The following is a 72,089-nucleotide window of genomic DNA, read 5'->3' on the forward strand; positions in this document are numbered from 1 at the left end:
CAAAAGGATTCTCAATTACAGGAATCGGTTGAAGTGAAGCAGGTCTAATAACCTGATTCAGTTTACCTGTCACTTGACATGTATGACAAGTCTTAATACAACCCGCAACATCACGCTTCAAATGGGGCCAAAAGAAATACCGAAGAATATGACTGTACGTTTTTTTTAACTCCTAAATGCCCAGTCTGATCGTGTGAGCAAGCCAACACTTTATTTCTGAGCAGGAACCAAAACTTGAACAACTGGAGTTCCCAAGACATCCAGTCCTTGACGAGTTCATTTCCTAACTAGTACCTCATCCTGTAGAAAATACCCAGATGCAGAACTTTTTGCCTCTTGAGTGGGCTGCACTTTGTCAAGCAGTTCACTCAAAGATGCATCCGCTCTCTGTTCAGTGACCAGTTCCTGCTGAGAAATTGAAAAGGACTCTGGTAAGTGAAAGACAAGTTCAGACACAATGTTCATTAGTGTCAGACTTAGCCTTAGTCATATCTCTGGTGACTGCACAAGCTGTGAACACTTCTGGAAAATCGCACTCAGTTATCTTGTTACTTAATTTGGGCTGAAACTTTAACAGGACAGTCAGAAGCCCAAACTCTGTCACCAGCCAAGTCATTACCCAAAATGACATCAACACCCTCTATTGGTAAAGCTGGACGAACATCTCCTTCAACAAGACCACTTTTCAGAAAAACCTTATGAAATGGAGCACTCAATGGGACCAAACTGACACCTCTTACAATAACAGTCACCCGTATCAGTCTCCTCTGAAAATGGCAAAACTGAAGCTTGAATGAAAGAAAGCGTTGCCCCAGTATCCCTCAGAATCCTTACCGGCACTTTATCATCATTACCACAAAGGGACACAAAACCGTCTGAAACAAATGCTTCCAAGCCAGAGCAATGTTTAAACTTCATCCCTGAAGCTGAAAAGTCCCTCTTTCGGGCTGTAAATACAGCAGGTTTAACATTTTTATCACTAAAATGACCAGCTTTACTTTTCAAAACAGGACATCCACTCTTCCAATGCCCCTTCTCACGACAATAATTACAAGACTGTTCAGAACTCAGACTGTAAAAACAATCAGAATGTATATGCCTCCTACTTTTCCCTTCATGAACCAAAATGTACTCATCAGCAATAGTACCTGCCTCAGACAGTAGATTTTCCTCTTTCCGTAATATGAGTAGCCACATCAGGTAGAAAACACTCAAACTGCTCGAGTACAACCAAGTCACAAAAAGTTCTTCAAATGTTGTAACATCGAGGGCAGAACACCATCTGTTAAAATGTCTGCTCAAATCTTTAGCAAACTCAACATTGGACTGCCTTTCACCCTTTCTCCATGACCTAAACCACTGTCTATAGGCGTCTGGGACAAATTCATGAGCTTTTAACACAGCCTCCTTAACAGTTCTATAATCTCTGCTCTCTTGGTCACTCAGTGTCAAATATGCTGCTTGAGCCTTCCCAGTAAAGACCGAGTGTAGCATCACAACCTGATCAGCTTCAGACCAACCTCTCAAATTAGCAACTCTTTCAAAAAGAAAAAAAAAAAAAAAAAAGGTGTCCGGATCACTCTTCAAACTTCGGAACCAGACGCAAGTTAGAAATTAAATCAAATTCCCTTCTTGGACCAGACCCCTCCAAAGCCATCCTTAACCTGTCCTGCACCAGTTGAAGCCTTTCCCTCTCCAGGGCCATTTTCATTTGCTCCATTTCCAACATAAGTAATTATCTTTTGTTCAAATGAGAAATCAGAATTTTTCTCACCAACAGTTACATCCTCCTGTTCAGACAATACACCTTTCTCAATCAATGCAGCTTTCAAATTCTCTTTAATGTAATCTAAATTTTTCCTTAAGTCTCCAACCTCAACTTTATAATGTTCTCTAATAGAGACCAACTGCTGCTTAGTACAACAATCTAAGCCACTCACAGTAGAGGTGGGCAAATCGATCCTAATATCGATACCAATGCCGGTATTGATATTGAACGATCCTCGTGTAAAAAGTTCGATACTCAAGCTTTTTCTCTCCCGCACGCACTGACTGCTGAGCACGCAGATTCATCACAGTCTATTCTCTGTCTGTAAGAGCAGCGCTGCGCTGTGTAACACAACACGGAGCACCGCACCCTTGTATTGTGGTCTGTCAGCCCTCTACCTCAGGAGATTTTGTTTTAAGTTGTGTTGAGTGATTTTTTTTTAAACAAAAATGTTGATTGTGATAAAGTATTTTGTTGTCACGTACAATGTTTGGCAAAAATCTGTCCTAGGTCTTTTGGATCCTTTGGATCTATGAAGCTTAAATATGAAAAAGTATCTGTATCGATATCGGCGATACTGGGCCTGTATTTACTTGGTATCGGATCAATACCAAAATTCCGGGTATCGCCCACCTCTAACATACAGAAGGTGACTCCACAAATTCTCCCACTATATCCATTGTACCAAAAAAAATAAGACAAATCTGAGACCACAGAAGCTTAACCGATAATCTAGAAATGTCACACCCAACAAAAGAGAGGATCTCCGCTATTCTCTCAAAATAATCCCTAGACTAGCTCCTCCCTAGTCTTCTGGAAGCGTGGCAGTGAGAATTACATGTTACTCTCAGCAGCTGTAATGGGCCTGAAGGGAAAGGTAAGAGTGGGATGCTTCAACCCGCACTGGCCTCCATCTCTAAAAACCCCCCAGCAATCGCTCTCCTTTTGAGAACGATGCCTAAAGCCTACCAGAAAAATCCCCACTTTTTGGATGCACATTACAGTTTATACAGTTACCAAATGGGTCTCATAAAAACAACAAATACGTACAATGGACCAAACAAATCTCCAGCCACACAACCAAGCCTGCGTCTCCCCAAAAGCGCACAACACCATATAAAACAAATGACATCAAAACATAGGAAAAGTCTCATTCATAAACTTCAAACCAAAGAAACTACAAATGCCCCCAACAAATCCAGTACTAATCAAAAGGATTCTTACCTTAAATAAGCTGAGTCACGCCTGCCACACGTGAACAACCACCTAATTTAAAAAGGACGAGCCCCCATTTGTTACACCCCTGGCTCGATAAGGGAGTAACAAAAGAGGGGAGACGACACATGGAACAACAATATTTATTTAAACAAAATAACGTGTACATGTGACTCAGTATGTGTGCAAGTGTTGCAGTGCATGTGGAAGTGTAAATTAATCAAATAAACAGCAGAACTTAAAAGACCATGGTTGGCTTCAGCAGGGCTCCAACAGTCCAAGCCCTGTGTGTGCCGTGGAGACAGGAGGAGTGCTGCTACACACACACCTGCACTCAGGTTTTAATGAGGCCACAATCAAACACAGGTGGAGCCACAGCCAAACAAGGGAGGAGGTGAAGCAGGCACACCTGGGCGGAGAGCAGAGGCAGGAGCAGCCACACAAACAACCAAGCCCTCCCCAACCTCCAAACCAAACAACACGGGCCAAGGCCGTGACAATATATATATGAATTTTTTTTTTCTTCATTGGGACACTGAACAATGATAAGACATATGTTGATACGCTGTAAGTCACATTATTTTGCCCTTAAATTTATTTTTCCATATATTATTTACCAGCAAACATTACCAAGTGAAAAAAAATTACTAAATAAGCTGACATATTCACAGCAAAAACAGTGTTTTTTTCCAACACTGTTGAATATTTTGCATCATCCAAAGTGTGCAGTTGTGTCACTATGATGGAGACATGAAGAACAGTCCAGCAGTGTTTTGGTCTCATTGTGGAAAGTGTCACAGAAGCAGGTGCACTGATCTCTTATTTTCAGTCCAACGTCAGGCACAAAGTTTGCTTAACTTTACTTCCTGTTTATGAAGACAGTGGCTGTGGTCTTCTAAAAGCATCAGACTCAAAACTTTTGTGGAAATGATGGCATCCATCCAACAATGGGGCTGTGTGGCTGGATTCGATTCCAGAGGTCATTGGGCAAGAGGTGGGGATACCCTCTGGCCAGGGCGCCAGTCTATCTAAGGGCCACATATAAAACAGACAAACACATTCACACACCTGCAGCTAATTTAAAGTTTTCAAATCACATAACCTGCACGAGGAAGCTGAAGCCACGTGGAACTCATGCAAACACACGGAGAACAAGTCCAAATGGAAACATAGACAGCACCCTTCTCACAGTGAGGCAACAGTGCTGCATCAAAAAGGTCATTTCCTCTATAAGAACAGAAACATTTTCAAAGCAGCTCAATTGAAACAAACAAAAACGTACTGGGAAACTGTCACAGAAAAACACTTCAATGCTGTACACATGCTTAGTGTGACCAGATGTACCACTTTGTGCGCCAACTTGACAACCGTGTTGTTATTGACAGTGAGGCTTCAGTTTTGAAATGTGTGTTTTAACAATCCGTATTTTAAACCCACTTCATTTTACACTTTATAACAGCGCTTTGAGAAAAATGTCCCATCTTAGAATGTGAAAAGGAGTTTTAATAAAATTCCCACACCAAAGCAAACCATTCTAAGAACCACCGTGCAGTCCCCAAAAATATTGTTTTATAAAATCCTGAACCAAGGTTAATTTAAAGAAGCAGGGGGGAGTTCAGGCTTCATTTGTCCTGCCCAGGTCATGCATGGTGTCACCCAGCCTCCAAGTCTTTATCCAAATGTGGTTTAACTGTGACATAGGCAGAGTAAGTTCAACCAACAGCAAATTTTGGGCCTCATATTGGCTCTCGCAAATCTCAAGAGCTCAACAGTGTGGTTCTGGAAGTAAAAAATCCCATTCACATTATCCACAGGGATTTAGATTACACCCTAAAAAGTTTTAACTGTCCAAAATAAACTCACAAAGAGCTACAATCAATCAATCAATCAATCAATTTTTTTATATAGCGCCAAATCACAACAAACAGTTGCCCCAAGGCGCTTTATATTGTAAGGCAAGGCCATACAATAATTATGTAAAACCCCAACGGTCAAAACGACCCCCTGTGAGCAAGCACTTGGCTACAGTGGGAAGGAAAAACTCCCTTTTAACAGGAAGAAACCTCCAGCAGAACCAGGCTCAGGGAGGGGCAGTCTTCTGCTGGGACTGGTTGGGGCTGAGGGAGAGAACCAAGAAAAAGACATGCTGTGGAGGGGAGCAGAGATCGATCACTAATGATTAAATGCAGAGTGGTGCATACAGAGCAAAAAGAGAAAGAAACAGTGCATCATGGGAACCCCCCAGCAGTCTACGTCTATAGCAGCATAACTAAGGGATGGTTCAGGGTCACCTGATCCAGCCCTAACTATAAGCTTTAGCAAAAAGGAAAGTTTTAAGCCTAATCTTAAAAGTAGAGAGGGTGTCTGTCTCCCTGATCTGAATTGGGAGCTGGTTCCACAGGAGAGGAGCCTGAAAGCTGAAGGCTCTGCCTCCCATTCTACTCTTACAAACCCTAGGAACTACAAGTAAGCCTGCAGTCTGAGAGCGAAGCGCTCTATTGGGGTGATATGGTACTACGAGGTCCCTAAGATAAGATGGGACCTGATTATTCAAAACCTTATAAGTAAGAAGAAGAATTTTAAATTCTATTCTAGAATTAACAGGAAGCCAATGAAGAGAGGCCAATATGGGTGAGATATGCTCTCTCCTTCTAGTCCCCGTCAGTACTCTAGCTGCAGCATTTTGAATTAACTGAAGGCTTTTTAGGGAACTTTTAGGACAACCTGATAATAATGAATTACAATAGTCCAGCCTAGAGGAAATAAATGCATGAATTAGTTTTTCAGCATCACTCTGAGACAAGACCTTTCTGATTTTAGAGATATTGCGTAAATGCAAAAAAGCAGTCCTACATATTTGTTTAATATGCGCTTTGAATGACATATCCTGATCAAAAATGACTCCAAGATTTCTCACAGTATTACTAGAGGTCAGGGTAATGCCATCCAGAGTAAGGATCTGGTTAGACACCATGTTTCTAAGATTTGTGGGGCCAAGTACAATAACTTCAGTTTTATCTGAGTTTAAAAGCAGGAAATTAGAGGTCATCCATGTCTTTATGTCTGTAAGACAATCCTGCAGTTTAGCTAATTGGTGTGTGTCCTCTGGCTTCATGGATAGATAAAGCTGGGTATCATCTGCGTAACAATGAAAATTTAAGCAATACCGTCTAATAATACTGCCTAAGGGAAGCATGTATAAAGTAAATAAAATTGGTCCTAGCACAGAACCTTGTGGAACTCCATAATTAACTTTAGTCTGTGAAGAAGATTCCCCATTTACATGAACAAATTGTAATCTATTAGACAAATATGATTCAAACCACCGCAGCGCAGTGCCTTTAATACCTATGGCATGCTCTAATCTCTGTAATAAAATTTTATGGTCAACAGTATCAAAAGCAGCACTGAGGTCTAACAGAACAAGCACAGAGATGAGTCCACTGTCCGAGGCCATAAGAAGATCATTTGTAACCTTCACTAATGCTGTTTCTGTACTATGATGAATTCTAAAACCTGACTGAAACTCTTCAAATAGACCATTCCTCTGCAGATGATCAGTTAGCTGTTTTACAACTACCCTTTCAAGAATTTTTGAGAGAAAAGGAAGGTTGGAGATTGGCCTATAATTAGCTAAGATAGCTGGGTCAAGTGATGGCTTTTTAAGTAATGGTTTAATTACTGCCACCTTAAAAGCCTGTGGTACATAGCCAACTAACAAAGATAGATTGATCATATTTAAGATCGAAGCATTAAATAATGGTAGGGCTTCCTTGAGCAGCCTGGTAGGAATGGGGTCTAATAAACATGTTGATGGTTTGGATGAAGTAACTAATGAGAATAACTCAGACAGAACAATCGGAGAGAAAGAGTCTAACCAAATACCGGCATCACTGAAAGCAGCCAAAGATAACGATACGTCTTTGGGATGGTTATGAGTAATTTTTTCTCTAATAGTTAAAATTTTGTTAGCAAAGAAAGTCATGAAGTCATTACTAGTTAAAGTTAATGGAATACTCAGCTCAATAGAGCTCTGACTCTTTGTCAGCCTGGCTACAGTGCTGAAAAGAAACCTGGGGTTGTTCTTATTTTCTTCAATTAGTGATGAGTAGAAAGATGTCCTAGCTTTATGGAGGGCTTTTTTATAGAGCAACAGACTCTTTTTCCAGGCTAAGTGAAGATCTTCTAAATTAGTGAGACGCCATTTCCTCTCCAACTTACGGGTTATCTGCTTTAAGCTACGAGTTTGTGAGTTATACCACGGAGTCAGACACTTCTGATTTAAAGCTCTCTTTTTCAGAGGAGCTACAGCATCCAAAGTTGTCTTCAATGAGGATGTAAAACTATTGACGAGATACTCTATCTCCCTTACAGAGTTTAGGTAGCTACTCTGCACTGTGTTGGCACATGGCATTAGAGAACATAAAGAAGGAATCATATCCTTAAACCTAGTTACAGCGCTTTCTGAAAGACTTCTAGTGTAATGAAACTTATTCCCCACTGCTGGGTAGTCCATCAGAGTAAATGTAAATGTTATTAAGAAATGATCAGACAGAAGGGAGTTTTCAGGGAATACTGTTAAATCTTCTATTTCCATACCATAAGTCAGAACAAGATCTAAGATATGATTAAAGTGGTGGGTGGACTCATTTACTTTTTGAGCAAAGCCAATAGAGTCTAATAATAGATTAAATGCAGTGTTGAGGCTGTCATTCTCAGCATCTGTGTGGATGTTAAAATCGCCCACTATAATTATCTTATCTGAGCTAAGCACTAAGTCAGACAAAAGGTCTGAAAATTCACAGAGAAACTCACAGTAACGACCAGGTGGACGATAGATAATAACAAATAAAACTGGTTTTTGGGACTTCCAATTTGGATGGACAAGACTAAGAGACAAGCTTTCAAATGAATTAAAGCTCTGTCTGGGTTTTGGATTAATAAATAAGCTGGAATGGAAGATTGCTGCTAATCCTCCACCCCGGCCCGTGCTACGAGCATTCTGACAGCTACAGTGTTGTATAACAACAGAATGCACACCTGTAGAATCCACAGGTCTGATATTAACATTATTTTAACAAAAAATTCTTTGCAGTGTCCCCAAAAAGAACCACAGTACCCACAGTCCTAAACTGCAAAAGTGACACATGCTGTTGTTGACAGTCAAGCTGCAAGTCTGCTTCTGCTGAATTGACGCCGGAGCTTTCAGAAACCCAGAGTGAACCATCAGCCACAGGAGAAGTAAAGCTCTTCACCTGATCTGTTCAGATTTGAACGCGCACAAGACTTTCTGATGAACTCTGCAGACATCAGCTGACAAGGAACTCATTTTGTACTTTATAACAGCTATTTATCAAATTAACTGAATTCATAAGAATCACGGCACACAGCCTCAATCATTGTGCGTCTGTTGGCTGTGATATTGAAATGATGTTAATTTTTTTTCTGAGTTCACATCCAAACTCACGTCACTCTGATCATCTTACAGTGGACGATCTGCTGTTGGTGCGGTCATTGCGAATTATGTGTTGCTCTGTGAGGTGTATTCGCGTGGCCTGTGGGGTATTTGTGTGTCTTCCGGGTTTGGCGACTGTTCTGCGGAAATCAGGTACAGCTTCATACTTCACCACGACCACTGTGATCATGGTGGTTTGTGAGAAGATACTGAGAGGACCTTGTAAGGTCCTGGCGGCAGCTGAGGGCCTCTTTGGCATCATGCAGCATTCGACACGATTTCATGACCACACAAGGACCGCTGAACAGACACTCTCCCTGTGTAAAGGAGATTTTATGGGTCGTCACAGCAGATCATCGGTTTCCATCTCACCCTGTCCTCTGCATTTTATTCTGTCTTGCCAACCACCTGTATTTTCTCCCTCAGCTACTCCATAAATGTCCATCCTCAGCATCTTTCTCCCTGTGTACCCTCCTCTGCCCATGTCCAAAACATCTGTCTCACCTCTCTGACTTTGTCTCTGAAGTGTTCTACGTTCATGAGGTTATAAAAATGTTTTTAAAATACTCTTTGAAGTGCAGCAATAAATAATTTTCACTGTGTTCATGATGCACCATTGTTGCAAATTTTATTGATTGCATAGTTTGTTATTGTACAGTAAAATATTACTGTAATTGTTTTTATGAGAATGAATTTATTTATTTTTGCTGATTGTTTTTACATTTCTGGGCAGCACGGTGGCTTATTGGTTAGCACTGTTGCCTCACAGCGAGAAGGTCATGGTTCAATTCCCGTGGCCTTTCTGTGTGGAGTTTGCATGTTCTCCCCGTGTTTGCGTGGGTTTCCTCCAGGTGCTCCAGTTTCCTCCCACATCCAAAGACACACAGGTTAGGTGGTTTGGTAACTTTAAATTATCCGTAGGTGTGCGTGCGAGTGTGAATGTGTTTGTTTGTCTGTATGTCCTGTGGCATCCTGTTCAGGGTGTACCCCACCTCGCATTCTATGACTGCTGGGATAGGCTCCAGCCCCCCGCGACCCTTAATTGGAGAATGATCCAAAAAAGAGAAGCTATCCAATGAGTGGCAGTTACACTCAACAAAAATTTTCTTTTTTGTTTTTGCTCCCATTTTTTATAAGATGAACTCAAAGATCTGTAGCATTTTCTATATACACAAAATACCTATTTCTCTCAAATTCATTCATTCATTCATTCATCTTCTACCGCTTAGTCCAATTAAGGGTCGCGGGGGGCTGGAGCCAATCCCAGCAGTCATAGGGCGCGAGGTGGGGTACACCCAGGACAGGACGCCAGTCTGTCGCAGGGCCACAAACAGACAAACAAACACAGACACACACACACACACACCAATGGACAATATTAAAGATTCCAATCCACCTAACCCACGCCTTTGGATGTGGGAGGAAAACTGAGCACCCGGAGGAAACCCACGCAAACACGAGGAGAACATGCAAACTACACACAGAAAGGCCACGGGAATTGAACCCACGACCTTCTCGCTGTGCGGCAACAGTGCTAACCACTAAGCCACCGTGCTGCCTATTTCTCTCAAATATTGTTCACAAATTTGTCTAAATCTGTGTTACTGATCACTTCTCCTTTGCTGAGATAATCCATACCACCTCATAGGTGTGGCATATCAAGATGCTGATTAGACAGCATGATTATTGCACAGGTGTGCCTTAGGCTGGCCACAATAAAAGGCCACTCTAAAATGTGCAGTTTTGCTTTATTGGGGAGTGAGGCCTTTGGGGGAGGTCAGAAAACTAGTCAGTATCTGGTGTGACCACCATTTGCCTCACGCAGTGCAACACATCTCTTTCGCTCCTTTGCGTAGAGTTGGTCAGCAGCCGGATGCCATCAAATGTGAGCATTTGCCCATTCAAGTCAGTTACGACTACGAACTGCAGTCAGGTCGAGACCCCAATGAGGACAATGAGCATGCAGATGAGCTTCCTTGAGATGGTTTCTGACAGTTTGTGCAGAAATTCTTTGCTTTTGCAAACCGAATGTTGCAGCAGCTGTCTGGGTGGCTGGTCTCAGATGATCTTGGAGGTGAACATGCTGGATGTGGAGGTCCTGGGCTGGTGTGATTACACATGGTGTGCGGTTGTGAGGTCGGTTAGATGTACTGCCAAATTTTCTGAAAAGCCTTTGGAGACGGCTTATGGTAGAGAAATGAACATTCAGTTTACGGGCAACAGCTCTGGTGGACATTCCTGCAGTCAACATGCCATCTGCATACGCCCTCAAAACTTGCGACATCTGTGGCTTTGTGCTGTTTGATAAAATGGAACATTTTAGAGTGGCCTTTTATTATGGCCAACTTAAGGCACACCTGTGCAATTTTTTTCCCTTTACAAAGCATATTAACTGCTACAAGTTTCATTCAGATCTATGGATATTTACTGGTAACTCAAGGAGCTGAAGTGTTTCATATATCACGTAATATAATTGGGGCTCAGTTAACCAGTCTAGCTATGAAAGTGGACTAGATGCAGAGTTCATAACATCAGGTGTCAATGGAGTTAAGGGTGATATCATTCACTTCATTCGGCAACAACTAAGAGAGTTTCATCCCAACACCTTGTTGAATGTATGCCGCAAACAATTCAAACAGTTCTGAAGGCAAAAGGGGGTCCAACTCCAAAGTGTACCTAAAAACATGGCCGGTGAGCGTTTAAGAGGCCATTTTGGTAAGTTTGCTGGCTACTTATAAGTTGGGAACTACTGGAGATACAAAAAATTTAGGCACAAATCTAAGCATGGCTTGAAAAAAACAAGACCACTCTGCATTGATGCACTCATTCCAACAGTGTTTTATGATAGAAAAACCACTTAAAACATGGTAACTATTCTTCACCCGGGGGAACATGGGTACAGTAGTGATCAGAATAATAGTAGTGCTATGTGACCAAAAAGATTAATCCAGGTTTTGAGTATATTTCTTATTGTTACATGGGAAACAAGGTACCAGTAGATTCAGTAGATTCTCACAAATCCAACAAGACCAATCATTCATGATATGCACACTCTTAAGGCTATGAAATTGGGCTATTAGTAAAAAAATAAAAGTAGAAAAGGGGGTGTTCACAATAATAACACAAGTTCTCAACACTATCAGCTGGTGGCGCTGCCCTGTAGCGACCCGGACTCCTGTTGCGGCTGCTGTGTTTTAACTGCTGTGTTTTTAAACTTTTAAACATTTTAATTGTTGGATTTGTTGTGTGTTGGGGGGGGTGTGGCTGGACATTTTGGTGTTCTTTTCTTTTCTTTGCTCTCCAGGTGGTATGAAAACTGATTTGTCTGTGGAGAAGGTGCTGGCTGAAGAGTCCTTCACCCTCATCAATGTTATGTGCAGCACCTGTGGATGGTGCTCACATGCAACCTTAAAGACTTTCAGCTGAAGCAGATAATTAGATGGCGTTCTGCATTTAAGCCATGTGTGATTCAAGCAGAATTGCCGGGAACTCGACCTTGTGATGTTCGTTTGTGAGACGCTGAGGACCGCGCCTGGGTTTGACACATCGTGCCGGTGAAGGAAGAAGGGTGAGGGACACATGCTGTCAGCACACATCTGAGGTGATTAATTGTTTGACTAATTGTTGATAGTAACTTGGTATTTTGTTACGCAGTAGATTTGAATTGTGATGAGAATTGTGCAGCTCGCTTCTCACTGCCGTGGCGTGCGGAGTGGTAATCCTCCACCTGTTGTGAGAAGCTGCTCATTTACATAAAGCTTAAATACAGACCTGAATGTGTTGCTGATAGTGTGTGCCTTTTGAAGGATATTGGCTGTAGCTGCTGACTTACCTCACCTCTTCTATCCTTCGCAGAGTGTCGGTTTGTCGTGTCCACCTGGGGGGTGTTTGGCGGTAAAGTGAGTCCAGAAGCGCCGGGCTTCGATCCTTTTAAGCGCTGGAGAGCGTGCCAGCCTTCACTCCACCAGACTGACGCATTTTTTGTTCATTCACTTTGTTATGCACCAGAGGGTGGAAAGAATAAATTGTTTTGTTATTGGAACCGCTTTCTGGTTATTTTAGCGCTGGGTTCCGTCAGACGCAGGTCCGCTCCTCACCCGCGTCGACACATAACAGGATTGTTATTTGTCAGTGTGTGTGGGGAAAGCACCATGGCGTTATTTATGCACCAAATTTTTATAATTCTGATTTTTTGGGAATTGCTGAGGATCTGCCAAACTTTTCTGAACGCGGAAGCAGGTGAGCGATCACTCACCTACACCAGAGACGCTCTTCTTTCCCTGCGATCTGCGGGAATCATGCCTCCGGCTGATCTGCCGGAGACGCTGAGGATACAACAGGCCCGCAGAGCACGTCATCGGAAAAGAGGCAGAGGAGGAGGAATACGCCAGCGTTTTCGCCGAAGAGGCAACAGACTGCCGCTGCCGGGTATGATCCTGTGCAATGCACGGTCTCTGAGAAATAAGATGGAGGAGCTTCGTACCAATGCCAGAGTAGGCTTTGAGTACCGGGAGTCAGGCCTGCTTGTGATCACAGAGACATGGTTACATGCGGATATTCCAAGCTCCCTTATTGATGTGGAGGGTTTTTCTGTCATTCGAGCGGACCGGAGCGCATCCTCAGGTAAGAGCTGTGGAGGAGGCATCTGTGTGTTCATCAATGAAGGCTGGTGCAGGAATTACACCGTCAGGGAGATGGTGTGTAACAAACATGTGGAACTTCTGTGCCTTTCCGTGAGACCCTTTTATCTTCCGAGGGAGTTTGGTAATATTTTAATTTTTGCTGTTTATGTTCCCCCAAGTGGAAACGCAGCCCGAGCTGCAGCTCAAATTGCAGACTTTGTTCACCTTCAGCTGCAACGTACCCCTGGTGCTCCTGTTTTTATACTTGGTGATTTTAATAGTTGTAAATTAGAACTGTCCCTCCCTGGATTTGATCAATATGTTGATTGTGCCACTCGGGATGACAAGATTTTAGATAAATGTTATGGCAATATTAAGAATGCCTACAGGGCCAGAGCAAAGCCTCCCTTGTCTAATTCAGATCATAACATAATACATCTGATCCCAACTTATAAGACTGTGTTGAAGAGCAGCAAGCCACAGATCAGGACAGTGCCTGTTTGGTCAAGTGATAACATAGAGGCTTTAAAGGGATCTTTCCTCTGCACAGATTGGGACATTTTTCATACTTTGGACATTGATGAGGCCACGGATACTATAACAGACTACATACAGTTTTTGTACTGATTGTGTGGTTACCAGAAAGGATATTATTATGTATCCAAACAACAAGCCTTACATAACCAAGGAAGTTAAAGACTGTATTAACCGTAAAAAAAAAAATGGCTTTTAAGAATCAAGACTGGATGTGGTTAAAAACTGTGCAAAAAGAACTGAACCAGATGCTAAGGCATGCAAGGAAGAGGCACAAGGACAATATTGAGCAGAATATTGCCTCAATGGACTCTAAAAAACTTTGGGATTCAATGAAAGTGTCAGCTAATATGGTAACAAAAAGGAAAAGTTTTGTAACAGATGATGATCAGGAAAAAGCAAATGAGCTCAATGACTTTTATTTGAGATTTGAGACTCAGGATTTTTCTTTGGATCGTGTTAACATTTTTAATTCCATTTCATCTATTGATTTGCGCCCCAGGTTAGTAGTTGATCCAGGCAAAATTAAGTTACTTTTTAGTAGGGTTCAGAAAAATAAGTCTGCTGGCCCAGATGGCATCTCAGCTTTTCTTTTAAAGACTTTTGCAGAGGAGCTCACACCAGCCTGGTGCCCAGTTTTCCAGCAGTCTGTGGATCAGCACACAGTTCCTTTACTCTGGAAAAAGTCAATTATTGTTCCAGTACCCCAAAAACCCTGCCCAACGACTAACAATGATTTTAGACCGGTAGCTTTAACTTCTGTTGTTATGAAATGTTTGGAAAAATATATGGTGTCTGTTTTAAAGTCAGAGATAAATTCAGATCTAGATCCCTTGCAGTTTGCGTATAGGAGAGGGCGGGGTAAAGATGATGCCATTAATGGCATCACCCACCTGTCACTAAAACACCTCGAAGACCCAAAGGCTTACGCACGTCTTTTATTTATTGATTTTAGTTCAGCTTTTAACACATTACAGCCTCATTTACTGATTCAAAAATTAATTCACCTGTCAGTAAATCCTGTAATTATAAAATGGTTTTATTCTTTTTTAATAGATAGCATTCAAAATGTCAGAGTTAATAACACTATCTCTGATTCTAAAAACATCAGTACTGGCGTACCTCAGGGTTGTGTCAGTTCACCTGTCCTTTTTACTCTCTGTACTAATGATTGCATTAGCCACTTTCATGGAAATCATGTTTTTAAGTTTTCTGATGATACTGCCATCCTCAGTCTGCTTCATAAAGACTCAGATCCATCACTGTACTTTGAGGAGGTGCAGTCTTTTGTCCACTGGTGTGATGCTAACTTTCTTACTATAAATGTAAAGAAAACTAAGGAGATGATAACTGACCCTCGTTCTATTGGTGATCATACCCCTCTGGTAATCCATGATGAAGAAGTCAATCAGGTCAGCTTTTACAGGTATCTAGGCGTTTACTTAGATAACCAGTTCAGCTGGGAAACGCATGTTAATAACTTATGCTCTCGTTTACAGCAGAGGTTATATTTTCTGCGCAGACTTAGGGCGTTTGGGGTTGAGCAGAAAATCTTGTTTTTGTTTTATCAGGCTGTTTTGGAAAGCATTATCTGGTATGGGATGTCATCTTGGTATGGTAATCTCTCTGTCCAGTTAAAATCTAGGCTTGCTTGTCTGGTGAAGACTGCTATGAAAGTGGTAGGGAGGACGGGAAACTCTTCCCTGCAGTCCATGTATGAACAGTCTGTTCTCAAAGGAGTGCAGCGAGCTTTGTCAGATCCTTCCCACATCCTCTATCCTGAGTATGAACTCCTACCATCTGGTATGCGATACAGAGTCCCTCAGTGCAAATTGAATCGCTTTAAAAACTCATTTGTGCCCACATCAATTAGAGTCTTAAATATGGTTCCTGGGATAGGTAGTAGGATTGTGCATTAATGACATGGTGGCATTGTTATTTTAGTGTTATTTATTCACTGTTAGTATTTTCCTTAACCATATGTGGGAGATGACTGTGCAGTAGGGGTATGTGTTTTTAGGAATATGTGCAATATGCATGAATTATTATGGGAGACTGCTGTGTAATATGGGCATGTGTAATTTGGATATGTGTATTAGGGATGTGCAATATGTATGATTGATGTGTGTATTAACTTATGTAAATTGTATGAGTTATGTAATTATGTCATGGCAGTTTGACTTTTTACTTGTGCAGCTCTTGGAGTCTAAGACAAATTTCCCGGAAGGGACAATAAAGTGTATCGTATCGTATCGTAATAGTAGTGTGGCATTCAGTCAGTGAGTTCGTCAATTTTGTGGAACAAACAGGTGTGAATCAGGTGTCCCCTATTTAAGGATGAAGCCAGCACCTGTTGAAAATGCTTTCTCTTTGAAAGCCTGAGGAAAATGGGACGTTCAAGACATTGTTCAGAAGAACAGTATAGTTTAATTAAAAACTTGATTGGAGAGGGGAAAACCTATACGCAGGTGCAAAAAATTATAGGCTGTTCATCTACAATGCTCTCCAATGCTTTAAAATGGAAAAAGAAAAAAAAAAAAAAACAGAGACACGTGGAAGAAAATGGAAAACAACCATCAGAATGGATAGAAGAATAACCAGAATGGCAAAGGCTCACCCACTGATCAGCTCCAGGATGATCAAAGACAGTCTGGAGTTACCTGTAAGTGCTGTGACAGTTAGAAGACGCCTGTGTGAAGCTAATTTATTTGCAAGATTCCCCCCAAAGTCCCTCTGTTAAATAAAAGACATGTGCAGAAGAGGTTACAATTTGCCAAAGAACACATCAACTGGCCTAAAGAGAAATGGAGGAATATTTTGTGGACTGATGAGAGTAAAACTGTTCTTTTTGGGTCCAAGGGCCACAGACAGTTTGTGAGATGACCCCCAAACTCTGAATTCAAGCCAGAGTTCACAGTGAAGACAGTGAAGCATGGTGGTGCAAGCATCATGATATGGGCATGTTTCTCCTACTATGGTGTTGGGCCTATATATCGCATACCAGGTATCATGGATCAGTTTGGATATGTAAAAATACTTGAAGAGGTCATGTTGCCTTATGCTGAAGAGGACATGCCCTTGAAATGGGTGTTTCAACAAGACAATGACCCCAAGCACACTAGTAAACGAGCAACATCTTGGTTCCAAACCAACAAAATTAATGCCTCGCAGATGTGAAGAAATCATGAAAAACTGTGGTTATACAACTAAATACTAGTTTAGTGATTGACAGGATTGCTAAAAAAGCAGTTTGAACATAATAGTTTTGAGTTTGTAGTGTCAACAGCAGATGCTACTATTATTGTGAACACCCCCTTTTCTACTTTTTTTTTACTAATAGCCCAATTTCATAGCCTTAAGCATATCATGAATGCTTGGTCTTGTTGGATTTGTGAAAATCTACTGAATCTACTGGTACCTTGTTTCCCATGTAACAATAAGAAATATACTCAAAACCTGGATTAATCTTTTTAGTCACACAGCACTACTATTATTCTGAACACTACTGTACCTCTGCTCGTATATAACAACACATCAAATTAAAGACAATGTTTCAGCTTTGTATCACTTTTTATTGATTATATACAAAGAAACAGCCATTTTGCATTCTCTCTTTACCAAATATTCTGTTTTTGCGATCAGTACTGCATATGTGCCCTTTGAATGCTGTATTTTACGGAAAAGCTCCAAAAGCAATACATAATCACATCGTGGAAATGCAAGTGTCGAGGTGCATTCAGAAATGTCAGAGCAGTCAGAACAGGCGGCCACAGTCATGTCAGAATCCCCGTCACACGAGAGGCTGAATGTGCCTGAATGCCAACCGAATTAATATTTGACTGGCATTTGGCCAAAGTTGCAAGGCATTCAAACACATGACATACCGCAATAGTCAATACAGAATCCAGCTGAATGCCCTGGATGTGGCACGGATGAGCCAGAATGCACCTGAGAGCCGAATGGCTCGAGCGGCCCCCCCCAATACAACACGGATGAGGAACTGCACGCCTGGGCATAGACCATCGTTGGACCACATTGACCACAACAGCAGATTGTATTGAAAGGCAGGATGTTGGCACACCATCCAGTGACTGCACTGAATACTGCTTGGTCAACCGCCATGTGAGAGAGAGACAGCGAGACAGAGAGAGAGAGAGAGAGAGAGAGAGAGCTGCTGCACTCCGAATGTGTGTGAGTCAGTCGAGGCAGCTTCAGCCCACATTCTGGGTATTCACACGGCATTCGTACACGGCTGGCCACTTATTTGTCCCTCCTGACTGTGTCTTGAATTTTGGCTTTTTTGCCCATTCGGGCTGATTCGGCGTCATTGGTGCTCATTCATACTAAGTGCGACGGGGCCCTGAACAGCAACACAAGTACAGTAAAAATTACTGACACAAACATTGAGGCTGCAGGAAATTTACTTCAATAAAAGCCTATTTGCACAAAAACTTACATGTCAATTTATTAGCCATGCTTATAAATCTAATGCAGTATCAAAGAACAGTCCAATAAATCCCCCCTTTGTGAGGATTACAGTTTTTACCCAATCTCTTTGAGAGAGAGAGGTGCTGATTTATTTTGAGGTCATTCTGTAGGTTGTAATTTTGGCTGTTGAACTGTTTTGATTTTACTGAGAGATTTATTTAATATTTTGCAGCTTTAAGAACATACACAGTAAGATTTTAAAATTGCTGGCGCTCAGACGATCAGGAAAGGTTTCTGTGTCTCCATGTATGGCCCTAGATTATGGAATAACCTGACGGATGAACTCAAACGATGTCCAAATATCAATCAGTTTAAAAATCAATATAAAAAAATTATGTTTTCAAGATATGTATCTAATGAAGTACGATGAGTTTTGTGTTGTCAGTTGTAATTGTGAACTTGTTCAGTAACATTCATTTGTGTATGTGCATGTATGTATATGTATATATATATATATATATATATATATATATATATATATGTATGTATGTATGTGTAATTATGTATGTATGTGTAGGTGTATGTTGGTGTGTGTATACATGTATACTGTATATGTATGTAGACGAAGACACGGTGTTCACGTGATATGTTTATGATAATGGGATTTGAGTTTGTGTTGTTAAATGTGTTTGTAGCATGGCCCAATCAGAGGGTCACCCCTTAGAGTCTGGTCTGCTTGAGGTTTCTTCCTCAATACATTAGAGGGAGTTTTTCCTTACCGCTGTCGCCTGTGTACTTGCTCTTGGGGTAGGTAATGTGTATATATGTATGTATGTATTTATATATGGGGTGGGCGTTTATAAGCTTTGCTTCTGCTCACCCCCTTTTTGGTCACACGTCACTGTGGAATTGCCTTTATCAGTTTTTGTTATTGACGAGTTGTGTACCAAATAAATAAGTTCAATTTCAAGATCATCCGGGGTAAAATTAACACTGGCAGTGTTAAATTAACACTGTCAGTGTGAAGTGTCTTAGGGCGACACTGTCATGCGTTGGCGCTCTACAAATTCAGTAAATTGAATTGAAATTACATATGGTCCCACTCTGGTCAGAGTGGGACCATATGTTCACTGTCAGTGTTACTTTAACACTGGTGATTTTACTGTGCATCTGGTGACAAATCAGCTTGTACAGCAAGGATTTTGTATGAATGTAGCTGAAGCAGACACTTCTTCCTTCTCTCTCAATATACTGTATATTGTATTATCCAGAGTATAAGTGGCACCTGTCAAAAAAATGCCTCTTGAAGAGGAAAAAGCTACATATTTGTCACAAGAGTATATGTAAGTTGCACTATTTTTGTTATGAGCTCTTTAATTTGGGATTTTTCTGCACTGCTGTTGTCCACTTTTTATTATAGGCATTTATTCTTTCATTGTTGGAATTTATTTTGTTTAGTGCTTTGATTCCTGGAAAAATCCTATATAAGTAGTTATTATAATTACTATTATTACTTGTGATGAGAAGTCACACCAGAGTATAATTCACAGGGCCCCCAAAACTAGTAAAAAATAAATAAATAAACATAACTTATACTCAGGAAAATATGGTATGTGGTTTTGTTTTTTAAGCATGAGTGACATTTTCATAGAGTTGCTCCGTCTCCCTGCGTGGAAAGGTCTGCTGGGAATAGAGGTTCTGTCCTCTGAGTGGATGGAGACTCAGAGCTGCACTGTTCCTGGATTCTCCTGCATGATGAACATCTCAGGTCAGTTACTGTTTTCATAATAGTTCAGATTTAATACTGTACATATTTGGCATATAAATTCTTAATATTAAAACTCAATGTCCCACCTTTGCACCACAGCATGAAGGTGATGCATGTGATTAATATAATGAGAACAATCACCATGACGGCAGCAGCACCAAACACATTTGGCCATGAAATGTCCTGGTTGGAGTCACCACTGTCAGGGAAAAATGACATTTGACTCAGTTTCACACACACACACACACACACACACACACACACACACACACACACACACACACACACACACACACACACACACACACATTTTGTCAGGCTCACGTGCACTCCATACTGTTGACCATGTGTTCTACAGTCCTACTTCTACTACAGTATATCTATCAGCTGGATAATAATACAGGATTATTAACTGACTGTGAGGTCTGTACGGGGAAATATAAAATAAAAAACATGGAGGTCTGATATCCCAGTACAGACCGAGCAAGCAAGGTTATTATTTTTGTTCATTTCTGGCTGTTATATATAAACACGCAAACTTACAGTATCGCCCGAATATGAAAGCTGCTGACGGCTCGTAGTCCGACTTGTTCGCTTCACCTCCATGAAGAACTTGTGAACAGATGGTCCGGTCGTTAGCTGGTAAGCTTTCAATCTGTGCGCTTTTTCAGGTGCTGTTTAGATATTTATGGAGTATGTTTATGACCGACTTTGATTTTATAATCATGTTTTTTGCTTTCTGGTTTGTAAAGAAAATACGCTTTGTGGACCAACTGTCATGGAAACCGGTCCACATATGGGAAAATATCCAACCGGTAATCAGCCAATCAGTTCGCACATAGCATGTGACACAACCTACACAACATCAGTTTTCCATGTGAAAATGCATTCAGGATGTATATAATGAATTTTTACCCGTGTTCTCCATCCATGTTACTGTGGTGAGTTCAGTATTACCTGGAAAAAAAAAGACAATTAAAATATAAATAAAATTCAGAACAAAAGATGTGGTGACCAACTCAATACTCAAAACAATGTACATATCCAACACTTTTGTTTTCATTCCCCCTTTTTTAACAAGTTGAAGTAAAAAATTTAAGATCTCTTCTGAGTAAACAAAAGGCTTATTTCTTTTGGATTTTACTCAGAAATTTGTTCAATGTTTGTGAGCATTTCACCTTTGTCAAAATAATAATCCCTCCACCTGGCAGATGTGGCAAATCAAGATGCTGATTAAACAGCATGATTATTGCACAGATGACCTTTTCCCTGCACACAATAAAAGCCTGATCTAAACATATGCAGTTTTATTACACAGTACAAATGTCACAGATGCCAACGGGTTTTGATGGATGGTCCAGTTTATGCTGAAATTAATAGCTGCTGCTTTTTGAACTGAATGTTCATTTGCGTGTACTGTGTGTAGTTTTTATTGATTAAAAACCAGGCGCTGCAGTTGACAGAACCATTCTGTAAAAAAAAAAGGATGTAAAAATGTGAAAATATTTTTTCAAAACAACCTGTAAATTTTCATTTTCATTCATGTTATGTGTGAAGGGGCCCTAAGATTTGCCTGCACATGCATGTTAGCAACCTAAACATGTTCAGCAAGAAACCACATAGAGAAGCACAATAAACTCTTGTAATAAAATAATGAAAGAAATGTACACTACAACAATGCACCAAAAATCCCAAATTAAAGAGCTGATAAGACAGAAAAAAAGGTGCAACTTATATACAGGTTTTTCATGTTGAAGAAAATATGGTACACACCAGATGCAAGACAATGGGCATCATGCAAAAAGAACTCGTTTTAACAGATGTGTTCAGAAAAGCCATGTATGGGAATCTCACAGCAGGGAATTCCAAACGAGACGGTTCCTGGGAATGCTGAGTTGACACAATCCTGCACCTTCAAGAACTGTGAGATGGTGAACAGATCACAATCTGATTTGTCCTATTCAAGTTGAGCAGTAATGGGCGCTGGTGACCTGAGTGAACACGTGGTTTTGCATTGTCTTGTTTGAAAATGCATGGATGGCCCTGGAAAAGATGTTGACTTCAAGGCAGCATATGTTGTTCTGTTTGATTGTTAGCAGGACAACTTTAAAAGTAAGGAACAGATTCAAATACAGTTTAGTGAGCAGATCAGTAATGTTATGGGAAATAAATGATTCATCGTTGAAGGTCATCTGGAATACATTCTGGAATTGAGCACAAGAACAATGTTTGGTACATGGCAACATTTGTAGCAGATGGATAATGGTCTTTATTTTAAATATCATCCAGGACACATTTTGGATCCATGATCCAAATTAACATTTTGAGCATTCAGAAACGTGGCGTTGGTGAAGGTACGAACTCTCTGAGTACCTTCCAGCTTTTTTTTTTTCAGATACAGTGATGAAAATAAGTATTTGAACACCCTGCGGTTTTGCAAGTTCTCCCACTTAGAAATCATGGAGGGGTTTGAAATTTTCATGTCCACGGTGAGAGACATAATGTAAAAAAAAAAAAAAAATCCAGAAATCACAATGTATGATTAGTTAATAATTTATTTGCATGTTAATGCTGCAATATAAGTATTTCAACACCTGTGAAAATCAATGTTAATATTTGGTACCATAGCCTTTGTTTGCAATTACAGAGGTCAAATGTTTCCTGTAGTTTTTCACCAGGTTTGCACACACACTGCAGCAGGGATTTTGGTCCACTCCTCCATACAGATCTTGATGATATAATAATTGATCAACATATTGATTTATTCTGCCTTACAGAAACCTGGTTACAGCAAGATGAATATGTTAGTTTAAATGAGTCAACACCCCGAGTCACACTAACTGCCAGAATGCTCGTAGCACAGGTCGAGGCGGAGGATTAGCAGCAATCTTCCACTCCAGCTTATTAATTAATCAAAAACCCAGACAGAGCTTTAATTCATTTGAAAGCTTGACTCTTAGTCTTGTCTATCCAAATTGGAAGTCCCAAAAACCAGTTTTATTTGTTGTTATCTATCGTCCACCTGGTCGTTACTGTGAGTTTCTCTGAGAATTTTTGGACCTTTTGTCTGACTTAGTGCTTAGCTCAGATAAGATAATTATAGTGGGCGATTTTAACATCCACACAGATGCTGAGAATGACAGTCTCAACACTGCATTTAATCTATTGTTAGACTCGATTAGCTTTGCTCAAAATGTAAATGAGTCCACCCACCACTTTAATCATACCTTAGATCTTGTTCTGACTTATGGTATGGAAATTGAAGAATTAACAGTATTCCCTGAAAACCCCCTTCTGTCTGATCATTTCTTAATAACATTTACATTTACTCTGATGGACTACCCAGCAGTGGGGAATAAGTTTCATTACAGTACAAGTCTTTCAGAAAGCGCTGTAACTAGGTTTAAGGATATGATTCCTTCTTTATGTTCTCCAATGCCATATACCAACACAGGGCAGAGTAGCTACCTAAACTCTGTGAGTGAGATAGATTATCTCGTCAATAGTTTTACATCCTCATTGAGGACAACTTTGGATGCTGTAGCTCCTCTGAAAAAGAGAGCCTTAAATCAGAAGTGCCTGACTCCGTGGTATAACTCACAAACTTGCAGCTTAAAGCAGATAACCCGTAAGTTGGAGAGGAAATGGCGTCTCACTAATTTAGAAGATCTTCACTTAGCCTGAAAAAAGAGTCTGTTGCTCTATAAAAAAGCCCTCCGTAAAGCTAGGACATCTTACTACTCATCACTAACTGAAGAAAATAAGAAGAACCTCAGGTTTCTTTTCAGCACTGTAGCCAGGCTGACAAAGAGTCAGAGCTCTATTGAGCCGAGTATTCCTTTATGTATCGTTATCTTTGGCTGCTTTCAGTGATGCCGGTATTTGGTTAGACTCTTTCTCTCTGATTGTTCTGTCTGAGTTATTTTCATTAGTTACTTCCTCCAAAAAAACAATCTACATGTCTATTAGACCCCATTCCTACCAGGCTGCTCAAGGACGCCCTACCATTAATTAATGCTTCGATCTTAAATATGATCAATCTATCTTTATTAGCTGGCTATGTACCACAGGCTTTTAAGGTGGCAGTAATTAAACCATTACTTAAAAAGCCATCACTTGACCCAGCAATCTTAGCTAATTATAGGCCAATCTCCAACCTTCTTTTTCTCTCAAAAATTCTTGAAAGGGTATTTGTAAAACAGCTAACTGATCATCTGCAGAGGAATGGTCTATTTGAAGAGTTTCAGTCAGGTTTCAGAAGTCATCATAGTACAGAAACAGCATTAGTGAAGGTTACAAATGATCTTCTTATGGCCTCAGACAGTGGACTCATCTCTGTGCTTGTTCTGTTAGACCTCAGTGCTGCTTTTGATACTGTTGACCATAAAATTTTATTACAGAGATTAGAGCATGCCATAGGTATTAAAGGCACTGCGCTGCGGTGGTTTGAATCATATTTATCTAATAGATTATAATTTGTTCATGTAAATGGGAAATCTTTTTCACAGACTAAGGTTAATTATGGAGTTCCACAAGGTTCTGTGCTAGGACCAATTTTATTCACTTTATATTTTACCAATTTTATCTTCACTTCCCTTAGGCAGTATTATTAGACAGCACTGCTTAAATTTTCATTGTTACGCAAATGATACCCAGCTTTACCTATCCATGAAACCAGAGGACACACACCAATTAGCTAAACTGCAGGATTGTCTTACAGACATAAAGACCTGGATGACCTCTAATTTCCTGCTTTTAAACTCAGATAAAACTGAAGTTATTGTACTTGGCCCCACAAATCTTAGAAACATGGTGTCTAACCAGATCCTTACTCTGGATGGCATTACCCTGACCTCTAGTAATACTGTGAGAAATCTTGGAGTCATTTTTGATCAGGATATGTCATTCAAGATTCAAAGATTCAAGATTCAAAGAAATTTATTGTCATATGCACAGTACAGAAGAACATCTTCCCTGCACAATGAAATGTGGCTACTGCATTTAACCCAATCCTATTTGCCAGTAGGAACAGAAGTCGCCATTAGGCGCCCGGGGACCAGCTCCAGATGTACATCCCTGCCTTGGTCAACAGCAGGGCTGAGCAAACCAACACCGATCCATAACAAACAACACACACACAACACACAACACATAGGCCGGCCCGGTACATAAAACATATATATGAAAGCAAAACACGAGGGAAAAGGAGAAGAAAAAAAACCCTCATAGCTGCTGCATTACACAGCGGCAATGAGGAAAAAAAATCCCCATCAGCACAGAAAAACAATAATCACAGAGACAAAGACAAGGACAAAGGACGACAACCGAGATTTGAAAGATCCAGTTTATCAGAACACTCCGGAGGCAGCCTGTTCGGCGCCGTCAACGGCCTTGTCCGACAATCCTGGAGGGGGGAGGGTGCAGCCCTGCGCAGTCTGAGCAGTCCTGGACAGTTCTAACACAGTTAACGTCAGAGCTGGAGAAGGTGAGGGGAGGGGGGAAGACCAGGGAGTGAGGCTTAAGTGTTGATCTTCTGAGGAGGTTTTTATCACAGTGACCTTGAAGTGCAGCTGTATTTGGGGAAGCCAAATGAATAGCCAGATTAGCAGACGCCTGAAAGATTCCACAGTTCTGAGAACAGAGTGGCTCTCAATGCATCTGAATGTAGAATGTGGTCTTCACAGACGGTCATAGCGGGTTTCCAGGGCTGCAATCTTGCTCGAGATGTTTTCCAACGCGCGGTTAACCCCCGCCGACTGCGCAGCCACTGCCTTCCCAATCGAATCAATCATATAGGGCAGCGTGGAAGGACCAATCAAAGCTGCTTCCACTTTCTTGATTTTCCGGTAAACCAGCAGAGTGCCCGCACCACACATCAGAAAGCCGGTCACCACCAAGCCGAATATGTACACATCTTCGACATCCTCAACAGAAAGCATGTAAAGGCACATGACCTGCCATCTCCTCCATGAGTCCATCACGTAACCCATCACATGCGTCCCGGCAGGACAGGTCGGGTCCTCCGCTCCCGAATGTCTTGTAGAAAAAATAGTGTCAATTGCGTTCAGAGACCACTTTAACAGATCCATTTTTGTCGTTTCCAGAAGAGCAAAGCTGCAGCCTCACAGACAACACGCCACAGAAGCAGGAAAGATAAGGAGGGAGGGAGAAGAGAAAAGTGCGTCTGTCTCGGTCGAGTGCAAGCTGGCAAAAAAAATGTGCATATTAAACAAATATGTAGGACTGCTTTTTTGCATTTGCGCAATATCTCTAAAATTAGAAAGGTCTTGTCTCAGAGTGATGCTGAAAAACTAATTCATGCATTTATTTCCTCTAGGCTGGACTATTGTAATTCATTATTATCACGTTGTCCTAAAAGTTCCCTGAAAAGCCTTCAGTTAATTCAAAATGCTGCAGCTAGAGTACTGATAGAGACTAGAAGGAGAGAGCATATCTCACCCATATTGACCTCTCTTCATTGGCTTCCTGTTAATTCTAGAATAGAATTTAAAATTCTTCTTCTTACTTATAAGGTTTTGAATAATCAGGTCCCATTTTATCTTAGGGAGCTCATAGTACCATATCACCCCAATAGAGTGCTTCGCTCTCAGACTGCAGGCTTACTTGTAGTTCCTAGGGTTTGTAAGAGTAGAATGGGAGGCAGAGCCTTCAGCTTTCAGGCTCCTCTCCTGTGGAACCAGCTCCCAATTCGGATCAGGAAGACAGACACCCTCTCTACTTTTAAGATTAGGCTTAAAACTTTCCTTTTTGCTAAAGCTTATAGTTAGGGCTGGATCAGGTGACCCTGAACCATCCCTTAGTTATGCTGCTATAGACTTAGACTGCTGGGGGGTTCCCATGATGCACTGAGTGTTTCTTTCTCTTTTTGCTCTGTATGCACCACTCTGCATTTAATCATTAGTGATTGATCTCTGCTCCCCTCCACAGCATGTCTTTTTCCTGGTTCTCTCCCTCAGCCACAACCAGTCCCAGCAGAAGACTGCCCCTCCCTGAGCCTGGTTCTGCTGGAGGTTTCTTCCTGTTAAAAGGGAGTTTTTCCTTCCCACTGTTGCCTGTTGTGTGGGCCGCTGAAGAGGAGGTACTGCTGGCCCACCACCACCAGATGGCGCCCTGCTTGGAGTGCGGGCTTCAAGCACGAGAGGGCGCCGGAGCCACTGGGAGTGACAGCTGTCACTCTTCATCAGCACCAGCTGTCACTCAGCCAACTCATCACCATCTCCATAAAGGCCGGACTGCGACTCCACCTCCTCGCCGAGAAATCAACTACCAATCAGGTAATTTTCTCTGCTGACTCAAAACATTGAGTACAGCTTTCCAACAATATTTAAATTCAGCAGGTCAAATTACATAGAAATATAAGTTGTATTTTCTCATCTAAAGCAAACTGCACCACACTTCTGACAAATTTGATGAAGCAGGTGGCCATTTTGTTTTATGCAAATTAGGGGTGAAGGAGTAAAGATACAGCTTGCCAACAACTATAACTGAACTCAGCATATCAAAATACATAGAAATACACTCAACAAAAATATAAACGCAACACTTTTGGTTTTGCTCCCATTTTGTATGAGATGAACTCAAAGATCTAAAACTTTTTCCACATACACAATATCACCATTTCCCTCAAATACTCTGCACAAACCAGTCTAAATCTGTGATAGTGAGCACTTCTCCTTTGCTGAGATAATCCATCCCACCTCACAGGTGTGCCATATCAAAATGCTGATTAGACACCATGATTAGTGCACAGGTGTGCCTTAGACTGCCCACAATAAAAGGCCACTCTGAAAGGTGCAGTTTTCTTTTATTGGGGGGGGATACCAGTCAGTATCTGGTGTGACCACCGTTTGCCTCATGCAGTGCAACACATCTCCTTCGCATAGAGTTGAACAGGTTGTCAATTGTGGCCTGTGGAATGTTGGTCCACTCCTCTTCAATGGCTGTGCGAAGTTGCTGGATATTGGCAGGAACTGGTACACGCTGTCGTATACGCCAGTCCAGAGCATCCCAAACATGCTCAATGGGTGACATGTCCGGTGAGTATGCCGGCCATGCAAGAACTGGGATATTTTCAGCTTCCAAGAATTGTGTACAGATCCTTGCAACATGGGGCCGTGCATTATCCTGCTGCAACATGAGGTGATGTTCTTGGATGTATGGCACAACAATGGGTCTCAGGATCTCGTCACGGTATCTCTGTGCATTCAAAATGCCATCAATAAAATGCACCTGTGTTCTTTGTCCATAACAGACGCCTGCCCATACCATAACCCCACCGCCACCATGGGCCACTCAATCCACAACATTGACATCAGAAAACCGCTCACCCACACGACGCCACACACGCTGTCTGCCATCTGCCCTAAACAGTGTGAACCGGGATTCATCCGTGAAGAGAACACCTCTCCAACATGCCAAACGCCAGCGAATGTGAGCATTTGCCCACTCAAGTTGGTTACGACGACGAACTGGAGTCAGGTCGAGACCCCGATGAGGACGACGAGCATGCAGATGAGCTTCCCTGAGACGGTTTCTGACAGTTTGTGCAGAAATTCTGTGGTTATGCAAACCGATTGTTTCAGCAGCTGTCCGAGTGGCTGGTCTCAGACGATCTTGGAGGTGAACATGCTGGATGTGGAGGTCCTAGGCTGGTGTGGTTACACGTGGTCTGCGGTTGTGAGGCTGGTTGGATGTACTGCCAAATTCTCTGAAGCACCTTTGGAGACGGCTTATGGTAGAGAAATGAACATTCAATACACGAGCAACAGCTCTGGTTGACATTCCTGCTGTCAGCATGCCAATTGCACGCTCCCTCAAATCTTGCGACATCTGTGGCATTGTGCTGTGTGATAAAACTGCACCTTTCAGAGTGGCCTTTTATTGTGGGCAGTCTAAGGCACACCTGTGCACTAATCATGGTGTCTAATCAGCATCTTGATATGGCACACCTGTGAGGTGGGATGGATTATCTCAGCAAAGGAGAAGTGCTCACTATCACAGATTTAGACTGGTTTGTGAACAATATTTGAGGGAAATGGTGATATTGTGTATGTGGAAAAAGTTTTAGATCTTTGAGTTCATCTCGTACAAAATGGGAGCAAAACCAAAAGTGTTGCGTTTATATTTTTGTTGAGTGTAGAAGTTTTATTTTCTCTTCTAATGCAAACACAAGCAGACTTGAAAAGCTTCTTGAAATGAGCAGCCATTTTGCTTTATGGAAAATAGGGGTGGAGGGGTAAAGATATAGCTTGCCAACAACATTTGAATTCAGTAGTTCAAAATACACAGAAAAGGGTGTTTAGTTTGCTTTTATAATACATATACAACCAAAATTGTGGAAATTTTGTCGTAATTGGCGGCCATTTTGCTTTATGCAAATTTGGGGTGAGGGGTAAAGATACAGCATGCCAACAGCAATTTTTGAACTCAGCAGGTCAAAATGCATAGGAATCAGTCTGTTGTCTGCTTTTAACAGAAAATGCCTTGGGCAGTTTATACAAGCTTATTTTCTGAAAATGGAACCTTACAGTTTACAGAAATTCTTGGCCTCTCCACAGGGCAAGGCATGATGGGATGTGTGATTCTGTGGGTTAAGATTAGGCTTATATAGCTTCAGGCAAAATTTCAAGTTTGAGTCCATTCCATATTCTTAAAGTTCATTCAATATATTCAAGCTTTCATTCAATATTCTCAAGGTTCATTCAGTATTCTCAAGACTCATTCAGTGTATTCAAGCTGCCATTCAATATTCAAGTTTCCATTCAATATATATTCAAGGTTGATTTAATATATTCAAGTTTCCATTCAGTATGTATATGTCGCAGACATGAATGAACGAAGCTCTTCAGCATCTCACCATGTCATTTAGGTCCTTCAGAATTTTTTCAGTAAATGCTTTTGGAGAGCATTAGCATGGCTCAAAATCTTTCCCTCAACTACGGTCATCTCAACTCCCCCCTCCCCCCATTTTAAGCATTTTCTTTATTTGCATCTCATATACCTGGAAAAGAGTATGTTAATTAAGAAATATTCCCTGCATGTACACCTTGACAAATATTCTGTGAAAGTTTAGGGGCAAAGGTCTAGTTGTTATTATTAGAGGTGTTCCGCCTTGTGTGGGGGGATGCTTAACTACGGGAAATCTCACTCCTTCTTCTATCAGTGAGAAGTTGGATGTCTAGTAACTTCCTACTTTTAAACTCTGATAAGACTGAAATGATGGTTCTTGGTTCAGCGGGACATCGGCATCAGTTTGACCAGCTGGCGCTCAGCCTGGGTTCGTGTGTCATACATCATACGGACAAAATGAGGAACCTTGGGGTGATTTTTGATCCCACGTTGTCTTTTGACCTCCAAATCAGGGATGTTACTAGGACTGCTTTTTTCCATCTGAGAAATATAGCGAGGATACGCCCCATCCTGTCCATGGCTGATGCTGAGACCCTGATTCATGCTTTTGTTTCTTCTAGACTAGATTATTGTAATGTTCTATTTTCAGGGTTACCACAGTCCAGCATTAGGGGTCTTCAGCTGGTTCAGAACGCTGCCGCCAGACTTGAAGATCTGAACATATCACACCCATTTTGGCATCTTTGTACTGGCTCCCTGTCTCTGTGAGAGCAAATTTTAAGGTTTTGCTATTTACTTATAAGGTTGTTCATGGACTGGCGACATCTTAGCTGGCTGATCTGGTGGAACTCTACGTGCCAGCACGGGCTTTGCGGTCGGCGGGACTTCTCTGTGTTCCCAGGGTGAAGAAGAAGTCAGCAGGTCAAAGAGCCTTTTCGTATCGTGCACCCACCCTGTGGAACAGTCTTCCTGCGACCGTGAGGCAGTCTGAGTCCATGGACATTTTTAAGTCAAGACTCAAAACCTATTTTTATTCTCTTTCTTATGAATAGTTTTTATTTTTATTTGTTTTATTCTTTTACTTCTGTTTTTATTTATGTATTTTAATTTTTTTTATTCATTTTTAATTATTTATTAAACTTTATGTTGACTTGTTTTATGTAAGGTGCCTTGAGATGGCTTTTGCTGTGATTTGGTGCATTATAAGCTAATTAAATTAAATTAATTAAATTTATTATTATTATTATGTTTTAATGTATTTTGTTGTTGTTTTTGGTTATTTCTATTCAATTCTCTTCTTTCCTTGCTTTGGCTAGCCTTGCTAGTCTTTTTGTGGTGTTTCTTTGTATTATGTTTATACGGTACATGTGGATTTATATGTGTGACTATACATGTGCTGATGGATGAATGTACTTGATTACACTATGTAACACAATTTTTGTTCCTGGCTTCTAAGTGTTATATTTCAACTGCTTATGTCTAAAGTCTATGGAAAAATGACTACATTCAGCACAAACTTTGATTTTATTTTTTTAATGTTCTAGAAAGTTCTAAAAATTTCTTGAAATTTCTAGATAATTCTGGAAACTTCTAGAAAATTCTGGACAGTTCTAGCAGTTAAAGAATATTCTAGAAGACTACTCAGTAGTAGTGAAGGCGAATCGAGAATATTCTTGAAAACAGACAAATTTCAAAATATCATTGTTCTGATCACAGAAGCAAAGTTTCTGTGGAATAACAGCTATTTTCTATTTATTTAAGGAAAACACACTGTGTACCCAGGAACAAAACAAAAATAAAAATTTGTTACATAGTGTTATGTGTGTATGTTTATATGTATTAATGCATATATCATGTGTAAGTTAATTATATTATTTACTTAAGGACAAGGGGTGGGACTAAATAAGTTTTACTTCTTCTCACTCCTTTTCGAATATCCGTTGATTACAAAGCTTTATATAACGGCTGAGTGGATCCTTGTCATTTGATTGGTGCTTTGTATGTCACGTGGCATGAATTATTCGTCCCATTTGTGTTGCATTGCATTTAGAGTGCAGTCTTTTTTGTGGGGGGGGGGGGTAGTACACGTGCACCCAAGCGCTGTCCCACTTGTGTGAGTACGCACCATGCACCATGCGCACGCTTACACAAGCCGGACGGTGCTAAGGTTTAAAACAAACATGGTGGAGTTTGTTTTGCTGACGGATGACAAATTGATGCACGGCATGGCGGACTTCATTGTCAGAATTATTTTTGGACTCCTATTTAAAGTTGGAAAAATCCCTATCTTTGACATTGAACAAATTTTTAAGGGTTAGGGTTAGATCATAAGATCATATTTAAGAGCCTTATGTAGGTTGGTATCCTTTATCAACTGGCAAAGGTTGATTCGGATCTGATCCAGATTACAGATTTTGTGGCCAATTAAATTTAACATTGAAAACCCAATTTAATGTACATTTTACATTATACACTCAACAAAAATATAAACGCAACACTTTTGGTTTTGCTCCCATTTTGTATGAGATGAATTCAAAGATCTAAAACTTTTTCCACATACACAATATCACCATTTCCCTCAAATATTGTTCACAAACCAGTCGAAATCTGTGATAGTGAGCACTTCTCCTTTGCTGAGATCATCCATCCCACCTCACAGGTGTGCCATATCAAGATGCTGATTAGACACCATGATTAGTGCACAGGTGTGCCTTAGACTGCCCACAATAAAAGGCCACTCTGAAAGGTGTAGTTTTGTTTTATTGGGGGGGGGGATACCAGTCAGTATCTGGTGTGACCACCATTTGCCTCATGCAGTGCAATACATCTCCTCTGCATCATCCGTGACGAGAACACCTCTCCAAAGTGCCAAACGCCAGCGAATGTGAGCATTTGCCCACTCAAGTCGGTTACGATGACGAACTTGAGTCAGGTCGAGACCCCGATGAGGACGACGAGCATGCAGATGAGCTTCCCTGAGATGGTTTCTGACAGTTTGTGCAGAAATTCTTTGGTTATGCAAACCGATTGTTTCAGCAGCTGTCCGAGTGACTGGTCTCAGACGATCTTGGAGGTGAACATGCTGGATGTGGAGGTCCTGGGCTGGTGTGGTTACACGTGGTCTGCGGTTGTGAGGCTGGTTGGATGTACTGCCAAATTCTCTGAAACGCCTTTGGAGACGGCTTATGGTAGAGACATGAACATTCAATACACGAGCAACAGCTCTGGTTGACATTCCTGCTGTCAGCATGTCAATTGCACGCTCCCTCAAATCTTTCAACATCTGTGGCATTGTGCTGTGTGATAAAACTGCACCTTTCAGAGTGGCCTTTTATTGTGGGCAGTCTAAGGCACACCTGTGCACTAATCATGGTGTCTAATCAGCATCTTGATATGGCACACCTGTGAGGTGGGATGGATGATCTCAGCAAAGGAGAAGTGCTCACTATCACAGATTTCGACTGGTTTGTGAACAATATTTGAGGGAAATGGTGATATTGTATATGTGGAAAAAGTTTTAGATCTTTGAGTTCATCTCATACAAAATGGGAGCAAAATCAAAAGTGTTGCGTTTATATTTTTGTTGAGTATATCTTAATCAAACATGCCCCAATCACTCTCATATTTGAATGTGAGGTGCAGTGACACTCATTGTTGGGGAAGTGTCGTGACACGGACCCACAACAGGGGGCATTAATGAAGGGACAATGGAATAGCCAAAAAGTAACAATTTAATGTTGTGAAGGTGCACAACGTGATACAGACAGATACAAATATGTGTTATATCAATCCAACAAAAGGTGACGTGTGGCAGGCTCGAAGATAGGAGACGCCCGGTGAGAGAGAAGCCGGAACCCACACAAGCCTCACAACCAACAGACCTGAAGAACACCGGAGCCGCCAAGCCCTGCGCCCCAGGTGGCCACTGTCTTCAGCAGTCAGACCCGGTACTGCTGGCAGAAAACAGAAACAGTTCTGGATGAGTGTGAGTCCGCACACTCAGTAATCCCACAGTCTGTGTTCAGTTAAGGAGGGAGAACCTCCACCTCCAATCACACACTCGTGCAGCTCCTGAATTAACCACTTATCTGAGTGGGGTGTGAGGCGAAGCCGTCGCAGTCCACACCAAACGCCAACTCCGCAGATAAGGCACACCACAGGAAAACGGCTGCAAAAAGAGATCAGACTAATACTCAAAGTTTAAGTCAGCAGAGAAAATTACCTGTATGGTAGACGATTTCTCGGCGAGGAGGTGGAGTTGCAGTCCGGTCTTTATAGTGGTGGTGATGGGTGACAGCTGGTGTTGATTGATGACAGCTGTCACCTCCAGCGGCTCCTACACCCTCTCCTGCTTGGAGCCCGCACTCCAAGCAGGGCGCCATCTGGTGGTGGTGGGCCAGCACTACCTCCTCTTCAGCGGCCCACACAACAACTCACTATCACCTGACAAAGTTTGATCTGGATCTGATCCAGATTACAGATTTTGTGGCATTTAAATTTAACACTGAAAACCCATTTAATGTATTTTTTACATTATATCTTAATCAGACATGCCACAATCACACTGTGGACATGTTAATTTAATACTGAAAAGGCCATTTGGTGTACATTTTGCATTATATCTCAATCAAAAGTACCTCAGTGACTTATTTTTCTGTTATGGATTTACCGACACCAGCAAAATAGGATGGAGGTTCCAATTTTATGCTTTTTTTGTCTGTCTTCCAGTTGTCAGTCAGAAGAAAAGTGCCAAAGAGCAATGACAAATTGTGCACAGCAGAGACAAGCAAGGTTCTGTGAAAATTATCTGAAAAATTTTCAGAAACTGAAAACGTAAAAAAAAAAAAAAAAACCCTGACAACACCACAAACAATCTTTGATACAAGTGCATGAACAAAATACATACTCCTGACATTTGATCACATCTAATTTAGCTTATGAAAAGCCACTTCTAACAGGACTTTGACCTTGTAATTTTTTTTTTCAAGGTAAAACTTTTGTGGAATTGGAAACTAGTGTTGGTGGATGTTTGCGGTGCGGTACTCTAGTCTCCATAAGTCACTGACATTTCATCTCATTTCCACAGACTGTGTGGCTCTCTCGTTTCATCCCTCAACCTGCTGTGCATGTCAAATAGAGGAAAGTGATCCTGCCATTGGAAGCGAACAAACTGATTATTCAGCCCAGTCTCACGTTTTTTTTTTTGTGCTCCCATCACAAAATAATTGAAATTTTCGTGCCGGATTTTTTAAGTCAATATTACTAATCCTACACCTTCCCCCAACCCTAGCCACAACCACCCCGACCCCCACCACCACCCCCTGCTTCACTTTAAATTTTGTGCGCTTTCGTGACAATATGATGAACCAATAGGTGAATGTATATTTCGTGCTACTGAATTATGACATGCCGTGAGACTGGGTTGGATTATTCCAATCAGAAACTCTGGAAGCATAAATGGAATTGGTTAGTTTGCCTTTTTCTTCCGAAACATGAACCTCAAAGTGAAAGTACATGGATACGTGTTTTTTTCTTGAGTCACTGTCCTCAAATGCGATCACACCACATTCAAGTTTTGTCTGTAAATGGCACTAACCTATCATAAATCTGATGTTTTTTTTGTTTTGATGAATTAGTGTAAGATTTCACAGATGAGATGGCCACTGAACACCAACACTGTGTAAAATGATTCCAAAAGAGTACAGAGTGAGGTTTTATGAGAAAATTAAAATAGACAAAATTTTGAAGGCAGTCTGGCACGACACATCGCAAAAACGACACTAACACTTCACACTTCATCTCTGTGTGAATGACAAGAGATGAAATGTAATTCATAAGCGTTTAATGAAAAATTTTACACTTTGTCTCACAGCGCTAAAGTCTCTGACAGCAGCTCTCTGCTGCTGACAAAAAAGCAAACGTGTACCGAACTGTGATGTTTAAACACAAATATGAAGGAAACTGTCACTTCTGTGGACCATGACACCCCCAGTATATATGCACTTTAGACAAGAACAATGTGCTTAAATTTGATTAAAAACTTTTTTCTTCGTTCTGTTTTACATTTGTTTCATGATTACATTACAAAATCTGTTAACAATATCTCAAGAGAAAAAGACATAGTACAAGTTACTGTCACTACTGAGAAGCCGGGCGGGTCCAGGCACCCAAAGAGGGTGGAGACTCCCAGACCAGGCTTAGGTGTAAAAGAAGGCATCATCTTTAATTCAGGCTCAAGTTCAGTACACAGGTTGTCAGTCAGCGGAGCAAAGGTACAAACAGGGCAAATACGCAGTCATAATCAAGCAGGAGTTCTTGGCATGAGCAAACATAGTATTCAGGGATGAGGCAGAAGGCGTAGTCAAAAACACAGAGCAGATTTCAAAAAACACGGCAAGGCAGAACAGGACAGGAAACAAGAGCTAGGATGTGTACGAACGACGACAAACTGGCAAGGAAGTGGTGGCTGGGAGGGGTTCAAATAGGACAGGAGTTAACAAGGTGTACATGAGGAACAATCTAGAAGGGGCGTGGCTAGTGAACAAAGATAATGCATGGTGCAAGAAGGTGAGGAAGGACAGCCCAAGGTGAAGTGAAGGTAAGACACAAAGATGCGTGAACAGGTGCCAAGAGTGTGAGTGAATGGAAATACTAAACAGACTGAATCAAAGTGAGAGACAAAGACATAATGGCGGGTGCAGTGGAGTGAAAACATAATCAGAGGGGCATAAGGGAAACAGGAAACTAGGAGCAAACAGAAACCAAGGGCAGAATACAATATTACTATAAAAGGAACGAAAATCAGACATAGGCATAAGCACTAGAAGAACCTACATGAAAACTGATAAGAAAATAGTAACAAGATAAACACTAAGACAAACTGAACAGGATTTCACTAAGAAAACAAAAATGACTAAACAGACCAGAAAATAAGAGAGACTAAGTGACAAACAAAACCTGATATTAAAGCACAAAAGATCATATAAGAAATGGGAACAACGAAAAACAAATGATAATAACTACATGATGAACAATGACAATACAGACTGACTGAATAAAAGGAGAATGGAACTGAACTATGACCCTCCCTCTGGGAGGCGGTGGGAGTCCCCGTGGGTGACTTTGGATCCCAGAGGGACCTCGGCTGTGGTTATTACTCCTGGAGCTGGCGGGATGTCCTCTGGGGGGTGTTGGTCCCTACATGTCGTCGGGGGGGGGGGGGGGGGGGGGTGTTAGCGTTTTTATTTGCAAGCTTGAGTTTGGGTTGTTTTTCTTTTCTCCTCTTCCCGGGGTTTGATGGGACGGTCCTCTGGGGAGGGGGGGTGGGGGGTGGTTTGGTTGTTTGTGTTTGTCTTTTTTGTTTTATGACTAATCAGACTTTAAACATGGTTGGACAAAGGCTGACCGCACAGGTTTAAGAACTCCTGGCCACACCTGTGCAAATCGATTGACAGAAACAAAGGCAAACATGCAGCCAGAGGAGAAGACATCAACCGTTCTGTTAGATGAAGATTCTGTTGGAAGATGAATGCAGATACGGTTTCCAGCCATGGTCCCTGGAGGGGGGTGTTTCTCCTGGGCCAGGTTTGTGTGGTCACCGGGAGGCTTCCCGTGAGGGTGGGGTGCTGTTGTATGGCTGGGGGTGCCTGGCTGTCTTCTGTTTCTGTCGTTTGTTTTTCCTTCCAGGTGGCACGTGTTTAGGACTGAGTGGCTGTGTGGCTGAGTTATCAGGACCTCACCCTGATCACCTGAGGCTGATCATGTGCAGCTCGTCAGGACTCACAGCTGTGGTGCATCTACATGGATTGGGGCATGGTGGCATTTAAGTCTGGAGTACACAATGTGTATTTGCCAGAGACTCGACCTTGTGACCAGACGGGTGAGATCGTCGTCTTGAGAGCCATCTCATCATTATGGATGCAGAGACCGTCCAGGTTTGATGTCATGGTCTGTGAAAGAGGAGGGGGTGAGGTCTCACGCTCGTCAGCACACTTCCTGAGGTACGTTAGGTTTTGTGACTAACATTAGTACAGTCAGTAAATGTGGTGTCCCTCACACCTTATTATATTGAGCTGTTATGTTAGTCGTTTAATCAGCTTCCACTGCAGTTGAGTATGTGAACTGGGTGTTCCATGCCTGCAGGGTGGGAAGCTGATTAGTGATTAAGCCAGGAAGTGTTTGCTGTTTGTGTACACCTTTGAGTGGTCTCTCTGTGTGTGGAGTGTGGACTCACATGATGGTTTCTTCTTTCACAGACTCGGTTTGTCGCGGCCACCTGGGGGGTGTCGGCGGGGTCCTTGGGTCCGAACTGTTTCTGGCTCCGGACCGTTAGTGCTGCTGGGAGCACACCGGCATTCCACCACGCCAGACTGCGCACTTATTTGTTTGTATTTTTCACATCACTGTTATGTCATTAAATTTTGTTATCCTTTGTACTGTGCTCTGCTTATTTCATACTGGGTCTTTCAAACGCTGGTCGGTTCTCCGTCCTGCGTCCGACACATAACACAGTTTGTTTGTATTACAACATTTGGAAAGAAGTGACGTTTGATTTAAACGGCGTTTCACTTTGAAGTTATTAATTCCAGCGGGACTCTATCATTCTAACTTGACTCGGCAGACAGCCGCGCAGCGTTTGGAGCTGTGTGAGCAGAACGGAGGACGATTCTCGTTTCTCTCAACAAGACAGGAGTCCCAACCATAACAGGTCGGTTTAACATAAAAAAGGAAAATAGTACTCACAGAGATATGCTCTTTAGGATTTTAGCGGGGGAAAATTAAGATAAAGCGAAATAAAACAATCAGTGAAGCAGCAAATTGAAACATTGCTTCGATCTGCAAATCACTATTTCGATTGGGTCAAGGTTCAAAGCAAAGCGGCGCTGCAGAAAAGTTGATTACAGACCCGCTGCAGGGTCTGTACTCAATGTAGAGAAATGATCATTTTCCTGACAAATGCCCCCAAAAACAACGGCCACTCTGAAGGGCCGATAAGGGAATCGTTAAGCAAAAAGGTTATTGATGTCGGTGGATTGAATAATTTCTTAACGATACCCGAAAGGAACCGGTTCTCGATATCCATCCCTACACCCAACTGTCGCGGTGCACTCAAGGTGGAAAAATCTCAAACAGCGGTCGAAGTGCAGTCTGACTGCAGTCTCAACATTAGAACCACCTGAGTGGGGTCGGTTGACATACCGCAGTGGCCCTGGATGTGCCACGGATGAGCAGGAATGCACCTGAGTGCCCCACAATGTCCCAAGTTGGGGCCGAATGCTACACCGATGTGAGCTGAATGTCCTGAGTGGCTCCCAATGCAGCACAACTGTGAGCTGAACATCCTGAGTGGCCACTCAGTGCAACTTGACTGCGAGCCGAATGGCCCAAGTGGCCCTTCAGAGCAACACAACCGCGAGCCAAATGTTCTGAGTGCCCCCAATGCAACATGACTGCGAGCCAAATGGCCCCAGTGGCTCCTCAATGCAACACAACTGTAAGCCGAATGTCCCGATTGGCCCCCCAATACAACATGACTGCAAGCCGAATGCCTCGAGTACACCCCCCAATGCAACATGACTGCAAGCTAAATGTCCGGATTGGCTCCCCAATGCAACATGGATGAGATGGGAATCACATGCCAGGGTGTAGACCGTGATCGGACCACAAGCGGATAGTATTGAAAGGCAGGATGTTGGTACGCCATCCAGTGTCTGCATTGAAGACTGCTTGATCAACCGTCACATGAGAAAGAGAGAGAGAGCTGCCGCACTCTGAATGTGTGCAAATCAGCTGAGGTGGCTTCAGCTCACGTTCTGGGTATTCACACGGCATTTGTACATGGCTGGCCGATTATTTGTCCCTCCTGACTGCGTCTTGAATTTTTGCTTTTTTGCACATTTGTGCTGATTCGGCTTCATTCATGCTCAGTGTGACGGGGCCCTGAACAGCGACACAAGTACAGTAAAAATTAGTGACACAGTAAGGCTGAAAGAAATTTGCTTCAATAAAAGCCTGTTTGCACAAAAACGTACATGCCAATTTATTAGCCATGCTAATAAATCTAATGCAGTATCAAAGAACAGTCCAATAAATCTCCCCTTCGTGAGGATTACAGTTTTTACCGAATCTCTTTGAGAGAGAGAGGTGCTGATTTATTTTGAGGTCATTCTGGAGGTTGTAATTTGTGGCTGTTGAACTGTTTTGATTTTACTGAGAGGTTTATTTAATATTTTGCAGCTTTCAGCACACATCTGGTGACAAATCAGCGTGTTCAGCAAGGATTTTGTATGAGTGCGGCAGAAGCAGACAGTTCTTCCTTCTCTCTCAACATATATCGTATTTTCTGGAGTATAAGTGGCACCTGTCAAAAATGCGTCTTGAAAAGGAAAAACCCACATATTTGTCACACTAAGACTATAAGTTGCACCATTTTCTGTGTTATGAGCTCTTTAATTTGGGATTTTTCTGCATTGTTGTCATCCACTTTTTATTATAGACATTTATTCTTTTATTGCTGGAGTATATTTTGTTTAGTGCTTTGATTCCTGGGAAAGTCCTATATAAATAGTTACTATAATTTCTATTATTACTTGTGATGAGAAGTCGCACCAGAGTATAAGCCACAGGGCCCCCAACACTAATAAAAAATAAAGAAATAAACAATTTATGCTCAGGAAAATATGGTATGTGGTTTTGTTTTTAAGCATGAGTGACATAATTTTCATAGAGTTGCTCCCTGCGTGGAAAGGTCTGCTGGGAATAGAGGTTCTGTCCTCAGAGTGGACGGAGACTCAGAGCTGCACTGTTCCTGGATTCTCCTGCATGATGAACATCTCAGGTCAGTTACTGTTTTCAGAATAGTTCATGTTTAATACTGTACATATTTGGCATATAAATTCTTAATATTAAAACTCAATGTCCCACCTTTGCGCCGTAACAGTAAGGCGATGCATATGATTACTATTATGAGAACAATCACCATGACGGCAGCAGCACCAAACACATTTGGCCATAAAATGTCCTGGGTTGGAGTCACCACTGTCAGGGAAAAATGACATTTGACTCAGTTTCAATGAAGCATTAATCAGTTCCATAAATAGGACATGTTTTTATGAAACATGTCCTATAAATTTTGCTGAAGAATTTACACCATTGTGAGACATCTGAAATTTTACCTGTTGATTTCTTCCACGTCACTGTGGAGGCCCTGATGTTATCTGAAAATATGAATGACAAAGTGAAGTTTTGGTCTTTTGTGCATTCAGTAACTCATGTCTAGTCATACATCACAAATATGATATATGATGATTGTTTTGTTGCCATTTGTTATCATTTTTTGTAGGAGGAGTTATTTTGGGGCTATTTGGAGGACTGTTCTTGTCCACCTCCTCTGTTGTATCATCTCTGGGTTTTTCCCTCTGTGTCCCTGTATGACTTTTGTGTGTCTGCACACCATGTCTCTTGTCTCTGTCTACACATCTGCTTTGTGTTTTCATTTGTGCACCTGTCTCATATTGTCTTATCTTGCACAGCTCATAAGTCTGTTTAATTTTTTTGTGGACTTTCTGTGTAGAGCACTGGACACAGTGCTCTACACAAGTCTGTACAATACTCCACTGCATTTAAGTCTATGCAACACTGCGCTACTGTACACCATGCCTCCACAATTGTACACAATTCTACGCCAGGGTGAAAAATCCTTTTAGGTTTTTTTATCAGTACATACCTGCATTGATAGATTTTATTCATCCTGCTAAACTTTGCTGGTAGTGAAGTTTCAAAACCACGGAAGAAGTGGCGTCCCAAGCTTCCACATCCACTATAACTCCTCAGGGAAAGATCGCCAGCGAGAGGACATGTCCACGTCCACTATAACTCCTCATGGATAGATTGCATGCGTGATGGCCGGCTGCAGCTCTTCCTTCACCTCCTCAAGTTCTCTGACGATTGTGGCATGTTAAATAAAGTCCATTAACTCCTGGAAATAATATATTCTGACTTTTTCCAATGTGTCAAATCCATCTGCATGTCCAGGTAGTCTGCACAAACAGTGTCATGGAGCCAAGCTCCCCACCACCACCTGCGTGCAATTTATGCAGCCATTCCTGCATGCTAGATATGCAGCACAATGCAACTCAAGATTCAAGATTCAAAGAACTTTATCAATCCCTAAAAGGGCAATTCATCTTCACACCCAATTACCTCAAACAAAAATACAGCAATTAATCCACTATTATTACTAGTTGAACGTAATAATGGCACACATCAGAATGAAAATAACCACATATATACAGTAGTGATCAGAATAATAGTAGTGCTATGTGACTAAAAAGATTAATCCAGGTTTTGAGTATATTTCTTATTGTTACATGGGAAACAAGGTACCAGTAGATTCAGTAGATGCTCACAAATCCAACAAGACCAAGGATTCATGATATGCACACTCTTAAGGCTATGAAATTGGGCTATTAGTAAAAAAAAAGTAGAAAAGGGGCTGTTCACAATAATAGTAGTATGGCATTCAGTCAATGACTTCATCAATTTTGTGGAACAAACAGGTGTTAATCAGGTGTCCCCTGTTGAACATGCTTTTCTCTTTGAAAGCCTGAGGAGAATGGGACGTTCAAGACATTGTTCAGAAGAACAGCATAGTTTGATTAAAAAGTTGATTGGAGAGGGGAAAACGTATACGCAGGTGCAAAAAATTATAGGCTGTTCATCTACAATGATCTCCAATGCTTTAAAATGGACAAAAAAACAGAGACGCGTGGAAGAAAATGGAAAACAACCATCAAAATGGATAGAAGAATAACCAGAATGGCAAAGGCTCACCCATTGATCAGCAGGATGATCAAAGACAGTCTGGAGTTACCTGTAAGTGCTGTGGCAGTTAGAAGACGCCTGTGTGAAACTAATTTATTTGCAAGAATCCCCCGCAAAGTCCCTCTGTTAAATAACAGAGGGACTTACAATTTGCCAAAGAACACATCAACTGGCCTAAAGAGAAATGGAGGAATATTTTGTGGACTGATAAGAGTAAACTTGTTCTTTATGGGTCCAAGGGCCGCAGACAGTTTGTGAGACGACCATCCAAACTCTGAATTCAAGCCACAGTTCACAGTGAAGACAGTGAAGCATGGTGGTGCAAGCATCATGATATGGGCATGTTTCTCCTACTATGGTGTTGGGCCTGTATATCTCATACCAGGTATCGTGGATCAGTTTGGATATGTCAGAATACCTGAAGAGGTCATGTTGCCTTATGCTGAAGAGGACATGCCCTTGAAATGGGTGTTTCAACAAGACAATGACCCCAAGCACACTAGTAAATGAGCAAAATCTTGGTTCTAAACCAACAAAATTAATGCCTCACAGATGTGAAGAAATCATGAAAAACTGTGGTTATACAACTAAATGCTAGTTTAGTGATTCACAGGATTGCTAAAAAAGCAGTTTGAACATAATAGTTTTGAGTTTGTAGCGTCAACAGCAGATGCTACTATTATTGTGAACACCCCTTTTCTACTTTTTTTTTTTACTAATAGCCCAAATTCATAGCCTTAAGAGTGTGCATATCATGAATGCTTGGTCTTGTTGGATTTGTGAGAATCTACTGAATCTACTGGTACCTTGTTTCCCATGTAACAATAAGAAATATACTCAAAACCTGGATTAATCTTTTTAGTCACATAGCACTACTATTATTCTGAACACTACTGTACATTTGATTTGTTTATGTACGCTAAGCTTTGAAACAGTCTATCATCCAAATTGAGGCATTGCATGTGTGGGGGCAGCAGCAGCATTTCCACCCTGCGGCCAATCTAGGGGGGAGTGGCAGTGCGGGGGGGGTGTCATGTGTGCAGATGAGTTCATATCACTCAATGTCCGTGTATGTGTAGAGCCTGGAGTGGCCTTGATGACCACAGACTGTAGGGGAGGGCAAATGAAAAGGAGTCAGATGCTTCATCAAGGTTGTTGAAATCCATCTGGAGGAAAGCAAACGGGGCATTTTAAACTTCGGTAGCTGATAAGGCTGCCATGTTTGGGTTAGGCAGAGAAGCACAGAGTTCCAATACAGCCTCTCTTTAACTATCCACATCCAGCTGTGAATATTCACTTGTCTCCAACATCAATTCCTTTGCAAGGCAGACATTTGCTCTGAGATGATTTCCAATTTGCATTTAAGTTAAATACTTAACGCAGTCTGAGATTGTACCGCCTTGCCCACCTCATTAATCATGATGGACAGGTTTTGGTAGCAGCCGTCTTGCCAATTTTCCAGTAAGTCAGGGCAGTGTCTAATCAGCAAAAGCCTGCCTCCCATAAAAGCAAATAAGAATAAATCCTCAACGTCTTCCATGGAGAGTGGTGCCAAGCACATGACGCACCACTTCTCCCAGGCATCAAGAACATAGCCCGTGGGATAGGTTCCATCTGGGCATACAGGGTCTTCCAACCCAGATTTCCTTGTTGAAAAGATGGTGTCAATAGCATTGAGAGACCAGCTGATGAATTCCATAGTTATAACAAATATAGTTCAAAGAATTCAGTCTGGTGAAGTTGGGACTTTTGAAGGTTGGGGCAGAGATAAACACAAAAAGAGAGGAGAGAGGAGGCGATGCGACCGCCCTCGCTGGAGTCCCAACCAAGAGGCACCATCAATGTTATGCAGGACCGGTGTGAAAGGGGATTTTATTGTGATCAAGATTAAGTGATATACTGTGTGCTTTAGTTTTTATGTATTACAACACATTGTGCCTGATTGTTCAAGATAAATAATTTCATCACATCTAAGCAAATGTGCTCACTGTGCTCTTCCCTTTGTGTGCTATGGTCCTATGTCTCCATCCTGCAGCATTTCATTCAGCGGAAAAGCAACAAATCATCTTATTTACAAGGGTTGAGCCTCGTTTCAGACAAGTATCCAGTACGGATAAAGCATTTTTGACGAGCACGAGCATGATCCGAATAAAACTCAATATCTGTGCTTGTGCTGAAGGAAAATCCTGATTGGCTAACTGACTGCCTTCATACTCAGTGATTGGCCAGTCACACACAGCGCCCGCCCCTCTCCACACAGACACGTCTCTCTGCAGCTTCTCGTGCACACACACAGACACACAGGATCTCTCTCTGTGTTTGGCTTGACTCTAGCTCATGTTGCTGTGCTCCTTAATGTTTCTTCAATTCTCCTCTGTTTTGGTTTGTATGGTATTTTTTAACATTAATTGGTGAACTTGTTACATAACGTACGCGGTGCATTAGACAAGACAGAGCTGAAAACGGCTTGTGTTGTGTCGCTCACTGACTCCACTCCAGTCTTTTTTTTTAACCATTTGTTTGCTGGCTGATGATATAAAGTCAGTTGGAAAACTTTGCTTGTACTGAACACGGTGCTTTTGAGAAGAATACAGTGAACAAGGCTCATATATTATTTCCCTGTTTGACATCACTGGATGTTTGCATGAATCATCAAGTTCACACAAACCATAAAAAATAAACAGTCTTAGAACAACCTCTCTCTCTCTCTCCCTCTCACTCAGTCACACACACATGCAGATACGCATGCAGACACCTTAATCAAAATGCCAAGAACGTTAGGTAATAAAAATAAAGAAATAATTGAAAAAAAAATCACAGTTTGATCATAAAATTAAAAATAATAATAATAAAAAAGAAAGTTGTGTTGATTATGACAACTCTTGTTCATGCATACTTAGTTCAATTTCCTACTACACTGAATGTCAATTCTGAGGCTGTTCTGTTACTCATTCATGCCCTTAAGAACATTCATGTTCTGAGTTTATAAAAAAAACTTGTTCTGTAAATAGTTCCTTTTAATATTATGATCAAAAACATTGAATGTCAATTCTGAGGCTGTTCTGTAAATATTCATTCATACACTTAAGAACATTCATGTTCTGAATTCATAAAAAACTTGTTCTATAAATAGTTCTCTTACTTTTGTGATCAAAATCATTGATTTGAATCTCAATTTTGAGGCTGTTTTGTAAATAGTTTTCAAATAAACAATAAATATAGCAACTTCTGATCAATCCATATCAATTTCAGACTGAAAATAATGTACAGATGTAAGCCCCACCCATTTCGGAATAAACCACGCCCACTTCCAGTTTAGGCCCCGCTCACTCCGAGTACAGATACAGATAATTTAGATGGTTGAACAGATACAGATACTGGTGTACTTGCTCATCCCTATTATTTACATAATTTCCTTGTGTGCTGTAGTGCCCTAATATTTTGGTACAGGCAGTTTTGTATTTATTTATTTTTATTTAGTTCTTAATATTTATTTAGTTCTTAATATGTTCCAATTATTACATTCATTTCTCCCAGGGTTCATGAACTCCTCATTGCTCTCCTCCAGATACATGTCAAACAGAGGTGGAAAACCCTGGTTTCAGTGAATAAAAGTTCTAACATGTTGCTTCTACTGCTGCACCTACACCAGCTGATGTTACTGTTTAGCCCACCTACCTGCCCGAAGAGTTGAACTAATTAGAATCAGCTGGTGGACGCTACAAATATGTGGAAGAACATTTACTCCCTGAAGCTGGGATTTCCCACCTCGGGTTCCAGCTGGCACCTTCACACCTGCTGCTGTCTGTGATCACGGACAGTTGAAAAGAAAGATGTTGTTACCTAGTTGGTCTACTCCCACTTTGTACTGTCCGTCTCTAGGCTACCATCTGAATTTATCATTTTCCCCATAATGTTTACTCCCCTAAAAGCAGAGAAAATGGGAGTAGATCAACTCAGATGTGACTGATGAAAAACTGCCATATTTCCAATCAATCAGACAGATATTGATGGACAGGTTTTTTGTTTGTTGTTGTTTGTTTTTATGTTTTATGACATAGCTGTCCAATACATTTCACTTATCCTCCAGTCCTGTTGATTAAAGAATTACTGAGGCAGCTGAGTCAAAATCATGGTTAACTCTGGAAACCGTACTTCAATTAAGAAATGTTCCCTGCATTTACCTCTTGACAAATATTCTGTGAAAGTGAACTTTGGGGAGTATCTCTTCTGATTATTCAGTTATTTTGCTCGCAATTTATTTTTATTGGGGGTTAAGGTATCCCTGTACACCAGTATAGAGCAGGTAGGTCAGTGGGATAAGGAGTTAGGCTGCCAAACTCTAGGCCTTGGTTTGATTCCCGGCCACAGTACCTGTCTATGTCCTTGAAGAAGACATTCCATCTGCATTGTTCTAGTTCACCCAGCTGTAAATGGGTACTGGCCTTAGCTGGGGAAGTAATGTGCATCAGACTGGTGTCCCACCCACACAGAGATATCAGTTTAGACTACAGCATCTCGAGATAAACACCAACATCAATGGGACTCAGAGCATGTATTGGACTTACAACTTCTATTTCATCATCTTCATCCAGCAATAAAAAAATTGGCAATTTCCAAAACACACCCTATGAAACCTTGTCTAAATCATGCCTCAGAAAGTTACACTTTTCTCTCACACGTCAGATTTGATCAAATTGTTTAATTTCATACTCACCATCGACAAAGATTATGAATGCACAGATCAGTTGCCTTCTGATGGTACACTGATAAAAGCCCTCATCACTCTGCACGATGTTTTGAAAGATCAAATATGATGTAACTTCAGACTGTCCAGACATTTTCCAGACTGTCCTGACATGATGGTGTTTAGTGTAAGAAGTATGGGCTGATGGCGTTGTCCACTTGATGTCTGCCGATGAGCCGTTGCACAAAGTAAATGTGCAGTTGATCGTCAGGTTTCCACCAACTACAGCCTGGACCATGTTAAAGAAACTTTCTTTTGTTACTTCACACTCAGCAGCTCCACCTACAACACAGAGATGAAAAAAACATCACAGTATACAGTGAGGAAAATAAGTATTTGAACACTGTGGTTTTGCAAGTTCTCCCACTTAGAAGTCATGGAGGGGTCTGAAATTTTAATCTTAGGTGCATGTCCACTGTGAGAGACATAATCTAAATAAAATAATAAAATCCGGAAATTACAATAATCACAATGTATGATTTTTTTTTTATAATTTATTTGTATGTTACTGCTGCAAATAAGTATTTGATCCCCTACCAACCAGCAAGAATTCTGGCTCACACAGACCTGTTAATTTTTCTTTAAGAAGCCCTCTTATTCTGCACTCTTTACCTGTATTAATTTCACCTGTTTGAACTTGTTACCTGTATAAAAGACACCTGTTCACACAATCAATCACACTCCAACCTGTCCACCATAGCCAAGACCAAAGAGCTGTCTAAGGACACCAGGGACAGAACTGTAGACCTGCACAAGGCTGGGATAGACTACAGAACAACAGGCAAGCAGCTTGATAGAAGACAACAATTGTTATGATTATTTATTAGAAAGTAGAAGAAACACAAGATGACTGTCAATCTCCCTCGGTCTGGGATTCCATGCAAGATCTCACTTTGTGGGGTAAGGATGATTCTGAGAAAGCACAGAACTACACAGGAGGACCTGGTCAATGGTCTGAAGAGAGGTGGGATCACAGTCACAAAGATTACATTAGTAACACATGATGCTGTCATGGTATAAATCCTGCAGGGCAGCAAGGTCCCCCTGCTCAAGCCAGCACATGTCCAGGCCCATTTGAAGTTCACCAGTGACCATCTGGATGATCCAGAGGAGGCATGGGAGAAGGTCATGTGGTCAGATGAGACCAGATTAGAGCTTTTTGGAATCAACTCCACTTACCATGTTTAGAGGATGAGAAGAACCCCAAGAAAACCATCCCAACCGTGAAGCATGGGGGTGGAAACATCATACTCTGGGGGTGCTCTTCTGCAAAGGGGACAGGACGACTGCACCATATTGAAGGGAGGATGGATGGGGTCATGTATTGCAAGATTTTGGCAAAGAACCTCCTTCCCTCAGTAAGAGCATTGAAGATGGGTCATGGCTGAGTCTTCCAGCATGACAATGACCCCAAACACACAGCCAGGGCAACTAAGGAGGGGCACCGTAAGAAGCATTTCAAGGTCCTGGAGTGGCCTGGCCATTCTCCAGACCTGAACTCAATAGAAAATCTTTGGAGGGAGCTGAAACTCCAAACCAAAGATTTGGAGAAGATCTGTATGGAGGAGTGGACCAAAATCCCTGCTACAGTCTGTGCAAACCTGGTGAAAAACTACAGGAAACATTTGACCTCTGTAATTGCAAACAAAGGCTACTGTACCAAATATTAACATTGATTTTCACAGGTGTTCAAATACTTATTTGCAGCAGTAACATACAAATAAATTATTAAAAAAAATCATACATTGTGATTTCCGGATTTTTTTTTTTTTTTTAGATTATGTCTCTCACAGTGGACATGCACCTAAGATGAAAATTTCAGACCCCTCCATGATTTCTAAGTGGGAGAACTTGCAAAATTGTAGGGTGTTCAAATACTTATTTTCCTCACTGTATAAGAAATGATAATTCATCCTTCCTGCCAGTGGTGGGCACAGCAAGTAAAAACTTATATTTGCTATCCACTTATCCATGAATTTAACAGTTAAAATATTTGGCTGAAACTGTGTGTGTGTGTGTGTGTGTGTGTGTGTGTGTGTGTGTGTGTGTGTGTGTGTGTGTGTGTGTGTGTGTGTGTGTGTGTGTGTGTGTGTGTGTGTGTGTGTGTGTGTGTGTGTGTGTGTGTGTTGGGCTGTCACAATGCATATATTTGTATTGAACTGCACAGTTCATGACACAGAACTGTGCGCAAAATGCACAGTACAACTTTGCACAATATGATTATACGAGGTCTGTGATGAAAAAAGCGGTCCTTTTTATTTTTTTCAAAAAATAAATGGATTTGATTCATATGTTTTTACGTCAGACAACCTTGAACCCTCGTGCGCATGCGTGAGTTTTTTCACGCGTGTCGGTGACATCATTCGCCTGTGGGCAGGCCTTGAGTGAGGAGTGCTCCACCCCGCCCGTCGGAATCTCTTTGTCTGAATAGCCGCTGTGGACGGCGCACGTTGCTTTATCAACATTTTTTCTGGACCTGTGAGGGATATCCGAGTGGACACTATTCGAGAAATTAAGCTGGTTTTTGGTGAAAAGTTTAACAGCTGATGAGAGATTATGGGGTGTTTCTGTCGCTGTAAGGACTTCCCACGGAGCGGGACGTCGCGCAGCGCTTCCAGGCGCCGTCGTCGGCCTGTTTCGACTTGAAAACATTCTAATTTAAGGCTTAATTCACCCAAGACATTGTGAGAGAACAGAGAAGATTCAGAAGAGGCCAGCATGAGGACTTTATGCGGACATTCCACTGTTTAAGGACATTTTGTAATGAAAGACGTGCGCGCAAATTCGCCGAGTCGTTTCCGTGATGACTCGGCGAATCTGTGTGCGCCGCAACAGGAAAAACACCTCCGTGTTGAAAACCATTTGTAAAATTCAGGCGGCTTTTGATGGCTTTCAACAAGTGAGTAACTGAGAAATTGTTTAACAGCCTCGGCATGTTCCAACTTGCCCGTTAAGGTTTCCAACGGAGGTGTTTTTCCTGTCGCGACCCCCCGCGGTCGGGTCCGGCCCGACATGCGACTCTGCCCGCACGTTCTTTCATTACAAAATGTCCGTTAACAATGGAATGTCCGAATAAACTCCTCATGCCGACTTCTTCTGAAAGTTCTCTGTTCTCTGACGACTTACTGGGTCAACAGAGCCTGAAATGTGGAAGTTTTCAACTTGAAACGGCGAGACGCTGCCGCCTCGGAGATCAGATCGCCGTCAGGCGCCATGGGCCATCCTTAAAGCGACACTACCAGACCAAAATCTCTCATCAGCCGTTAAAATTTTTACCGAAAACCAGCTGAATTTATCGAATGGTGTCCACGCAGTTGTGCCTTACAGTTTTTGAAAAATTTTTTATCAAACAAAGCAGCAGTCTCTGAGCCATTCCTAAACAATGAAAAAACAACGAGAGGGTGGGCGACTCCTCACTCAAAGACTGCCCACAGGCGAATGACGTAACCGACAGGCGTGAAAAAACTCTCGCATGCTCGCGAGGGTTCAAGCATGTCTGATGTAATCACACGTGATTCAAATCCATATGGTTTTTGAAAAAAATAAGGTCCATTACTTTTATCACAGACCTCGTATACCAGCCTGGTCTCACAGAAAGGCGTGGTTCAACAGCACAAAATATACATTAATCTATTGGTTTGTGATATTGTGGTGAAAAGTGCCTCATTTTCATCACTGCAACACAAATTCATTGTAATTCATTCCGTGATGGCCACACGAAATTAAAAGTGAAGCACGGGGGGGGGGGGGGGGGGGTTCGGGTGGTTATGGTTAGGGTTGGGGGTAGGAGTAGGGTTAGTAATAGTGAGTTTAAAAAACCCTGTCACGAAAATTTGACTCATTTCGTGACGGGACGGGAGCATGAAAAAAAATCGTAAGACTGGGCTGGATTATACACGTTTGTGTATTTGTTACCTCCACCTGTTTGTTTGTCTGTTTGTGAACAACCTGGTGCCCACAATTTTTTCATATATTGTTATGAAATTTTACTGAAGAGTCATTTCTTGATAGAACTGATTCAGTTTTCAAGGTCAAGGGCCAAACTCTGGAAAAATCTCTATCTTTAGCATTGAACAAATTTTCAAAAATTCATAACTCTGTCAAAAAAGATCAAATGTCTTTCATATTTAAGATCCTTATGTAGGATGGTGTCCTTTATCGCCTGACAACGTTTGATCCGGATCTGATCCAGATGACAGATTTTGTGGCCATTTAATAACACTGAAACCCCATTTAATGTTTATTTTACATTATATCTTAATCAAACATGTCCCAATAACACACATATTTGAAAATGAGGTGCAGAATGGGAAAGAATTCCAACTACAAAGCTTCAAAAATTAGTGTCCTCAGTTCCCAAACACTTATTGAGTGTTGTTAGAAGGAAAGGTGATGTAACACAGTGGTAAACATACCACTGTCCCAGCTTTTTTGAAACATGTTGCAGGCATCCATTTCAAAATGAGCAAATATTTGCACAAAAACAATAAAGTTTATTAGTTTGAACATTAAATACCTTGTCTTTGTGGTGTATTAAATTGAATATAGGTTAAAGATGATTTGCAAATCATTGTATTCTGTTTTTATTTACATTTTACACAACGTCCCAACTTCATTGAATTGGGGTTGTACTTGGATGGGAGACCTCTTCGGAACACCAGCGGCTGTGTGTGTTTCTCCAGATAAAACTGGAAGGGCATCCAGTGTAAAGTCTGTGCCAAATACCGATGCGGATCTGGCTGTATCTGCTGTCGCGACCCTGAACAATACGGGAGAAGCCGAATGGACAACATGGTGCTATTTGCTTTGGATGAGAAAATACAACTTATATTTCTATGTAATTTGACCTGCTGAATTTAAATATTGTTGTTGGAAAGCTGCATCCCTACTCCTTCACCATATAATTACCAAAAAATTAATAAATTTAGTGACTGCCTGGTATTGTTACCGCTAAAAAAAATAAAGTCTTTGATTTGACCAAGGCAAGCAAATGAGCAAAATGTAGTAAAAAAAGAATGATAGTTTGAAATGAAACATGTTTCTAAAGGTCAAATGTGGGTAAAACTGTTATAATATATTGTTTCTGCTGCCATGAGATCACCACAACCAGCAACTCATCAGACCAGAGAATTTTGTTTCTTATGGTCCTTCAAGGTGCCTTTTGGCAAACTTCAGCCATGTGCCTTTTACTAAGGAGGATGAAAAATATTTTTGTGTCCTTCCCCAGATTTGTGCCTCAAGGCAATCCTCTCTCGGAGGTCTACAGTTGGTTTGTGCTCTGGCAGACAGGTGTGTGTGTCTTTCCAAATCATGTCCAATCAACTGAATTTACAAGGAATTTACTCAAGTGATCAGTGGCAACAGGATGAATGTGAGCTCAATTTCGTGCTTCATGGCAAAGGCTGTGAACATGTGATTTATTGTTTTCTTATTGTTATTTTTAATAAATTTACATTTAAATTTGCCTCTTTTGATGTTTATACCTGCCAGTCAGTGCCGTTCCGGCTGTGTAAATCCACAAAGACGTAATAGCTGCTGCAATCCAGGACTTTTATTTAACACCAACAAAAGCAAGAGTTGCTGTTTTAGCCACAACTCACTCAAAGAAAAAAAAACAAAAAACAAAACACTGTGTCACACCCCAAGCGGCTTCCCCCCTCCCGCTCCCCAAACTCATGAACAGTTAACCCTCGCATGACAAAAGGAACATTGACTCTGTGATCAATTTGTCCAAGTCCAGCAAATGCTCCAGAGGCTGTATTGTTGGTGTGAACACTGATGCTGAAAGGAGCGAGTGTGCTTCTTTTATGACCACAATGCAGATGCCGTGCACGTGCAACACGTGCGATGCATTCATAATACACCTGTAATACTGCCGTGATAATCTCAATGTGTCGGATCAGTTTCCTCACTACATGCGTTATATAATCGTGATTGTTCATCATATATTTGATATATATTTTATTAATATATCCGTAATTCATACTGGGACATTTGTCATTTTTGGCCATTTTTGTTGCGGATGATAACAAACGCCCGTACTTTGTATACTCAATTCATGCGCAATTAATCCTCTCCCCAGTGGGACAGGGCCCTTAGTAGATATTGACCAGTGTTTAGAGTCGCTGTCTTGTTGAAAGATCCAGCCCGGCACAACTTCAACTTTGTCACTGATTCTTGAAAACTGTTTGCAAGAATCTGCTGATATTGACTGGAACCCATGTGGCCCTCAGGTTTAACAAGATTCCCAGTACGTGCACTGGCCACACAGCCTCACAGCATGATGGAAGCACCTCCAAATTTTACTGTAGGTAGCAAGTGTTTTTCTTGGAATGCTGTGTTCTTTTTCAGCCATGCATACCGCCCCCTTTTATGTCCAAATAACTCGATTTTAGTTTCATCAGTCCACAGCATCTTATTCCAAAATGAAGCTGGCTTGTCCAAATAACTCGATTTTAGTTTCATCAGTCCACAGCATCTTATTCCAAAATGAAGCTGGCTTGTCCAAATGTGCTTTAGCATACCTCAAGTGACTCTGTTTGTGGTGTGTACACAGAAAAGGCTTCCTCTGCATTACAGCATACCTCAGCATCTCTTTGTGCAAAGTGCGCTGTATACTTTTATGATGCACAAAGACACTATCTGCAATAAGATCATGTTGTAGGTCTTTGGAGCAGGTCTGTGGGTTGAACTATGATTGTTCTTACCATCCTTTGCTTCAGTTTATCTGAGATATTTCCTGCCCTCCCACTTCTGGCCTTAACTAGTACTGTGCCTGCGGTCTTCCATTTCCTCACTAGGTTCCTCACAGTGGAAAATGACAGCTGAAATCTCTGAGAAAGAGATTTAAAGGCTCCCATGTTGCCACTCATTAACAGAGATGCAAAGAGGGGAAACATATGCAAATGGCCATCTTAAATACCCTTTCTCGTGATTGGATTCACCTGTGTAAGGAGGTCAAGGGTCAATAAGCTTACCAAACCAATTTTGTGTTCCAATAATTAATGTTAAATGTATTCAAATCTATAAAATCACAAGGGTGCCTAATTTTGTTTAAATAAATATTGCACACTTTCTGTAAATACTAGAAACTGTCAGGCTGGGAGGTAGCAATGCACTGACTGAGGCCGGATGCAACATGCAGACTCGCAGGCTGGTATATGAGTAAAAGCTGGGTCTTTAATGCAGACACGGGTACAGTACACAGGCAAGCAGTACACGGTGCAAAAGTACAGATAAGGTTGAGGCAATAAGTCGAGGTCTAAAACAAGCAGGGTCCAGTAAATGAGCAAACAGGGAAATTAGAGAAGAGGCTAAATCGGGTTCCACAAAACATAGAAGGGGTCAAAACACAGCTAGGCAAACATTAGAACTGTGACGTGAGCTGGTTAGTGACAAAGTCAACAAACGAGCAGGGAGGAAGTGAACAGAAGCAGTTTAAATAAGAACAGGTGGTAACTGGATAATGAGATGCACGTGGTGGGAGAAGGATCTGGAAAGAAGGTGTGGTTATGTGATTCCAAGAGGGGAAAAGAGACAAATGGGCAAGGAAATGACAGACAAAATGGGGTGCAATGATCAGTGGGAGACTGTGATATCAATGAAGCTGGGTGCGAATATGTGAGAACTGAGGGGGCAGACGAAGACAGGATGAGACAGGCAGGTGTAGGTGAAAAGAATTACTGACATGACAACTAATGACTATACAAAGGAAACATGAATATGATTAAACACAGCTCTCAGGGATGTGTTTGTCGATATGCCTGAACAGTATGTCGCAGCATATTGCACAAACACAAGGGCAAAAGGTTTTAGCCTTTTCAAGTCCAGGCAGATTGATAGAAAACCGCTGTGTTGTGTGATGAACGAAATGTCAGGCTGCTGCTCGATCCGCTCGCACACCCGCATTTGCTCCTGACAGCAGACACTTTCCTCTAGTGTTTCCATGTTCTTGCACCACTCACAGGAACACATAAAATGTCAACCCCAAATAATATGTTCACAATAATCTTGAAATGGTCAAGGAACTTGTAAAAATATCAGTGCAATACGTAGTAAACACGGCGGCGGCATGTTCACTGTTGTTTTCGGCGTTTGTTTCCTATTCTTTCGTGAAAATAATGTAACTTAACATGGATGAATGCAATGCCAGGCACTCGAAAATGGCAAAAACCCGAAGGTAATGACAGTGGTCCGCAAGTACTAGCTACACTATCGCGACTCCGGAACAATAACAAAGGCAGTAAACAGACGCTAGAATTGAAAATGCTATAATTATAGTGTTATAAACAGCAGCAACAAAAATCAAAGCCTCCCTTACCATTCCGTATTCTGCAGCCTTTCAAAATCCATTGGAATTGGCACGTCTCTTGCCTTTTCTTTGGCTCTGCCATAAGCACCATCGGCATTATTTTCGCTGCCAGAATGCTCCTGGTTTGAATGTTCGTCCGAAAGATATGGCTCCAATCTGTAGGGTCTAATCACTGCTGCAACATCCTCAGGATCCGATTAAGTCTCAATTTCCTCACAGAAATAATCCACACTTGAAGAGTCAGAAAAGTTCTCAATCTCGTCACTGTCCATGCTGAGGTCCATCTGTTCCTGTTGTTAATCTAACAGACAAAGACGGGACTTTACACGTTGTGATGTCACGGCATCACGTGACCGCTGATGGAATGCTGCCCATGCGCTTTCCAAGAAACACACTTTTGAGAAGCTGTACAAACTTTATTTCTCAGTGATAATGATTAAAACCACTTTCAACTTACTATACTGTATGTATATTTTGATATTTATATCAGTTTTACCTAATTTTTTAGGTGTCATATCCACTTTAACCGTTTTGGCTCCTCCACACCTCCTGCCCCCTGCCTGATCCCAGCTCTCCACATGTCTCCAGCAGCCAGCCCTCCAGTCCCCCTGACCCCCCACCTTCTTCCCCCTGGTCACCTCCACTGCACCCCGGACTTTGTCCCTCCTCTCCCCGGACTGTATCCAGCACCAGACCACCTCAGCTGACACCTCAGCTACCCTCTCCCTCCCCCCTCACTGTAACTCTGTCTGAGGTGAGAGGCCAGCTCCTGCGGCTGAAGCAGAGGAAAGCAGCAGGACCTGATGGGATCTCCCCGAGGCTGCTGAGGACCTGTGCAGATGAGCTCTGTGAGGTCCACAGCCACATCTTCAACAAGAGCCTCAGCCTGGGGGTGGTCCCCACCCTGTGGAAGACCTCCTGTGTTCCCGGTTCCCAAAACACTGCACGCCAATGAACCAGCCCACTACAGACCAGTTGCCCTGACCTCCCACCTCATGAAGACCATGGAGCGGCTCATCCTGTCTCATCTCCGCACCGTGGTGAGCGACATCCTGGACCCACTGCAGTTCGCCTACTTGCCCAGCATCGGGGTAGATGACGCTGTCATCTACCTGCTGCAGCAAGTGCTCACCCACCTGGAGACCGGCAGGAGCGCTGTGAGAGTCATGTTCTTTGATTTCTCCAGCGCTTTCAACACCATCAGACTGGCAGGCTGATGGTGACAGGCTGCTGCAGAGGAAGCTGTAGGACGCAGGTGTGGATGGACATCTCGCCGCCTGGACCATCGACTACCTTACTGACCGCCCGCAGTACGTGCGGCTGCACGGCTGTCAGTCTGAGGTGGTAAGGTGCAGCACTGGGGCCGCCCAGGGCACTGTCCTCTCGCCTTTCCTCTTCACCCTTTACACCTCGGACCTCACCTACAACACAGACAGCTGCCATCTCCAGAAGTTCTCTGATGACTCTGCCATTGCGGGTCATGTGTCTGAGGGGAACGAGCTGGAGTACCGGTCAGTCATCACAGACTTTGTGGACTGGTGTGAGCGCAACCACTTGTGTCTCAACACCAGTAAGAAGAAGGAGATGGTGATCGACTTCAGGAGGAAACCACCACCTCACCCACCGGTGAACATCCAGGGGGAGAACATAGAGACCGTGGACAGTTTCAAATACCTGGGTGTTCACCTCAACAACAAACTGGACTGGACCCACAACACTGATGCCCTGTACAAGAAAGGCCAGAGTCGCCTCCACCTCCTGAGGAGACGGAGATCCTTTGGAGTAAGCAGGCCTCTGCTTAAGCCCTTCTACAACTCTGTTGTGGCCTCTGCTCTCCTCTATGCTGTCGTCTGTTGGGCCCCGGGCAGCACAGAGCTGGAGAGAAAGAGACTGAATAAGCTGGTCAGGAAGTCCAGCTCTGTCCTGGGCTGTCCTCTGGACTCTCTGGAGGAGGTGGCTGAGAGGAGGGTTCAAATCCATCATGGACAACTCCTCTCACCCTCTGCCCCTGACTGTAGTGGAGGTGTGCAGCTCCTTCAGTGAGAGACTGAGGCACCCTCAGTGCAAGAAGGAACGATACCGCAGGTCGTTCCTCCCTGCTGCTGTCAGACTGTACAATAACACTGTGAAATAACCACATGCAATAATATGTCCACAAACACGTGCCATATTAATATGTCCACAAATCATGTGCAGTAACAACTCATTTACAAATCCCAGCACTAATGTCACCTTATCACATCTTAACTCCACTAAGATGCTCCTGTCTTTTTCAATTCCAATCATGTTTATGTATGCATATGTATACTCAACAAAAATATAAACGCAACACTTTTGGTTTTGCTCCCATTTTGTATGAGATGAACTCAAAGATCTAAAACTTTTTCCACATACACAATATCACCATTTCCCTCAAATATTGTTCACAAACCAGTCGAAATCTGTGATAGTGAGCACTTCTCCTTTGCTGTGATAATCCATCCCACCTCACAGGTGTGCCATATCAAGATACTGATTAGACACCATGATTAGTGCACAGGTGTGCCTTAGACTGTCCACAATAAAAGGCCACTCTGAAAGGTGCAGTTTTGTTTTACTGGGGGGGATACCAGTCAGTATCTGGTGGGACCACCATTTGCCTCATGCAGTGCAACACATCTCCTTTGCATCATCCGTGAAGAGAACACCTCTCCAATGTGCCAAACGCCAGTGAATGTGAGCATTTGCCCACTCAATTCGGTTATGACGATGAACTGGAGTCAGGTCGAGACCCCGATGAGGATGACGAGCATGCAGATGAGCTTCCCTGAGACGGTTTCTGACAGTTTGTGCAGAAATTCTTTGGTTATGCAAACTGATTGTTCCAGCAGCTGTCCGAGTGGCTGGTCTCAGACAATCTTGGAGGTGAACATGCTGGATGTGGAGGTCCTGGGCTGGTGTGGTTACACGTGGTCTGCGGTTGTGAGGCTGGTTGGATGTACTGCCAAATTCTCTGAAACGCCTTTGGAGACGGCTTATGGTAGAGAAATGAACATTCAATACACGAGCAACAGCTCTGGGAGACATTCCTGCTGTCAGCATGCCAATTGCACGCTCCCTCAAATCTTGCGACATCTGTGGCATTGTGCTGTGTGATAAAACTGCACCTTTCAGAGTGGCCTTTTATTGTGGGCAGTCTAAGGCACACCTGTGCACTAATCATGGTGTCTAATCAGCATCTTGGTATGGCACACCTGTGAGGTGGGATGGATTATCTCAGCAAAGGAGAAGTGCTCACTATCACAGATTTAGACTGGTTTGTGAACAACATTTGAGGGAAATGGTGATATTGTGTATGTGGAAAAAGTTTTAGATCTTTGAGTTCATCTCATACAAAATGGGAGCAAAACCAAAAGTGTTGCATTTATATTTTTGTTGAGTGTACTTATATATGTACGTATATATGTATATGTGTGTGTATGTGTGTGTGTATACAGTGTTCCCTCATTTATCACGGGAGTTACGTTCTAAAAATAGCCCGCGATAGGTGAATTCCGCGAAGTAGTCAGCATTATTTTTTTACAATTATTATAGATGTTTTAAGGCTGTAAACCCCCTCACTACATGCGTTTTCTAACTTTTCTCTCCTGTGTAAACACTCTCAAAGTTCAAACCTTAGTAGAAAAATAAGTCCAGTGTTATAGAATGAAACCAAAGATCAAAAATAATAATAATAATAATAAAAAAATCAAAACCTGTTTTCAGGCCCAAACATTTGTTTGAGAAATAAAAATAGAACGTTTTCCTATAAATAATTATGATGGCTTTTAGAACTAACGAATTTAATTTTAACGATCAACCTGATACATAAGAAATTATTAATTGTGACTCACCAGTATTTCACAGTTCCTCTGACCGCGCCACTTTGTCCTGGCGCCGCTCCGCTGTTGCGTCTTTTTCCACTGAAGGCGCAGGTGTCATTTTTCGAGTGAAGAACATAGTGATCGGTAATTGTTCGCACTCTTTTTTCTTCTGGGCGAGAAGATTCTTATAGACAGACATGCCACCATCGATTATGTTTGAGAACTGTAATGAACGAAACATCAAAGGGTCCCATTCTTGCGCCGCTCACTGAAGTTCATTGGCCATTCTCACAATGGTTGCCAAGCGATCAAGTGTTAGTCCATCCTCCTCCTCTTTATCAACACTTGCATCCTCTTCATCCTCTTCTCCCTCATCCTCTCCTGGTGGCTTTGTCATCTCTGCCAGATCTTCATCAGTCAGCGGTTGTGAGTGGGCATCAATCAGGGCATTTATGTCATCAGGAGTCATATCATTAAAGCCATCTCCCCCGAGCTGTTGAGCCAGATTCACAGCTGCATCTACCACAGAGTGATGGATCTCAACAGGAGAGCATCCAGTAGAGTTGTGCACTGCCTCTGGCCACAGTTTTTTCCAGCAGGCATTTAAAGTTTCAGTTTTCATCTCCTGAATGGCCCTTTGAATATTTTGGAGACATGATGCAATGGTGTATTCATGCCAGTAGGCCTTTAATGAGAAATCTTGATCCGAGTCCATAGCCTCAACAAGATGTTGCAGGGTGTTGCACATATAGAGAGCCTTAAAAGCGCGGATGATGCCTTGGTCCATGGGCTGAATGAGCGATGTCGTGTTTGGTGGCAGAAATTCGATTTGCACACCATCATACGACAAATCATCAGCATGGCCTCCGGCGTTGTCTAAGAGCAGAAGTACTTTAAAGTCTAGTCCTTTTCCTCTGAAATAACGCTTGACCTCCGGGATGAAACACTGTTTGAACCAATCCAGATTGAGCGCTTTTGTCATCCAAGCCTTTGCGTTGTGCATCCAGTAAACGGCAGCGCATTCTTATTTTTGTTTTTTAGGGCTCTTGGATTTTTTGACCTATAAATAAGCCCTGGTTTTATCATAAAGCCCGTGGCATTTCCACACATAACCAGAGTCGTGCGATCTTTTTGGGCCTTAAATCCTGGGGCTTTGGCTTCGTCCTGCATTATAAAGGTGCGAGATGGCATTCGTTTCCAAAATAAGCCCGTCTCATCCATATTAAAAACTTGTTCAGGCTGATATCCCCCTTCCTCAATGAGCGCTTTAAATTTGTTGCGCGCATATGCCTCTGCTGCAGCGGTATCCGCAGAGGCGGCCTCTCCATGCAGAGAAACACTTTTAAGTCCAAAGCCTTTCTGAAATTTGTCAAACCAGCCCTTGCTGGCATTAAATTGGCTTGGTTCTGTGTGAAAAGCACTCGTTGATGGACTGGGCTCAGCATCATTCTGCTCCTCACTGCCATGGACATCATCGCTGTCAGCAAAAGTTTCATAAAGCTTTTTAGCTTTTGTGCTGATAATGTTGGTATCCAGCGTAATGCTCTTTTTCCTGCAGTCACTGATCCACAAAGCTAAAGCAGACTCCATCCTTACGATGGTCTTGTTGCGGACAGTTACAACCCTTTTTGCATCATTGTTAAAACTTATTGCTGCTGTCCTTATGTTATTTTCCTCCTTTTTTATGTAATGAACCGAAGACTCATTTATTCCGTAATGGCGTCCTACAACCGTGTAACTTCTACCTTCCTTTAGCATGTCGAGAAGTGCAACTTTTTCAGCGATGGTCAGCATCTTCCTCTGCCTTTTGGGTGTGACCGCAGGTGCCTTTGATGGTGCAGAACGTTTCGTCGACATTGTAGGTTTTGTTGGGGGAGAAAACTTGCAAACATAAAGCACTTCAGAGTCACACTGCTCGAAATTGAAGATTTTTGTAAGTTTGGCAAGCTGACCGCATTCTGTACTGTACAGGAGACACGGTAAAAAAGAAAAAGACACGGCAAAGAGGAGACTGATTGACAATGGTCTACAGCCAATCAGGACGCAGAACACAATGCACGTGTTCTCCCTGAGCCAATCACGGTGCCGCGACCGGCCTGCCTGATGAGGATGCAGAAACACAATGCGCTGTGGGGGAAAAAAAGCATGCAAAATTGCACAAAAAAAAAAATCCACGAAACAGCGAGGCAGCGAAAGGTGAACCGCGATATAGCGAGGGACCATTGTGTATATATATATATATATATATATATATATGTATGTATATGTATATATATATATATATGTATGTATATGTATATATATATATATATGTATGTATATGTATATATATATATACATATATGTATGTATATGTATATATATATGTATGTATATGTATATGTATGTATGTATATGTATGTATATGTATATGTATGTATGTATATGTATGTATATATATGTATGTATATGTATGTATATATATACGAGGTCTGTTAGAAAAGTATCCGACCTTTTTATTTTTTGCAAAAACCATATGGATTTGAATCATGTGTGATTGCATCAGCCAAGCTTGAACCTTCGTGCGCATGCGTGTTTTTTCATGCCTGTCGGTTGCATCATTCGCCTGTGAGCAGGCTTTGTGTGAGCAGTGGTCCACCCCTCTCGTCGGATTTTTATTGCGAAATAATGTCTGAACGATTTGGAGCCTTGCTGCATCAAATTTTTCCAGAAACTGTGAGAGACCTCCAGGTGGACACCATTCGGAAAATTCAGATTGCTCCAGCTGGTTTATATATATATGTATATGTATGTATGTATGTATGTATATACGCATATATTCTATTTCTACCTCATTTCCTTATTTTATTGTATTGTTACAAGTATTATTATTATTGCTTATCCTTGCACATGCTGTTTGATGCACAGTTTCCTCTACTCACACCCATCTTGTGTGTTTTTTAAGAGCTGACGTAACGTGAATTTCTCCACTGTGAGATCAATAAAGTCTTATCTTATCTTAACCAGTCAGGAAGTCTTGTTTCAGAAAAAAATATTGTCCAGATCAAGAAGATCAGGGAACACGTCATGTAACCATGGGTTACTTTCCATAAGATCTCATGCTTGATCAAGTTAATTGAACTTCTCCCTTGGGGAGTAACAATCACAGAAACATATAAAGAAAAAGCAAAAATCTCCTTAATTACATTCATGTCCCGGTTCGTGACGGCAGAGGAGACTGCGGCGTCCATGTTGTGGCTCGTTTGTACTATCAGGCTGGGAGGTAGCAAGGCACTGACTGAGGCTGGACGCAACATGCAGACTCACAGGCTGGCATATGAGTAAAGGCTGGGTCTTTAATGCAGACACGGGTACGGTACACAGGCAAGCAGTCCACGGTGCAAAAGTACAGATAAGGGCGAGGCAAGATGTTCAAGGTCCAAAACAAGCAGAGTTCAGTAAACGAGCAAACAGGGCAATCAGAGCAGAGGCAAAAACAGGTTCCAAAAGACAGAGCAGGGGTAAAAAAAAAAAAAAAAAACACACACACACACAGCTAGGCAAACAACAGAACTGTGATGTGAGCTGGAAAGGGGGTGTGGTCAGGTGAATCCAAGAGGGAAAAAGAGATGCAAGAAAAGGCAGTGACAAATGGGCAAGGAAATGACAGACAAAACGGGGTGTGGCCAACAGAGATGAGGAAGTGCAGGTGCAGGAGTGCGATGATCAGAGGGAGACTGTGATAACAATGAAGCTGGGCGTGAATACATGAGAGCAGACATGGGGCAGATAAAGACAGGATGAGACAGGCAGGTGTAGGTGAAAAGAATTACTGACATGACAAATAATGACTACACAAAGGAAACAGGAACTGGTAATAAAAACTTGAACAGGATGAAAAGCAAAGATACTAAACACAGAAGATAAACTAGTACATAAAAACTGATCAAGAGAATAAAAGGAAATTAAACACTAAGACAAAACTAAACTGGAGCAGATTGAGACATAAACTGTAAGTGAAACAGAAATTAAGTGATAACAAAACCTGACATTAAAGTACTACAGATAACAGAAATGAGAACAGCAAAGATAAGCAGATGATAACTAAATGATAACAAAAACACAGACTGACTGAACCAAACAAGAACAGAACTGAACCATGGCTGAAGTATGCAAAGAAACAAAGTGACAAAGCAAAACAGATCAATGAATAAACACATGACAAGAACTAAAACAATTAAAACATCAAAGCAGTGACGAAAGGTGGACATAAGAAAGGGGAAAATATATGATATATTTAACTGAAATTTCTGATCCAGACAACCAGTGATTTATAAAGGAAAATCATGAAAATTATCAGGGGTGCCCAAATGTTTGCATATAACCAGTGAAGCCGGTAACGCGTTACTTACTCTAATCTGACCACTTTTTTTAGTAACGAGTAATCTAACGCGTTAATCTTTCCAAATCAGTAATAAGATTAAAGTTACTTCTCCATGTCACTGTGCGTTACTATTATTTTTCATTGTGGGTTGATAGCAGCATTAAACTTGGTCTGTGGGCAGGAGGTCGGGGTTCGACTGAACGTCCCACTTTAAACGAGCTGTGAGCTTTTCATCCGCGGTTTTTTGCAGCTGCTCGACTCGTCCTCACCTCTTAAAGCGCGGTGATCAGCACACCTGCACTGAGCTTTACAAAGACATTTTTATACTTTTTCCCCTCCTTTATTTAGAATTCTGAGCTGAGCCGCTTCGTATCGTCTCGTTAAAAACAGCTGATCCTCCGCGACGCGTCAACAACTAACACTGTTTTCCACTCAAATGCACCTAAACTCTCTTTCTGAGGACCACATGATGTGAAAATGCAATAAAACTTTCTTACCTATAAATCTGGTCCTGTTTTCTGCATAAATAAATGTTATCCATTCTTTGTGCTCAAACGCCAAAGCAGGGGCGAATCCAGATGGAATGGGGGCGTGGGGCAAGGATGTGCCCCCCCTCCCCCACAACACCCCTAGATTAAAGGTCCAGTTTTGAAGCCGTTTTTTACTACAACTACTAATATTGCTTAAAATAATAATAATTTCGACAAGTAAAATGTTTAGAGAGAATTTAAATGTTAGAAAAATGTTAGAATTTAATAGTTACATTTATAAACAATGTAGGTTTGAAATTGCAAGTTTTACTGTTACAGTGCTGTCAACAGTTAAATATGAGGTCAAGAAAGAGGTCTTTATTTTACTTTTTATAAAACAAGTATTTATTTTCATTGAAGTCAAGAAAGGGTGACTATAAAGTGAGTTTTGGCAAAACAGGTATCATTGTCATGTTGACGTGGGTTGTTGTCGGCAGCTGGGGAAAGTAACTAAAAAAGTAACTAGTAATCTAACTTAGTTACTTTTACAATTGAGTAATCAGTAAAGTAACTAAGTTACTTTTTCAAGGAGTAATCAGTAATCAGTAATTGGATTACTTTTGCAAAGTAACTGTGGCAACACTGCATTATAACTGTACATTTTGTCATGTTTTGGTGTTTTGGGGTTCCAGTGTTATTTGTTCCCTTTTCTTTTCCTTCCATTTACCCCAGTCTTGACTTTATAGTTGTTTTTATTTTTGCCACTTGATTATTTTCATTCTAGTTTGGTTCTGATTATTCCAGTACAGGCATTATTCTGTGTCCCTGGTTTTGGTTTCTTATTATATTCTTGGTTTACTCATGTATTGCATTTTTGGTTCAGTCATTTATTGCTGTTCTTTCTGTTTCAGTCAAACCATATTTTTAATTTGTTATTTTTTTCAGTGATTTCCTCCAGAACTATCTGCCAAGCTAGAAAACTGCTGCATCCTAGTAAGAGCAGAATACTACTGGAATGAATTTGAATAAGGAAAGTTGGGCTTTTTCCCCACCAAATGGATGCTGCACTCACTGCAGTTTATTGTCTGGAATAGCCCCAGATTGCATTTCAGAGCTTCTAGAATTCAAACATTTTTGTGCGGAAGGTATTGGCGGTAATTTTGTGTTACAGCTTTTTTTGTTTTTCACCACTTTCATCCATAAATATGTCAATTGTGAGTCACTTTTGTGCAGATTAAAGTCACTAACTGAGACTCCTGTCTTGTTGCGAGAAAGAAATGAATCGTCCTCCGTTCTGTTCGCACAGCTCCAAACACTGCACGGCTCTCTGCTGAGTCAAGTTAGAATGATAGAGTCCAGTCAGAATTAATAACTTCAAAGCAAAACGCCGTTTAAATCAATTGCCACCTCTTTCCAGATGTTGTAATACAAACAAACTGCAATAGATCAAAACGTTTTTTCCTCCCAAAATGAGATATCCTGCGCTGACATGCAGCAGCTGGCTGAGCTCAGCTCAGAGGTATGGAGAGACATTCATGCCAAAATGTCTGAAAGGAAATGCTTTTGACAAAAGTACAGATTTTATTTGTTTTTATTTATGTCCAGAGATCAAGGATCCAGTGACCAATTTAAAATGTTGTGTTGACATAGAAAACCTGTAACCCCTACTTTTAGTACACAGAAAATTCACAAGAGGTATCGATAAGGAATCGGATCGATAAGCGGAATCGATAATGGCATCGATATCGATAAAATCTTATCAACACCCATCCCTAGTACTGACCCTGCTTGTTCACAACCATGTTCTCTGTCTCTCCCCTGCCTGGTACCTTTGCTCCACGGACTGCCTTCCTGTATACTGAACCCTTGCCTGTATTAAAGACCATCATTTTTACTCGGACGTCCTGTTTGAGAGCCTGCATTTGTGTCCAGCCTCTGTCTGTGCCTTGCCTCCGCTCAGCCTGATAGAACAAATGAGCCAGACATAGACATAGCGGGCTCGAACCCTGTCGCCAGGAACCAGGACGTCGACGGTATCAGAGAGATTTTTGACGACATTAATTTTTTCTTTGTGTGTTTCCAGAACTGCTACTCTCCAAAGGAGAAATTTGACTATCTTGAGCAGGCTTGGGAACTTCTGGAAGCGAACGTTTGGCTGTATGAAGTCTTTCCTGATCTGCAGGATCTGGACACTATTTTTTCTGGGGAAAGATTCCCCGACTGGGTTAAGCATCCTGAGGCTCACCTGTGGTCTGAACACCTGTCCACAGATAATGACTCTGAGTGGAGCGACTGTGATGATGATGACTTTTTAGAGACAGAGCAGTTAGCACTCCAGGACACAGCGATGCTGTTATTTAAGATACAGGACTTATTTTTTGAGTACTAGGACAATCCGAGTCGACAAACCTTCGACCAGCTTTTCCAAGCCGAGCCAGACGTGGTCACCACTTTCCCTGAACTTGAGAACATAAAAGCGCTTTTCAAGCAGTGGGAACCAACACACCCTCATTGCACGACCTCTCTCCAGAATCCACACTGGCAGAGCCATAGGGAAGGTGCACATCATCTCTGCATTTGGCGACACCGGCGATGCCTGGTGGATCTGCTCTAGCGTGCATCGCTCCAGCTTCATCTGCAACGACTGTTGGATCAGTGCCAGCACATACCGCTCCTGCAGCTCCTGCAGCGTGCACCGGTCCTGCATCACCTGTGATGTCTGGTGGATCTACACCAGCGCACCCTGTTTCTGCGACTCTGCAGCGTGCTCCGCTCCTGCCTCAAGTGCAACGTCTGGTGCATCTACACCAGCGCACTCCCTTCCTGCAACTCCTGCAACGCGCACCGCTCCTGCGTCACCTGCGACGTCTGGTGGATCTACACAAGTGCGCTCTGTTTCTACGACTCCTGCAGCACGCACTGCTCCAGTGTTACTGGTGGCACCAAGTGAATCTGTCTCAATGCGTGCCGAATCACGCCCAGAACTGATGCCTGAAGGTGTGTTCCCCATACGTACGCTGGCTGTTATGACAGTCAAACTGTCCTCTCCTGCTTGTCCAGCTCCAGTGTCATTGGCGGTCTGGAAGACAACCACCAAGGACAGTCATGGTGGGACGGTCAGTGAATTTTCGTTTCATGCCTGTGTTTTCCTCTGCTGTTTTTGGTTGTGATATCAGATTTATCAATAAACCTGTTTGAATCTCAGCGCCCCTAGTTGGAATAGATATCACTAAAGCTTTACTCTGAATTGATAAGGAACTTCGGCTAAGTGGTTTTATTCTTCTGTTCCTCACTAGGGTTAGGGTGTGAATGTGGAAAATTAGTTTTTTCTCATTATCTATTTACATCCCTTCCATGGTCTGTAAGTAAAGGTACATGTTCTGGATTTTTGCGGCCTTTGGTCAACCACTTTTCTAATTTAGTAAACTCATGGAGTGAACAAGTTTGTTAGTTTAAATCTCTCCCCAGTCTGATTTCCACTCTTCCTTTGAGTAACAGTTCTTTTTGGTTGATCCTAGTCTTATGGGGTCCTTGGTTTCAATACATTTATTTCACATACAGGTTTTCTTTTTGTTCTCGTCTTTTTTTTTTTTTTTTGAGTAAACGGTTAAGCCATTGCTGGAGTTTTGCTATCCATTCCTCTGATTTGTTTTATGCATGGAAAAAGCAGGTGTTTCCAAGTGGATTTTTTCCTAATCTGGTCTCAGTTACTCATTTGCATAACAACTGCCTCCTACACTTATGGAACTTTTCGCTTCAACATATTCATCCCGCATTTAAGCTCCCTTTTTGTTCATGCCTGGGTTCACTGGTTAAATGGTCAGCTCCTGCCTGGGTTACACAGTTTACCTGATCTCATGCCCATTTAATTCGGCCATTACCTGGATGTGGAGTTTCAGGCAACCTGGTATATTGTTTTCCAAATCTTCCCAGCTTCTTCTTTTTGTAAGCTCCATTTTTTGGCGACTGAGTGTTCCTCTAGGTTTTGCCAAGTCTGATAGTTCTGGGTCAGTTCCAGGTAGTTCTTCCGATCTCATCTTAAAGGCCAGTGTATTCCATAGCCGGTTCCCAGATGTACCGATACGCTGCATTGAGACTCCTGGTTGTCCTCCGGATCCTGCTGTAAAACGGTCCCCTAATGTTCTTTTGCACGGTGTTGGGCCTCATGGCCGTCCTTCTGATTCCGCTCTAAGCCAGATCCCTGATATGGTCATACACGGTGTGAAGTCTTGTGGTCACCCTCCTGTTTCTGCTTTGGGCTCTGGTAGCCCTCCAGTGATTCCCCTACAGGTCTGTCTTGAGTTTGTTGATCATCCTTGTGTTCCCCTGCTTATAAGTCTCGTTTTTCTGGACCGCGTCTGTTTAAGCCCTCTGTCCATTTTCCCCCACCTCCCGCCCGGTGTTGGTGTGCCCGTGGTGGGTTTTGGCGTCTGTCGGGGTCGTCCGCTTTGTGGGGGTACTGTCATGTTTTCATCCTGTTTGGGTTCCAGTGTTATTTGTCCCCTTTTGTTTTCCTTCCATTTACCCTGGTCTTGACTTTATAGTTGTTTTTATTTTTGTCACTTGATTATTTTCATTCTAGTTTGGTTGTGATTATTCCAGTCTATGCATTTTTCTGTGTCCCTGGTTTTGGTTCCTTATTGTATTCTTGGTTCACTCATGTATTGCATTTTCGGTTCAGTCATTTATTGCTGTTCTTTCTGTATGCTTTAGTCACAGGTTTTGATTATTATTTATCTTCAGTGTTTCGTATCTGATTAGGTTCCGTCTGTGATTAATTGCATTCTCTATCATCCATCCATCCATCCATTTTCTTCAGCTTTATCCGGAGTCGGGTCGCAGGGGCAGCAGCTCAAGCAAAGCCGCCCAGACCTCCCGATCCACACACACCTCCCCCAGCTCCTCTGGGGGAACCCCAGGGCGTTCCCAAGCCAGCCAAGAGATGTAGTCCCTCCAGCGTGTCCTGGGTCTTCCCCGGGGCCTCCTCCCAATGGGACATGCCCGGAACACCTCTCCAGCGAGGCGTCCAGGGGGCATCCGGAAAAGATGCCCGAGCCACCTCAACTGACTCCTTTCGACGTGGAGGAGCAGCGGCTCGACTCCGAGCTCCTCACCCTATCTCTAAGGGAGCACCCAGCCACCCTGCGGAGGAAACTCATCTCGGCCGCTTGTACTCGCGATCTCGTTCTTTCGGTCATGAGCATTCTCTATCAGTTATTTTGTATTAACATCTTATTATCAGTTTTTACATTCACTTTTATACTTTATTCAGTGCCAGCTCTGTTCCAGTCTCGATTAATATTAATAATTAATTAATAATTAATATCTTCTTGTTTCCCACTTTTTAGACTAGTCACATTATTTCTGAGGTTTTTCTCCTTTTGTTTTGCTCACATTAATTATTGTCTGCCTTAAGCATGTCACTTTTTCCACTGTTTTTCCAGTTCTCTGCATTGTGTTTTTCTTCCCTTACTTTCTTGCACCTGTTCCTCATCTGCCAGCCATGCCCCCTTTCCAGATTGTTAATCCTCACATGTGTCTTCTTTTCCTGTCACCACCTCCTTTATTTAAAGTGTGTCTGTTCACTCCCTCAATGCTCGTTTGTTGATTTACATCACTTACCAACACTCTGTCTCAGTCTTGTTTTGCCAAGCCGTTTTTTTTTACTCTGCTCTGTTTACTGCATCTTACCTTTAGCCTCAGCTCTGATAACCCAGTTTGCTTGTGTACTGACCCTGTTTGTTTATGACCACATCCTCTGTCTTGCCCCTGTCTGGTACCTTTGCTCCGCAGACTGCCTTCCTGTATAAAGAAACCTTGCTTGTATTAAAGACCATCATTTTTACTCATACGTCCTGTTTGAGAGTCTGCATTTGTGTCCAGCCCTTTCTGTGCCTTGCCTCCGCTACTCTGCTGGGATAGCATTTGAGCCCAGTCTAAATATGGTACACTCTATCATAGAGTGAATCAGCTCGACAGTTGTCGTAGACTAAATGGTCCGCCCCCTAAACACTGGTCCACCCTACCTCCACTGTGCATGTCATGCTGGAGCCCACCCAAAGCGATCAAATGACAAGGTAAAACTTTGTGAATCATTCTAAAGTCGGTTTTAAGCAGAAACGAGGCCTTAAATGGTGACGCGTTGAAATGTCAGACGCGCAGTGAACGCATCAGCTAACAGCTTGTGCAGCCGCGCCACTCTGATCGCTTCCTCTGTCTGTTATTATGGAATAATGCTGAATTTATGCGGACAGAATTGTTGTACAAAAGCTTCAGATATCTGTCGCTGAGATAGATGATGACTGGAGTGCAGTCGAGCTACAAATCTGGGGAAGGGTACAGAAATATTTGTGCTGCTTTGAAGGTTTCATTGAGCATAGTGGCCTCCATCATCTGTAAATGGAAGAAGTTCCGATCCACCAGGGCACGTGGCTGGCTCATCTAAACTGAGCCATCGGGGAGAAGGGCCTTAGTCACAGAGATGAGCTGTTTGGAGGGAACCAGGCACCATCCCTACAGTGAAGCATGGTGGTGGCAACATCATGCTGTGGGGATGTATTTCAGCACCACAAACTGGCAGACTAGTCAGGATTGACAGGAAGATGAATGCAGCAATCCTGAAGCGCCCCATCCAACCTGATGGAGCTTGAGAGGCTGCAAAGAGGAATGGGCAAAACTGTCCAAAGATAGGTGCACCAAGCTTGTGGCATCATATTCAAGATGACTCGAGGCTGTAATTGCTCGCAAAAGTGCATCAACAAACTACTGAGAAAAGAGTGTGAATACTTATGTATACGTGATTCCTTAGTTTTTGCTAAATAAATTAGCAAAAATTTCAATTGAAAGCACTGTGAATACTTTCCGGATGCACTGTATATGAGCTATATTTTTTATTCAACAATAATAGTATGAATACAGACCGTGAAAGCGGGGCCTCCAGATCCTTCTAACTTTTTGGGTTTTAAGCAGGAGAAACATTACCACTGGGATAATTGGCTTGTAGCAGGCAAACATTCATAGCGACGTCACTTTTTGATCCTTCGATGTCAGCTCTTCCCATCATCATGAAGCAGAATTCACCAAGCATTGGACTCTTTCATGTTCCCATTATTAATAGGGAACATGAAAGAGTAACGCATACGTGAGCCGGGGGGTGGCACAAACCCTAGTGGCGCAATGAAAGTGAGTCAAAATCCAACAGATGGTTGCTGTATGCCTTTGGATCCTCAGCCAAGCAAATACACCAAATAGTAACGAAATTCACATTTTGCGAGACATGCATTCACGGTTCATGAGATATTTTTTTAGCATTCATGTTTTACAATTAACGGTTTGCAGATAATTCATGATTGGCATCTGATTGATGTTTTTGGGGTTAACACCTTGTCATCCCACAACAACAGATTTTTAAAGATTCTTTAGTTTTTTAACAGTTGCCAGTTTTCAGCTCCTCATGAACCAAGTTGAATTAGCTTCCTGACAAACTTACCTAAAGTCACCACAAAAGACAAACATTGTAATAATAAGCTACTTGGAGATAGAGTGTTCTCATACATCCTCTTCTTAGAAAAAAATATGATAACACTTTAAAATAAGGGTACAAAAGAGTTAACTAATGTGCTTGGTAATCTGTTACATAATGTGACTTTTACAAAGTCCAAGTACATTGACATCAGAATATATTTTTTAAAAACCAAACCCAGCACAGAAAAACACATATAAATGTGACAGATTTAATAGTAGGTTCCTCTGGCTTCTCCCTTGTTTTTCACTCCAGGTTGCCACAGCAACCAGTGTCTTTTGATGTGTCCAGTGGAGGTGGACAAACATGGAACAACATTTCAGCAGGCTTTGCTGTGACCGATCGATCTCAC

The 72,089-nt window shown here is 42.0% G+C and overlaps 1 long non-coding RNA gene across 2 annotated transcripts; it reads right to left on the reverse strand.

Moving 5' to 3' along the window:
• Positions 1 to 19,689: 19,689 nt before the first annotated feature.
• LOC117520442 lies at positions 19,690 to 40,897 on the reverse strand. 2 transcript variants are annotated; one of them, XR_004563654.1, is made up of 3 exons: positions 40,835 to 40,897; positions 40,584 to 40,697; positions 19,690 to 19,770 (listed from the first exon to the last, which is right to left on the reverse strand). It is a non-coding gene; the product is annotated as an uncharacterized LOC117520442 (long non-coding RNA). The 2 variants fall into 2 exon arrangements; XR_004563652.1 differs by lacking the exon at positions 19,690 to 19,770 and adding an exon at positions 40,272 to 40,477.
• Between the last annotated feature and the right edge of the window lie 31,192 nt (positions 40,898 to 72,089).

Source organism: Thalassophryne amazonica, chromosome 1, assembly GCF_902500255.1.
Source record: "Thalassophryne amazonica chromosome 1, fThaAma1.1, whole genome shotgun sequence".
Classification (NCBI taxonomy): Eukaryota; Metazoa; Chordata; class Actinopteri; order Batrachoidiformes; family Batrachoididae; genus Thalassophryne; species Thalassophryne amazonica.